This window comes from Trifolium pratense, linkage group LG3, assembly GCF_020283565.1.
Source record: "Trifolium pratense cultivar HEN17-A07 linkage group LG3, ARS_RC_1.1, whole genome shotgun sequence".
NCBI lineage: Eukaryota > Viridiplantae > Streptophyta > Magnoliopsida > Fabales > Fabaceae > Trifolium > Trifolium pratense.
In genome coordinates this window covers 26,750,600-26,822,688 of record NC_060061.1, presented here as the reverse complement: position 1 = coordinate 26,822,688, position 72,089 = coordinate 26,750,600, and the positions used below count along the sequence as shown (strand labels likewise).

General features: G+C 35.1%; 3 protein-coding genes, 1 long non-coding RNA gene, 1 other non-coding gene and 2 pseudogenes across 16 annotated transcripts; 2 read left to right on the top strand and 5 right to left on the bottom strand.

Moving 5' to 3' along the window:
- Positions 1–8,092: 8,092 nt before the first annotated feature.
- Positions 8,093–8,199, top strand: LOC123919183. Its single transcript, XR_006813096.1, has one exon. It is a non-coding gene; the product is annotated as a small nucleolar RNA R71 (small nucleolar RNA).
- A 4,405-nt stretch (positions 8,200–12,604) lies between these two features.
- LOC123918717 lies at positions 12,605–22,086 on the bottom strand. Its single transcript, XR_006812899.1, has 17 exons — positions 22,018–22,086; positions 21,697–21,912; positions 21,497–21,606; positions 21,298–21,411; positions 21,107–21,197; positions 18,241–18,446; positions 17,769–17,973; positions 16,525–17,088; positions 15,963–16,055; positions 15,706–15,766; positions 15,330–15,373; positions 15,026–15,242; positions 14,696–14,881; positions 14,554–14,615; positions 14,363–14,486; positions 13,634–14,285; positions 12,605–12,874 (listed from the first exon to the last, which is right to left on the bottom strand). It is a non-coding gene; the product is annotated as an uncharacterized LOC123918717 (long non-coding RNA).
- Positions 22,087–22,351: 265 nt separating this feature from the next.
- On the bottom strand, positions 22,352–34,780 carry LOC123918714 (annotated as a pseudogene).
- Positions 34,781–34,954: 174 nt separating this feature from the next.
- On the bottom strand, positions 34,955–44,028 carry LOC123918715. Of its 12 annotated transcripts, XR_006812893.1 has the most exons (10): positions 43,668–43,756; positions 43,113–43,229; positions 42,018–42,148; positions 41,577–41,770; positions 41,395–41,454; positions 41,159–41,221; positions 40,982–41,046; positions 40,820–40,901; positions 35,620–35,727; positions 35,202–35,429 (listed from the first exon to the last, which is right to left on the bottom strand). XR_006812893.1 is itself a non-coding variant. In XM_045970840.1 (9 exons), the coding sequence occupies exons 1-7, from the start codon at positions 43,749–43,751 to the stop codon at positions 40,836–40,838; spliced, it is 534 nt and encodes a 177-aa protein (XP_045826796.1). In that variant the 5' UTR covers positions 43,752–44,028; the 3' UTR covers positions 35,202–35,429; positions 35,620–35,727; positions 40,820–40,835. The 12 variants fall into 12 exon arrangements, 5 of the variants coding, with proteins under 5 accessions (XP_045826798.1, XP_045826796.1, XP_045826795.1 ...); XR_006812895.1 differs by lacking the exon at positions 43,668–43,756 and having other exon boundaries at positions 41,159–41,228; positions 43,113–43,643; XR_006812894.1 differs by lacking the exon at positions 43,668–43,756 and having other exon boundaries at positions 43,172–43,643.
- Positions 44,029–45,914: 1,886 nt separating this feature from the next.
- Positions 45,915–47,146, bottom strand: LOC123918716 (annotated as a pseudogene).
- Positions 47,147–55,158: 8,012 nt separating this feature from the next.
- Positions 55,159–56,390, bottom strand: LOC123914862. The gene is made up of 3 exons (XM_045966026.1): positions 55,814–56,390; positions 55,260–55,726; positions 55,159–55,164 (listed from the first exon to the last, which is right to left on the bottom strand). Exons 1-3 carry the CDS (start codon positions 56,388–56,390, stop codon positions 55,159–55,161), a joined length of 1,050 nt encoding a protein of 349 aa, XP_045821982.1.
- Positions 56,391–61,505: 5,115 nt separating this feature from the next.
- LOC123915749 (serine/threonine-protein phosphatase 4 regulatory subunit 2) lies at positions 61,506–65,149 on the top strand. Its single transcript, XM_045966968.1, has 8 exons — positions 61,506–61,717; positions 61,840–61,959; positions 62,040–62,123; positions 63,255–63,303; positions 63,476–63,572; positions 64,167–64,219; positions 64,304–64,366; positions 64,539–65,149. Exons 2-8 carry the CDS (start codon positions 61,850–61,852, stop codon positions 64,839–64,841), a joined length of 759 nt encoding a protein of 252 aa, XP_045822924.1. The 5' UTR covers positions 61,506–61,717; positions 61,840–61,849; the 3' UTR covers positions 64,842–65,149.
- The last annotated feature ends 6,940 nt before the right edge of the window (positions 65,150–72,089 follow it).

Below are 72,089 nucleotides of genomic sequence, written 5' to 3'. Positions count from 1 at the left end.
TCATATGTTTGGTAAATGCATGGCATTCATAAATTCATGCATTATTTAGGGATATCAGACTTGTCTGATAAAGAAGGATAATGGACTTGTCCAATAAAGAAGAATATCAATGGTAAGTTCCTTGATAAAGAAGATGGTACCACATGCATTAGTCGTGTCTAGGTTGGCATGACATTGAATGTTTGGCATTAGTCGCATTTGAGTAAATGTGCAATTATGTGTTATGTGTTACGTGAGTTCTTTGTGTTGTCCGAAACGACGTGAAACTATCTGGTTGTGTATTTGTGAGTATGTGTTATCTGGTGTATTGCTTATTGAGGCATGTGTGTGAGTTAGTAATACGTGATAGGTTGAATATAGGTGCGTTTCTATATTCGTATGTATGTGATTATGTTTACTAACTCTCTACCTATTTGTTATGTGCTGGACCTTTGGGGGTTCAGGTATTCAGGTCGAGGTTTCAATCGAGCTTTAGCTGCAGATCGTTTTGGTGTGGAGCACTTTTGGTGAGGAGCTAGTGTAGGCTACCTTTGTATAGTTTTGTTAAGTTTAGTTGGGTTGTGATGTATATTAGTGCTCTGGTATGTTGTAACATCGAGTCGGGGATCGTTTGTATTCCGTCGTATATCGATGTGAACATCTTAACTTATGTTTTATGTAAATGAATTATCTTTTGAACTATTTTGTTCATTGCTTTGAAAATCCTTTATGTTATGTTTTCCGCTGCGACGTTTCGTGTCATGTGCACGATCGTTTTTGAAAATGTTTTCCGTAGCGCTCCGGCTACTTATCTTTAAAAAGTTTTTAAGATCACGTTTTTAAGGGTAGTTAGTTCGGGGTGTTACAATAGTTGGTATCAGAGCAGGTCGGTTCATGTGAGCCATTAGGATTTTCTTTCTCTTGTATGAAGCATGTGTTGGGTACACTGTTAATACATTCTAACGTCGAGTTGTGATTCGTTCAGGAATCATGGCTGCTGCTAGGACCAACGCTCAGATTGCACAAGCTTTGACCGCTTTGACTACATTGGTGGTAAGGGATAATGACCCGAGAAGGGATAGTGAGAAAAGATTGGAAAGGTTTATGTCACATAAACCAACTCTGTTTACCGGAGGCTATAACCCGGAGGGAGCTATCAAGTGGTTAGATGAGGTTGAGATCATCTTTGAAGCAATGGGTTGTTCTGAGGAGAACAAGACTACTTTGGGAACTTATGCCCTTAGAGAGGAGGCAATCGTTTGGTGGAGGAATGTGAGACTCAGGATAGGAGTGGACGGTGTTGCTATCGTTTGGGAAACTTTCAAAAGGGAATTTTTAAGGAAGTACTTTCCGGCTGATGTGAAGAACAAGAAAGTGATCGAGTTCATGGAGCTCAAGCAAGGAAATTTATCGGTCGCCGAGTATTCGGCTAAGTTTGAAGCTTTGTGTGTGTTTAGTCCACACTACAACACGGTGGAAGCCGAAGAGGATAAGTGTGTCAAGTTCGAGAGTGGACTTCGTCCGGATATCAAGCTTTTGATTGGATTTTCTGAAATCAGGGATTTTCCGACCCATATGACCAAGGCAAGGATTTGTGATGAAGATAGCAAAGCCAAGACCAACTACTATAAGGTTCTGAATGATAGGAAAGGAAAAGGTTTGGATCGCGGTAAGCCGTATGAGAACAAGGGCAATGGAAGTGGAAAGAAGAAGCAAGGAAGTGGAAGTTGTTACAAATGTGGAGAGCGGGGTCATATGTCATATGATTGCCCGAGGAAAAGCGACAAGTGTTTCAGTTGTGGACAGTTTGGGCACAAGGCCGATGCTTGTCGGGTGAAAGTGTTTTGTTTCAATTGTGGCGAGGAAGGTCACAAGAGTCCGGTATGCAAGAAACCGAAGATGCCGCGTTGAGGGTTCGTTCTCTGTTTTATCTCTTAGGTAATTTCGAGGGCGAAATTCTTTTAAGGGGGGTAGAGTTGTAACGACCCGATTTTTTAGTAAATCGATATTTTATATATATGCATATATTTTGGGTTAGTGTTAAATATCTATTTACGCGACGTATAATTATTTATCGCGAACATAAGTTTGTGAGCGAAACCTTTGCCATGTTAGTGGGCTTGGGCGTGTGATAGAAGCTTAGTGGGCTTAGGCAAGTTGGGCTTGAACCAAGAGAATTAGAGAGTGGTATAAGTAGCAAGTCAAACCAAGGAATAGTCTCATAACTTGTTTTTCATGAGAAGTTGAAGGTTGTGAGCTTAGAAGCAAGAACCCTAGGAGAGCTAGAAGAACTCGAGCAAGGAGAAGAGTTTAGAGGCCAAGAATCATCGTTCAATCTAAGGTGAGAGTGGTTAAGCATAAGCTTGGGTGATCCAAGAGAGGGGAGGTGTCTAGCCTCCATTCCCAAACTCTCTCATCCAATTTCTTTGGGGTTTTGGGTGAAATTTCTTTATCATAAACATGTCTTTTCATCTTAGTATGCTTAATGAACATCTAGGAGGGAATATGTATATGTTTAGGTTTTGCATGTTTATGCAACTTTGCTTATTTTGCAAGAAATTGACATGATTTTGAGTGTTTGATGTATTTGGATGTTTGGAAGGGATGATTAATGTTCCTTGATACCATATATGCTTGAATTAGCTGTTTATAAGAATTTATAACATGTCTAGATGTATTTTTGAGTGGATTTAAGGTTAAACCGCCTTATTGAAACTCAAGAACAGATATTTTTCTGGTGTAGTTCGCTAAGCGACCAGGAGTTCGCTGTAGCGAACATGTTCGCTGAAGCTCGCCAATGCTCGCCATGAGTAGGTGACTTCCTGGTGAGGTTCGCCATGTCTCGCTAAGCCCTCGCTTAGCGAAGGCCTCTGTGACAGCAATTTTTTGCTGATGTTTGTAAAGTGTGTATCCATGTATTTGAGAAGACTGACATGGATGGAAAGGTACAGACCTACAAAGCGCGATTGGTTGCTAAAGGTTTCAAACAAATTCATGGGGTAGATTATGATGAAACATTTTCACCAGTTGCGATGATCAAATCCATTCGGATCTTACTTGCCATCGCTGCATACTATGATTATGAAATCTGGCAGATGGATGTAAAAACTGCCTTCCTTAATGGGAGTCTCCTTGAGGATGTGTATATGACACAACCTGAAGGCTTTTGCATTCCAGGAGAAGCCAAAAAGATATGCAAATTACAGCGGTCAATCTACGGATTGAAGCAAGCTTCCAGAAGTTGGAATCTTCGTTTTGATGAAACTGTAAAACAGTACGGATTCATTCAAAATGAAGATGAGCCTTGTGTTTACAAGAAGGTTAGTGGGAGCATAGTCGCATTCCTAGTATTATATGTAGATGACATACTACTAATAGGAAACGACATCCCTACCTTGCAACAAATTAAAACTTGGTTAGGGAATTGCTTTTCTATGAAAGATCTGGGTGAAGCAGCCTATATATTAGGAATAAGAATCTATAGAGATAGATCACAAAAACTGCTTGGCCTGAGCCAGAGTACATACATAGATAAAGTGTTAAGACGCTTTAATATGCATGATTCCAAGAAAGGATTCATTCCTATGCAACATGGCCTATGTCTTTCAAAGACACAGTCTCCTTCATCTAAGGAAGAAAGAGACCGCATGAGTAAGATCCCTTATGCATCGGCTATAGGATCTATCATGTATGCCATGATATGTACTCGACCAGATGTTTCATATGCCTTAAGCGCAACAAGCCGTTATCAGTCTGATCCTGGTGAGGCTCATTGGGTGGCTGTCAAGAACATCCTTAAATACTTAAGGAGGACTAAAGACTCATTCCTAATATATGGAGGCCAAGAAGAGCTAAATGTAATTGGTTACACTACTGCTAGCTTCCAAACAGATAGGGATGACTTTAGGTCGCAATCAGGCTATGTGTTTTGCATAAATGGTGGCGCTGTGAGCTGGAAGAGTTCAAAGCAAGATACAGTTGCTGATTCTACAACCGAAGCTGAGTACATCGCTGCATCAAATGCAGCAAAGGAAGCTGTTTGGATAAAGAAGTTCATTACTGAACTTGGCATATTCCCTAGCATTGTGGATCCCATTGAATTATTTTGTGACAACAATGGTGCAATCGCACAAGCTAAGGAACCTAGATCTCACCAAAAGTCCAAACACATACTCAGGCGCTATCATCTTATTCGAGAAATAATTGATAGAGGAGATGTGAAAATATGCAGAGTACCAACACTTGACAATGCTGCTGATCCACTTACAAAGCCTCTTGCTCAGCCGAAGCATGAGGGCCACACTAGGGGCATAGGTATTAGGAATATGCCTGATTGGCTCTAGTGCTAGTGGGAGATTGTTGGTGTAAGCCCTAGAGGCCAATTATTTATAATTGCATAATAAATGTATTGAATAATTTACTTATTAAATAAAGGCTTTTCTTTATTATGTTTATGTGTTAAATAATAATAGAGTCCCTAGAATAGTAAGTTCATTGTATGGAACGTTAAGTATGACTTAATCGTGAGATTCCATTAAATATAGGAACACTATTCTTAAACATATCCATAGTCAAGCTTTATTGTGAAATGGGATAACGTTAAAGCATAAAGACTATTATGTTGGTAGATTGATGATCATATCTCACTGATCATGGATAATGAGTTATCATGTCTTCACATAGATATAAATGTTAAGGGTAACTTTATATCGGATTGACCCACCGTGAGAATACTACATAGAGTGTTATGAAATGTCATAAGTTTTCTCATAGTGATAAAAGGTGTATTCCACCCTTTGACCTGAAACCACTATGTACCCTAGATGCAGGAGTGTAATACCTTGTTGTCATTCAATTGTTATCCGTAACTGGATAATTATAAAGTTGGTTGATGGGTATCCCACGAATCATGCTGAGGGACATGAGTGACCTAGATGGAATTTGTCCCTCCTACATAACGGGAGATATGTCTATGGGCCCAATATTGAACTAGACAAGGATGACATACTATGCCTTGTGTTCAATATAGACATGAGGACAAAAGGGTAATTATGCACAAGATATTTATCACGGAAAGGTTAGTCAGATCACGTGACATTCCTGTGACTTGGGTAACAGTGATGTGTTGCTAGATACCGCTCACTGTTTATAATATTACGATTAATATTATTGCCAACGTCACAAGAACCTACAGGGTCACACACATAAGGACAATTAAGAAGGGAAAAATAAGTAAGACTTATTGTGGGGGTGCAGTTAGTGAAAAACGGTTATTGGGCTTGAGAAGCCCAATTTCGTGTAAACTAAAGACCTCATAAGAAACTCTATAAATAGAGCCTTATGAAGTTCAGTAGTTACGTTTTTTGAAACCCTAACTGAGTTTAGAAAAATTCTGAATTTCTCTAAACCCTAAACCGCACAAAATTCCCTTAGCCTTCATCCAAGAACAGCTAGCACTGTGAGATCGAAGGTTCCTGTTCGTGTGGACTAAGTGGAGGTGCTGCAAGTGCGGTGCTTGTGATCAAGAAAGGCGGCCACAGATTTGTTCTTCAAAGGTAATATTCTAGACCTGATCATGCTCATTCACAAGAATCCATTGATGGGAAATTTTGATTTAAAATTCCGCTGCGTTTATAAAAGTGTTTTATGAAACGATTTCCCAACAGCGGGAGCATTACATAGTCCGAAGGGCATTCGTCGGTAAGCAAAAGTTCCGTAAGGACATGTGAAAGTGGTTTTCTCTTGGTCATCAGGGTGAATAGGGATTTGGGAGAATCCTGAATAACCATCTAGGTAGCAGAAATATGAATGTTTAGCCAATCGCTCGAGCATTTGATCAATAAAGGGTAAAGGAAAATGGTCTTTTCGAGTGGCTTTGTTTAGTTTCCTATAATCTATGCACATTCTATGGCCAGTTACAACTCTTTGTGCTATAGATTCTCCTTTTGCATTCGTTACAACTGTAACTCCCCCTTTCTTTGGTACGACATGTACTGGGCTGACCCATTTACTATCAGATATGGGGTATATGATTCCTACTTCTAGAAGCTTTTCTACTTCTTTCTTAACTACCTCACTTAGAACTGGATTGATCCTTCTTTGGGGTTCTCTAGAGGTTTTACCGTCTTCCTCTAGCGTAATACGATGCATACATATTGAAGGACTAATTCCTTTTAGGTCAGTGATGTTATACCCTAAGGCAGTTGGGTATTTTCTTAGAATGTTCAGAAGTTTTTCAGTTTCTAACTTTCCTAAATCCGCACTGACTATTACTGGTCGTTTGAAGTCTTTATCTAGGAATTCATACCTTAAATTTTCGGGTAGAGCCTTGAGTTCTAAAGTTGGCTTGTCAAGGTGAGGTGTAGGATCTTTAGATTCGGCTGGGTCGTCTTCATCGTCTTTATGAGTTTGAGGATCAGAGGTTTTTAGAATTTTAGAATACTTAGTTTGATCCTTTTCCACTTCCTTTCTACATTCTTCAATGACGTCTAGCATGTAGCATTCATCGTCTATTGCTGGTGCTTTCATGAATTGAGTTAAGATAAACTCAACTTTTTCTTCACCCACTTCAAAAGTGAGCTTTCCTCTCTTTACGTCTATTATGGCACCGGCAGTTGCTAAGAATGGCCTTCCTAAAAGGATAGGTGTATTGGAATCTTCCCTTATGTCCATAACTATGAAATCAGTTGGGATAAAGAATTGTCCTACACGTACGGGCACATTTTCTAAAATACCTAGAGGGTATTTGACGGAACGGTCAGCAAATTGTACGGACATTTTCGTTGGTCTTAATTCTCCCATTTTCAGTTTTTCACATAAGGCTACGGGCATTAAACTGATACTAGCTCCTAGATCGCATAGGGCTCTATCTATTACGTACTTTCCAATGACACAAGGTATGGAGAAACTTCCTGGGTCTTTTAGCTTAGGAGGCATTTCGTTTTGTAATATGGCGCTACACTCGGCAGTGAGCATGACGGTCTCATCATCCTCGATCTTTCTCTTGTTAGTCAAGATATCTTTAAGGAATTTAGCATATGAGGGCATTTGTGTGATAGCTTCCGTAAAAGGTATTGTGATGTTTAGTTTTTGTAGAAGCTCTACAAATTTCTTAAATTGCCCTACATTTTTGGATTGTACTAGTCTTTGAGGATATGGGATGGGTGGTTTATATGGTGGTGGAGGAACGTAAGGTTTCTCCTTCTCTTTGGTTTCCTCTCCACTATCCTCTTTTTCTTTTGGTTCACTCTCCTCGGCTAGTTTATTAGAACCTTGTTGCATGGCTGGGTCATCAGGTTTTGAATTTGTTGGTTCATCTAGTTGTTTTCCACTTCTTAGTATAACAGCATTGGCTTGTCCTCTCGGGTTTTGTTGTGGTTGACCAGGAAATGTTCCTACAGGGGCAGAGGTAGATGCTTGTTGTTGTGCCACTTGTGCTATTTGTGTCTCTAACATCTTATTGTGAGTGGTCAAGGCATCCAGCTTGCTTGTTATTTGCTTAATTTGTTCACTAGTTTGAAGGTTGGTTTGAGCTTGGGTAGTTATGAAGTTTTCCATTAATAGTTCAAGGTTAGACTTCCTAGGAACATTTTGAGCAGGTTTTTGGAATCCTGGTGGTGAAGGAGTAGCTGCTTGGCCAGGTGCATATAGAGCGTTGTTACTTTTGTACGAAAGGTATGGATGGTTCCTCGGACCATGGTTGTATGGATTTCCTTGAGTATAGTTCACTTGGTCTGGGGGAACTTCCGTTAGAAGTTGACATTCAGCGATAGCATGACCTTGAACTCCGCACAACTCACAATTTTGTGTTGTTGCTGCCACGGTGGCTTTGGGTGCGGCGGTTAGAGTTTCTATCTTTTGAGTCAAGGCGTCCAACTTGGCGTTGATCTGGTCCATGTTGCTGATTTCGTACATTCCACCTTTCGTTTGAGTTTTCTCTACGGGTGCTCTCTCGCTTCCCCATTGATAGTGATTTTGAGCCATGCTCTCGATAAGCCGATAGGCTTCATTGTAGGCCTTATCCATTAGTGCGCCACCAGCTGCGGCGTCTATGGTCAATCTTGTGTTGTACAAGAGACCATTGTAAAAGGTATGGATGATTAACCATTCTTCGAGCCCATGATGAGAACATATCCTAATCATTTCTTTATATCTTTCCCATGCTTCGAAGAGAGATTCGTTGTCTCTTTGTCTAAATCCATTGATTTGGGCTCTTAGCATAGCAGTTTTGCTAGGCGGGAAATATCTTGCTAAAAAGACTTTCTTCAACTCGTCCCATGTTGCGACTGAGTTGGATGGTAGAGACTGGAGCCAGGCTCTAGCTTTATCTCTTAACGAGAAAGGGAATAAACGAAGTCTTATAGCTTCGGGACTGACACCATTTGCTTTTACTGTATCCGCATATTGCAGAAATATAGATAAGTGTAGATTGGGGTCGTCCGTGGGGTTTCCGGAGAATTGGTTTTGTTGTACGACCGACAACAGTGAAGGTTTAAGCTCAAAATTGTTTGCTTCAATAGCGGGGGCAGCGATGCTATTGTGAGGTTCAGCTTGTGAAGGGATAGCGTATGACTTAAGTGGACGGTTTTGCGGTCCTTCAGCCATATCTGGTTCGTTAACTATATCGGGAAGAGGAATCTCTAATTGATTTTCTAAATTTCTACGTCTTAAAAGACGTTCGGGTTCGCTAACTAGTTGCACCAATCTTTCGCCTCTAGAGCGAGTGCTTGGCATGCAACAAACGAACTAATCGGGGTAAAAATAAAATGAAATTTGCCTTAGTCTCTACGGTGTAACACCGGAGTTACGATATCGACTAAATTGGTCCCCGGCAACGGCGCCAAAAACTTGATCGTGTGACGCGACAATGACCGCAAGTATACAGTCGTGTCGTGTAGTTTTAAAAGATATCGAACCCAAAGGACCAATAATCGACCTACCGTATTCTAGTGTTGCTTTGTAAATCTAAGGCTAATGATTAGAAGGATTTTTGATTAATTGAATAATTAAAATAAGAAAAGTAAATATTTTTTTAGATTTTTAATATGTAAATGAAATATTGCTAGGACGTGCTATTAGTTGCTTCAGAGGGTTCAATGCTTAATTCGCGCTAAGCTTAACTGTTAAATTTTCGAAACTATATTGTTTTAAAAATACCAATCTCAGCTCTCGCAAATCTTGACTAGTATTATAAATTATAAAGGTGGTGCTTAACTCTCGTCCTCACACCCGCTAATAAAATACTCTTTGAAAAACAATATAATTTAATTAACTCTAATCCCAACTCTCGTTGCGAATTAGATTTAATGTTCAGTTTTTACTATCTAGTAGAAATCTCACGCTCTCGCTCTATTGATTTTTACTTTAATTAATTCTCACTCTCGTGACGAATTATAGTCAACGTTTAATTAAAAACTGCTTAGGAAAATAAAACAGTCGCCGGTTTTCAAGAATTATATTTGATTTAAAAACACTAATCTCAGCTCTCGCAAATCTTGACTAGCGTTATACTTAGATAAAATAAATGCTCAGCTCTCACACACTCACTTACCTATATAAGTACCTTTGAAAATCAATATAAAACTCATTAATCCTAAATAGCTCTCGCGGACTTTAGAACTAACGGTCAGTTTTAACTATCCGACCCTAAACCTCAACTCTCGTCAATGTTGGTTTATTGCCTTTAAAATAATCCTCACTCTCGTGACGAATTATTTGAAAACGTATTTATTTAAAACTGGTGGTTGAAAACCATTAAGCACGAATTAACTACCGAACCCCTATTAGCTACTAACTACACATCCTAGCAACGCTAAATTTAGCTAGACATAACTAAAACTAAAGACATAAAAATAAAATAAGCAAATAAATAAAAAGACATAATAAAAATAAAAACAGAAATTAAAAGCATAAAATAAAAGCAATAAAATAAAGACAAGAAATAAATAAGACCATAAATAAAATAAGAACCTGAAATTACAAAAGGAATCTCGAGTACGGACTCCGACAGCGTAACGGTAGGAAAATAAAAAAAACTTATTTTATTCTCAACGGAGAATAAAATAATACTAAACTCACAACTTTAGAGAAGAAAACCTTGTGGTACTAAGCCTAGTTCTCAATTCTCCAAGTCAAGTATTATCTTTTTGAGTGAAGAGAACTAGCCTATTTATACTAAAATACAAGGAGGAAAAGACAGAATCTGGCCGATGTGGGACTAATAGTTGAATAGCGCGTCACTGTTTGATCTGATGGATGGCCATGATGCAAAGGGGAGTGGCGACCGCCACTGGGCTGCAAGTGGCGAGCAGCAGCTTGGGCCAGTTGGCGGGCGCCAATGTGGGCTTCTTGGCGAGCTGATTTGTGGACTGCACATGTGTGGCCCAATTGGCTGCACATGTGTGGCCTTTTTGTCCATTTTTGCTCCTTTTCGGTCCGTTTTCGCTCCTTTCTTCAACTCGTACACTTTTTATCTGTTTATTTAAAATATGAGAAATAAGTAACTATTTATATAATAAAACTTCGGAATCGAAATAAAAACATATAAAATATAATAGTAAATTAACTAAATAAATAGTATATTTTTAGGTGTATCAGGGTTAGGGTGTTACAATAGTGGTATCAGAGCAGGTCGGTTCGTGTGAACCAATTAGGACTTTTCTTTTCCCCGTATGAGCATGTGTAGGGAACACTGTTAGTACTTTCTAACGTCTAGTTGTGATTCGTTCAGGAATCATGGCTGCTGCGAGAACGAATGCCCAGATTGCGGAGACTTTGGCCGCACTCACCAACATAGTGGTTAGAGATCATCAACCTGGAAGAGAGGTAGAGATGAGGTTGGAACGGTTCATGAAGCAGAAACCGCCAACATTTACCGGAGGTTACAACCCGGATGGAGCTTACAAGTGGCTGGAGGAACTTGAAATAATTTTTGAAGCAATGGATTGTTCCGAGGAAGGGAAGACAACCCTTGGGACATATGTGTTGCGCGAGGAAGCGAATGTGTGGTGGAAGAACGCCAAGTTGAGGCTAGGACCCGGTGGTATGGCTATACCATGGGCAATGTTTAAAAGGGAATTTTTGGTTAAGTATTTTCCTGTTGATGTGAAGAACAAGAAAGTGGTGGAATTCATGGAACTAAAACAGGGGAATATGACGGTAGCTGATTATGCCGTCAAGTTTGAGACGTTGTGCGCATTTAGTCCGCATTACAACACTTTTGAAGCGGAGGACGACAAGTGCGTGAAGTTTGAAAGTGGTCTACATCCAGACATCAAGCATATGATCGGATTTTCACAGATAAGGGATTTTGCGACCCTTGTGAACAAGAGTAGGATCTGTGATGAAGACGGTAGGGCAAAGGTGAACTACTACAAGGCCGTGAACGACCGAAAAGGCAAAGGACAAGAACGCGGGAAACCTTATGATAACCGCGGTAGAAGTAATACAAGTGGTGGTAAGAAGCCGGTGAATGGAAGTTGTTATAACTGTGGAGGACGGGGTCATATGTCTTATGATTGCCCGAAGAGAGGGGATAGGTGTAAGAATTGTGGAAGGCTGGGCCACAAGACCGAAGCTTGCAGAGGAAAAGTGGTGTGTTTTAACTGTGGTGAGGAAGGCCACAAAAGTCCGACTTGTAAGAAGCCCAAGAAGGTGATGGGCAAGGTGTTTGCTTTGAGTGGAGAGGATGCTAGCCAAGAGGACAATCTCATTAGAGGTACGTGTTTCATCTATAACACTCCTTTAATTGCGATTATAGATACGGGAGCGACGCATTCTTTTATTTCTTTAGATTGTGTGAAGCGTTTGGGTGTTCCAGTAACGGATATGACGGGTAGGATGGAAATAGAAACTCCTGCTAATGGTTCAGTAATTACTCGACAAGTATGTCGTAATTGCCCCGTAACCATTTTTGATAGGCACTTTGGAATGGACTTAGTGTGTATACCACTTAGTGGTATGAATGTAATTTTTGGTATGAATTGGTTAATCTTTAATCGAATTCATATCAACTGTTGTGAGAAGGCTGTTGTTTTTCCGAAACCAGAGGAGAATTTACAGTTGATGAACGGGAAATATTTGTCAGAATCATTGAATGAGCATGCCGAGATGTTCATGATGTTTGCATCATTGAAACTCGAAGGAGTTAAAGTGGAAGAGTTACCAATCGTTTGTGAATTCCCATATGTGTTTCCGGATGATATATCTGACGTGCCTCCAAAGCGAGAGGTAGAGTTTTCTATCGACCTAGTACCTGGAACTAGTCCGATATCGATGGCGCCGTATCGAATGTCAGCGTCAGAGTTGAATGAGTTGAAGAAGCAACTTGAAGAGCTGCTTGAGAAGAGGTTTGTTCGGCCGAGTGTTTCGCCATGGGGAGCACCTGTTTTGTTGGTAAAGAAGAAAGACGGAAGACATACCTAAGACTGCATTCAGGACGAGGTATGGGCACTACGAGTATTCAGTTATGCCGTTTGGTGTGACCAATGCACCCGGAGTTTTCATGGAATATATGAACCGAGTATTCAGTTATTCAGTTATGCAGGCTTAACATCAGTAAGAAATTATGAGAGATAGAAATTTGAAAGTCAACACAAAGTCACGTGGAACAACAAATAGGACTTGCATTAAAATTTAGAAAAATTTGCATATAAAAAATCTATAATAGTAGTATTTAAATTTAAATTTAATACATGGAATCACCTATAGACAACATAGTTTATAAAAAAAAAAAAAAAAACACACACAGACAACATAACTTGATTACCAAAAAAAATTGATAACAGACCTTACGATTTAAATGTGATACACATAAATCCTCAACAGCAGAAACCATCCACAAAATTCCCTCACTACGAACCTTATGATTCTTATGCTCCTTCATGAATTTGTAGACCTACAATAAAACTAACAGTTTTCAAAAAACTAGTTGTTTAAACATAAAAACAATTAAAAGCAAGATGCAGTATAGCCATCTTATTTGTTAATCCATTAAATTCTGTCACATTTTAACTTTCAACATAAAAGAAACAGTTCACACTACAAAACATAATAAGTAAGCACTTCTACATATATATATAGGGATTTGCTATAACACACCCACCCATTTTTATGAAGGTGTGCATTAGCAACGTACACCTTAGGGTGTATTTAATCACTTTTTAGTTATTAGTTGCTAAAACACACCTTCTAAAAAATTAGTGGGTGTATTCTAGCAAATGCTTATAGGAGTTGCTAACGTACACCCACTTATTTTTTAGAAGGAGTGTTTTAGCAACATGCACCTCAAGGTGTATGTTACCACTTTTTAGTTATGACTTGTTAATACACACCTTCTAAAAAACAAGTGGGTGTACGTTAGCAAAACCCATATATATATATATATACATATATATATATATATATATATATATATATATATATATATATATATATGGCTTTCAATCCATTATCATAAAATTTTCATATACACAAGCCTGGAGACTAAAATAGTGCACATTTCTTACAGACTAATTATCCAGCCAAGCAATAACCAATCGGTGTTCTCAAATTTGGTTTTTGTTAAGAACATATGAAATGACTATATATTTTGAAATTTAAAATAAAGGAACTAAAAACTACAATGCTAATTAGATTAAGAAGAATTAAAACTCACTTCTTAGTAGGCTGGGTAGAGTTTTCCACTAGAAGATCTCTTATCTGGTCATTGTAAACCTCCAACATACTAACATGTAAGTCATACTTCATTACACCAACATGTAAGTCATACTTCATTACACCCTTTCTCTCTTCAGATATCTTAACAATTCTTCAAGTGTTCGGTAATTAACTCCCCTCTCTTCTGGCGTTCCCTCCATGGTAAATGTTTTACCGGTTCCAGTTTGCTCATAAGCAAATATACAGACATTAAAACATCATCCTATACTGATGTAGCAATAGATTTATTTTGAGAATGAAAATGAAATATTTACTGCAACGATATGAAAAGTTATAACTCCTAATATACCTTACCTTGGTTATTGAATGAAAAGGCCAAATTTCTCAGCGAGCATTTGAACCAAACAGTTATTTGTATTACAAAAAAGAAAGAAAAAAAAAGAAGTCAATTGTGTGGGGATAGGAAGAGTAAATTAGCGATTTCCATAGAGATATTTAACATTAACATATATGTTATCAGCCAATTTATCTATATGTGTGGAAGTTTGACTAGACCAGAAACACACACACACCAGAGAAAGATATTCCTAACCTGCCTTTACTGCTTCTTGCAACATTTCAAGTACCATATGCAAGGTTTCATCTGATGCCTGGAAACCATATTAAGGTAACTACATAGCAACAATAGCAAAATATATTTGAAAAAGGGATTTATATTGTACAGTACATGATTAAGAAGATCCGTGAGGGATGAAAATAAACCGAATAACTGTGGTTGGACAATTTCTTTCTTTGCTTTAGGTAGAAGTTGAGCAAGTGCCCTGCAGGCACCTACTTTTACAGGTGGAGGCCTGTCAGATTAAAAGTTAGAAGAAAGCTTGATGTACAAAGAATACAAATTGACTCGTGTTTGCTTACACATTCATTGTAATTGCCTTTAGTGCAGCATCAAGAGAGTGCTCTAGTACTTCATTGCTTATCTGTAAATTAAGAGAAGTTAAAAGTTTGACAGAGAAGGAGTAACTATCTGAGAAAAGAAAATAGAACAGAAAATAGTTACCACAGAGGAGAATTTGGCAGCTGAAGTAAAGATACAAGCATATAGAAAGGGGTATTCAAGAGAATCTGTCACAAATGAAGCATAACAGAAGCTTAACGAAGCATTTGAGAAATGACCTATTAAAAAGTCCTCGGCAACAATCTGTTCAATCATGTTCTTCAAGTTACTTGTCCGAAACCCTGACTCCTATATGATGAACATAAAATATATATCAAGGTATAAATATATCTCAGTGCAAAATATAACCCAATTATTGAAAATGGAGATATAAATTTTAAGCATGTATATCACCCCATAAGAATTAAGAAAACTGAAATCAATATCACATACCTGTGTCTCAAGCAGTTGTTCTGAAAGAGAGGACAAGGCAAAAAGAGTAGCTTCTCTAATCTGACACAATTAATATGTATAGCACTGACTGTAGACCTTTGCATTTTCCTACTTCATCAACTAACTTCCTCTTTAGACCAGAAAACTTTTCAGCCCTGAATGAAAACCAAAATCAGCTACACATTTAGGGCTTCAAAATTGAGGTAGATGATTTGTCCTGAAAAGAAAAATAATGACACAATATAGATCAATAGTAGAAACGACGTAAGAGTAAAGAAAATTTTAACTCGAGAATATTGCTTACATTTAATGCTTTTTAAATTCCAAGAATGAGTGACCCAATGTGGCCTGCAAGACAGTTGGGCAAGACAACGAGTTCTTTCAAAACTTGGTCTCACCGATAAGGCCAGGCAAAATAACAGATTTCCATAAATATAAATAAAAAGCATAAGAAAGGGTGCATAGTTGTGTTAAATACTTAATACCAAAATACTAGAGGTACTTCTTGCATTATAATATTTCAAGACACGGACAAAAATTAAGTCTGTTGTTAACTGTCCAAATACTCACTAAATCACTACGTTAATCAGCTACACAATCATTAGACTAGTGCAGAAACTTTTTCTAGTCTCTAGTTTTCAGGTTTGCATATTTATAATAAGCTGAGGATGCCATATTACCTGACACAGATTATAATTTTGTTGTAGTCCCAATCTTCAACCCATCTACACATAGCACATCCTGGATAGTTGTTATAAACTTCTAATTACCAATTTAAAAAGGTGCTAACCTTTTACTACTTGTCACATGTTTTACAAACAAACCAACTAAGTTTATTTAGTTAATAACTATAACAGACAAAAACTATGATGATAAACAAAGCACAATATAGAAGAAAAAAATTACAGTAAAACACTATGAAGGAGTTTATGCTTACAACTCAAGACTTGGAAAATATATTCCATCCACACCATTGTAGAGAACAATGACCTTCTTTGAAAGTACTAGCTGCCCATTGTTTTTGTTCCATCTATACAAAAACCTCCAATATAGTAAAAAATACAAACTACAAGAAGCAAAACAAAATTATGTTTATTCAAAAACCTAAAGAAATATGTTAAAATGACAGACATGCAAGGAATTACTGAGTAAGGATACAAATAGGGGGTGTGGAGAAAAAACATGAACCATTTCTATAAACTTTCTTGACTTCTGTATGTGATTTTTCAGAATCTGATAATTCAAAATTACACTTCACTTTACTAGTAGGGAAGAAATAATCAGTGCTTCCAAGATTCTTCAAGAAACAGATAATAAAAATCAGAATAAAATAATTACAAATCAACTGTGGTATGGATAAACCTTCAATTATAACGTGTCCATTAATCACTATGTTTATCATCATCTTTATGTTCCTAGGTAAAAAATCTTTTCTTATAACATAAAAAATAAAAATTGAAACACAAGATTAAAGAAAGTATTTTGTAAATTCCCCTTACTTTAATAAAGACTCCTGCCAAAGACGGTCCCAAGTAAAAGCAGTGGTTCAAATCCAAATCTTTCGGAGTGGTATTCTCATCAATTTCTATTGTGTCAGAAGAATGTCCAAGCGATGAACCTTTTAAATCGAATTCCCTATGGATCCTTAATTCTGTGCAGAAAACATTTCCCATAACAACAAAGCGAAACTGAAAGATAGATATCATATATATAAATATGGTCCTCCTAATTAAAGGAAATAAATTTGAAGTTCTTTGTCATGAAAGATGTAAGTGGTTCAAATATCTTTCTGATTTGCAAGTATTGAAATGCAAGTTGCATTAGTAATTGATAATTACTCAAGAAAAACTACCCAGGTCTAAAAAAAAAAAAAACATTACCTTTTGACTACATGAAGGTATAATCCTCTGCAGACCAAAAATCTTTATGATGACCGACAACATGTGAATTTCATTATTATGTACAACCAATAAATCTTTAGCATACCTACTCATAGATTAGGGCCATGATACTATATCGCAGCTTTAGCTTCCGTTTAGAAAGACGAGCAGTACATTGTGTATCTAGAACAGAAGGACACTGGTTTACTAATTGCTAGTGGTAAATACAGAAACAAATGCATTAGAGAACTTATATAAATCCATATAGATCCGACGTAGGTTATCCAAAGTCAGAGAAATGCAACATGAAAATATTGACCAGCACAAATAAAATGCATCAAACACATGTGCACGGAGGTTCATTAAGAGAGTTTTTTCTTTGTTACCCTACACATGGTTGCTTTTTAAGGGGGTCTCAATATCTGATTTGCAGAGATTGGACAAGATTGTGAAAATTTTAGTAACCCTGGCCCATATTTGTTTCAGTTTGTACAATCTGAAGGCTACCTAATCCTCCCACTAATTGTACTCTTCCATAACCCCGTCTATTAGAAGCGTAAGCTTTTTATGTGGAGGCCTGCCTATGAAAAGTTGTATATATTGAATGCACCAGCATAATTTCATTTTCTGTTAAATCAAGATAATGAATGTGTCATATGTTTTCACTTTTCAGTCTTTCTTATTTTTATGTAATTTACATAATTATGTAGCCATTCTACCAAATGAAAAATGAGCTAATGATGCAATTAGCTAATCTGCAGAGTATCATTCATACATTTTATATAACCATCAATGAAATTACTATAATAATGAGTTTTGAACAAATCAATCACCCATACAGATGTTTGTCCATAAATCTTTACTTTGATATAGTGCAGGATAAACCATCCACAGTAGCAACAATAAGTAGGCAAGCAATATGAGAAGCCTGGAATAGAAACATAAAACACAAGAAAAACAAGAGAAAAAACATACTGAATTCTATAAACACAAATAACCAAACTTACTTAACTATTGATGTGATAACCAAGGATAGTGCAAGTAAATACCCATCCCAACTAGCTGAACCTAAAGATGAAACATAAATGGAACCAATATTTTATGTTTATGTGCGAATTGGCAGATACTAAGCAAGAAAAAACATTCCCCCGAAAAAAAAGGGGGGATGGATGGGACTATTACGGCTGTTACCATGTGTTGTTTGGCATAAGAAGTTATGTATCAAAGAAAGTGATATATTGGAGAAGAATTTCAAGTAAAAGAACAAATAAAGTTAGAGATGAAATAGAGAACATAAACTATTCCTTGTTTCAAAACCTTGCTGAAGAAACTTACTGAAGATGCATTGGTTTTCAATGATGATACGTTGACCTGAGGATATGGGAAATTTTGCCGATGCAACTAAGGTTAGGGAGCATTTAACCTACACTAGGCAGAAAACACTACTGAAGAGGGAACAGATCTACAACTTTAGTAGTGGTGAAAGTGATGTTTGGAATTCCAAACTCCTGAACTATGTTTCTGATCCATCGTAGAACTTTCTGTAACATATTAGACACGAAAAAAGCTAAGTAATAGTTTAGAGGTCAGAGACTCTGAGTAGACATTATATCAAAACATGGTTTATAAGCAGGATGATGAAATGAGTAAATTTTATATCCAAGAAAAGAAAACAGGTGGAAAGGGAAAAAGAAATAAATAAAGGAAAAAGTTAAACTGCACGACAAAAGCATTCATCACAATAGCACGACTTAAATTTAGATTATAATTTGAATTATCTTTTGATTTTTATTTGATTCCTAATTACCAGTTTAGTTTCACACATGTTTATTTATGAGAAATCCTGTAACGACCCAAATTTATTATTCACTATGTAAGTGTTTAATTATTTGGTGACGTGGTTTAAGTAAGATAGTAACTTTAAGTTATTTATCGAGACATTTAGTTAACGCGCGAGTTAGTGAGAGTTAACGCGAGTTGGGCCAAGTTAGTGGGCTTGAGGCCCAATGGGCCTTGTCTCCAAGTGGGGGGCGGTTTAAGAGGATTTGTTAGAGAGAGAGAAGTTCATTTTCCTTGTTCTTGTGGAGAGCTAGAGAGAAGGGAGAGCAAGAGGAGCTAGGGCAAGAGCTTGAAGGAGAGATTCGAGGAGCAATCTTCGTGAGTTTGTCGATCTAAGGTAAGAGAGTAGATTTCATATTCGTGGGTGATACGAGGAAGGGGAGAATGTCGATTTCTCCTCACCCGAACTTCCTCCACCCCATTTTCGTTTTAGTTGTGAATAGATTTTCTTGATAGAAATCGATTCTAAGGTTCATAACATGCTTAACATGCTTTTAACATGATGAATGAACGAATTTAATGGTTAAAAATGAGGTTTATGAAAGATTAAACTCAAGAACTTTGTGTTCTTGAGAGTTTTGATGAAAAAGTGTTCAATCCTTACTTTTTCGATGTTTATGATGTGGATCTAAGAAATAAACTGTCCTTTTGTGTTTATCCATGTTTGTTATACTTGAATACAAACTCATTTGGGATTTATAACATGAAAAATGGGATTTTTGGGTGATTAGAGTGAAAAACGCAGGTTTTGAGTTTTCCTGACAGGAGTCCCTCGCTAGGCCTTCGCTCAGCGAACTTGTGGCGAACAGCTCGCCATAGCTCGCTGCAGCTCGGCACGAGCAGGTGTTCCACTGGTGTGGTTCGCTTTGGCTCGCTGAGCCTTCGCTCAGCGAACAGCTCGCTACTGCTCGCCATGAGTCAGTATTTCTCTAGTAGTGTTCGTTGATGCTCGCTACAGTTCGCTAAGCGAACAGTCCTGAGACTGCAACTTTTGTTGATGTTTGTAAGTGTAATTAGACACTTGTAACATGGGTTTAAGGTATCCTAACATGCAATTAGGTGTTTATAACCATGATTAATTGTATTGTGACGAATTGTTGATTATATTTGTGGAATATGATTGTTTTAGATTGTGTTAATGATGTTTGTTTAAATGTCAAAAGAAGTATATTAAGATGTTAATTAACTTGATAAAGAAGAATATTAGAATCATGTTATTCTAATAAAGAATTATCGAATTATGTTATTCGATAAAGACGTATATTAAGGTATAGTGTTATCTTAATAAAGACGAAATGTCGGATAGTGTTCCACATTAAAAATGACGAGCAAAATGTTAATTGTGTGAGTGTGAATTCATGAATTACATACATGCATTCATGAATTGTTGATGTATATTGGATATTCCAATAAAGACGGATATCGGATTATATTTATCCAATAAAGACGAATATTAGAGGTGAGATACTCTAATAAAGACGATAGTCTTACATGCATTAGATATGTCTAGGGATATGTGTACATTAATTGATATTTGATATGTGTACATTATTTGATATTTAATATGTGACACATATGTTTGGAATTTGTGATAATTGTATATGTGTGTTAGACTTGTTGTATGTGTTGATTGTCTATGTTTGATATTTGATTATAACTTCTTGTAGTTTATAATTAAATGATATTAATGAAGTATATGCATGATATATGAATATGCATGAATGTTGATGAAGTGTTTAAGTATAATTTACTTACACTTGTATATTTTGAGTATGTTGTCTAACTCTCTTTTATGTGTTATGTGTTAGACCGTTGGGGGTCCAGATTCACAGGTTTTGTGACACGGCAAAAGGGTGTACTTAGGGTATAAAGTCTTTATGACATTCTTGTATTTATTTGTAAAATTGTATCTTTCGATAAAGAGGATTATTTTGTATAAACAAGCATTTTTACTAATTAACTACATTAGTATTATTTTGGTTGAAGAGTGTAATGCTCGAACCATGACTTTTATAATAACAAACTTTGATTTTCCGCCGCGTATTTTGAAAAAGATTTATCATGGTAGAATTTTATTAAATAATGGGTTTGGGTGTTACAAATCCCATCACATGAGGTGGTGATTTTCCAAATCACTCTGTGAAGTGTTGCCATTGTCTAAGGCTGAATGAATATTGTAGAACACAAGTCTAGGATATTATCACACTTCCTTGAATATTTATTTTATCTTGCTTTATGTTTTAAGTATTTTAAAAAATTATAAGCAATCTAGCACGCATTAATCACATGAGAATGAATCTGTCGTGCATAGTCGTGTGGAGAGCTTATCGTGCCATATAGCAACTCTCATAAATAAAATAACCTGTGTTGTTGATTGTACAGGTGGTGGTCTAGTTTTTCTTGCTTTAGTCTAGTTTTTTTTCTTCTGCTACTTGATTCTCCAGGTACCGTACCTGTCAAAATTATTTCAGAGTTGATGAGTATACTGTGTATGAATATGAAGGTAAACAAAACAGTCACTTATTAGGAAACCTTAAACATTCGCATTTATACCTTTTCTTGAAAGTTTTTACAATGGTATTCTCTCTCAGCAAGTCTGAGTTGCAAATTTTGCAGGCTATCATGTATCTTCTTTGTTTCCTTCTCGTCGTGTTTGGCCTTTTCTGCCTTTTATTATGACAAATTTACGGGTTTCAATAATTAAAGAAAACACTGTCATTCTTATTGAAAGCAAACTTATACTTTAACATACCATTTGTGTGTACTTAAACAGCTCACTGAGGTCTACTTGTTTGCGAGCTGGGCCACTCTCAATTCCACGAATACGTGTGGCAAAACATTCCAGTGAATATAGTGTCTCTACTAAGTCGGCCGAGATTTTGTAGCAAACAACAAATATTAATGAGATGTTCATTCTGCAAGAATGTGTTCTATTGTCGAAAAGAAAATCACCTGTAAGCAATGTGGGCTGCTTTGGAAGCAAGAGCAGAAATAACATCACCTACTGCCGAAAGAGACTTGTTTATGAATTAAGATTCCTTTAATCTTTCTCCCTCAGTTTCGATTTTTCCCACACGCTCGCTACCTGCTAAGTCTACTAGCCAAAAGTGACTCCTTGTTTTCTAGCCATTGATTGAATTCTCCCCGATGACTGTTACTCGCAACAAGCTGCATGAAAAACAACCAGGTTTTCATTACCCTATAATATGCAATAACTTTTTCCTAGATCAATTGTTTCATTCAGATAAATAAATACATGCTCAAGGAGAATACCTATTGTGTCATATGGTTAGTAAATAAGGTATTGAAATTATTAATAACATTAATAAGGCTGGCAGTAAGAACCAATACATACCAACATGAACGGCTGCTAAGCTCATTGGCAAAGGGGGAGCCAACAGATCTGACTCTATTTCCAGTCTTGAGCGACTCCCGCACATCTTCTGTTCCATGGACATGAGCTTCAACAAGTCCTGGGACTACTTGTGTTCCTTATGCAGCTTGCTTTATCTACAATCTTAAGTTTGAAATTTGTTTTCCTCGTCGGTGATATTTATCAAGAAACAATACATCAAAATTTGAAGCATGTATATGGGTAGATACTAGGTAGGGGAAAAAACGGAGATTACATTAATAAGTTTAACAGCTATAGGAAAATTCAGTTCAAATGAAACTATGCGAGTCATACATTCAAATGAAACTAGAGACAAAAATATGCACATTGAAAAGCTCCATATGGTTTTATCTTCTCAAGAACAACTGCCAGTGCTGGTCCATGAATGTCATAACAATCTTTTCAGTCTAAATAAACAAGCAATTTAATTATACTTGGTATCACATGAATGTTGAGGAAACAAGGAACGAAAAACCGGCATTTTTGTCACACCATTTCATGCCCACTAGGTATCTCATTAAAACAAGTCTATGTCGCCTTGCAAACATCAGAGGATTTATCCTACAAAGGAGCCGTTACAAATTTAAATCCAGGTAAACTATGCACCAGAACTGACTTGATAATGAAAGACAAGTGAGGACAGGATTGAGTTGCCAGAACATACTACCATTGCAGAAGAGGCTGGCTTCAGCAGTTGAGCAGCTTCAGCAAAACTACCTAACCCAGAAAGTTGCCTAGATAACCAATCAAAAAGATCGTTACGCCCTTCTTCACCAAGTTTAGAATCCACCAAAGCAATTGCAACATAAGGAACCTACAGTCACATCATGTTTAGGACAAAAGACAAAAAGACAATAATAATAATAATAATAATAATAATAATAATAATAACAACAATAACAATAATAATAATAATAATAATAATATGGAATTTTCTTAAAAATAAAGAAAGATTAAAAATAATAAAATAAAAAATCATGACAGACCATGTTATCAAGATGAACAGCAGCAAAACTAAGAGCCAAGAGTATTCAGTACAGGCTTAACATCAGTAAGAAATAATGAGAGATAGAAATTTGAAAGTCAACACAAAGTCACGTGGAACAAATAGGACTTGCATTAAAATTTAGAAAAATTTGCATATCAAAAAAATCTATAATGTGTCAAAAAAAAATCTATAATAGTAGTATTTAAATTTCAATTTAATACATGGAATCACCTACAGACAACATAGTTTATAAAAATAAAAACACACAGACAACATAACTTGATTACCAAAAAAAATTGATAACAGACCTTAGGATTTAAATGTGATACACCAAAATCCTCAACAGCAGAAACCATCCACAAAATTCTCTCACTATGAACCGTATGATTCTTATGCTCCTTCATGAATTTATAGACCTACAATAAAACTAACAGTTTTCAAAAAACTAGTTGTGTAAACATAAAAACAATTAAAAGCAAGATTCAGTATAGCCATCTTATTTGTTAATCCATTAAATTCTGTCACATTTCAACTTTCAACATAAAAGAAACAGTTCACACTACAAAACATAATAAGTAAGCACTTCTAGATATATATATATATATATATATATATATATATATGGCTTTCAATCCATTATTATAAATTTTTCATATACACAAGCCTGGAGACTAAAATAGTGCACATTTCTTACAGACTAATTATCCAGCCAAGCAATAACCAATCGGTGTTCTCAAATTTGGTTTTTGTTAAGAACATATGAAATGACTATCAATTTTGAAATTTAAAATAAAGGAACTAAAAACTACAATGCTAATTAGATTAAGAAGAATTAAAACTCACTTCTTAGTAGGCTGGGTAGAGTTTTCCACTAGAAGATCTATTATCTGGTCATTGTAAACCTCCAACATACTAACATGTAAGTCATACTTCATTACACCCTTTCTCTCTTCGGATATCCTAAACAATTCTTTAAGTGTTCGGTAATTAACTCCCCTCTCTTCTGGTGTTCCCTCCATGGTAAATGTTTTACCGGTTCCAGTTTGCCCATAAGCAAATATACAGACATTAAAACATCATCCTATACTGATGTAGCAATAGATTTATTTTGAGAAAAAACAGCCTCTGCGTCATTATAAAATAACACAAATTTGATCAGCTTCGAGAATGAAAATGAAATATTTAATGCAGCGATAGGAAAAGTTATAACTCCGAATATACCTTACCTTGGTTATTGAATGAAAAGGCGAAATTTCTCGGCGAGCATTTGAACCAAAAAGTTATTTGTATCACAAAAAAGAAAGAAAAAAAATAAAGTCAATTGTGTGGGGATAGGAAGAGTAAATTAGCGATTTCCATAGAGATATTTAACATTAACATATATTTTATCAGTTAATTTATCTATATGTGTGGAAGTTTGACTAGACCAGAAATACACACACACACACCAGAGAAAGATATTCCTAACCTGCCTTTACTGCTTCTTGCAACATTTCAAGTACCATATGCAAGGTTTCATCTAATGCCTGGAAACCATATTAAGGTATGCAAGGTTTCATCGATGCCTGGAAACCATATTAAGGTAACTACATGGCAACAATAGCAAAATATATTCGAAAAAGGGATTTATATTGTACAGTACATGATTAAGAAGATCTGTGAGGGATGAAAATAAACCGAATAACTGTGGTTGGACAATTTCTTTCTTTGCTTTAGGTAGAAGTTGAGCAAGTGCCCTGCAGGCACCTACTTTTACAGGTGGAGGCCTGTCAGATTAAAAGTTAGAAGAAAGCTTGATGTACAAAGAATACAAATTGACACGTGTTTGCTTACACATTCATTGTAATTGCCTTTAGTGCAGCATCAAGAGAGTGCTCTAGTAATTCATTGCTTATCTGTAAATTAAGAGAAGTTAAAAGTTTGACAGAGAAGGAGTAACTATCTAAGAAAAGAAAATAGGACAGAAAATAGTTACCACAGAGGAGAATTTGGCAGCTGAAGTAAAGATACAAGCCTATATATAGAAAGGGGTATTCAAGAGAATCTGTCACAAAAAAAAAGAGGGAAAGTGAAATAAATACACACGCGCGCATATGCATGCATGTATCATAAATGAAGCATAACAGAAGCTTAATGAAGCATTTGAGAAATGACCTATTAGAAAGTCCTCGGCAACAATCTGTACAATCATGTTCTTCAAGTTATTTGTCTGAAATCCTGACTCCTATATGAAGAACATAAAATATATATCAAAGTATAAATATATCTCAGTGCAAAATATAACCCAGTTATTGAAAATGGAGATATAAATTTTAAGCATGTATATCACCCCATAAGAATTAAGAAAACTAAAATCAATATCACATACCTGTGTCTCAAGCAGTTGTTCTGAAAGAGATGACAAGGCAAAAAGAGTAGCTTCTCTAATCTGACACAATTAATATGTATAGCACTGACTGTAGACCTTTGCATTTTCCTACTTCATCAACTAACTTCCTCTTTAGACCAGAAAACTTTTCAGCCCTGGATGAAAACCAAAATCAGCTACACATTTAGGTCATGTTTGAATTAACAGCTTAACTATGCACGTGTAGCATAAGCGCTTTTATATCAACAATTTTTATAAAAAAATAATAAAATAAAGTAAATTTTTTTATATAAACAATAAGCTGTTTTCATAACCTATCTTGGAGAACTAATAAAAATAAGCTAGAAATAGTTTACGGACATGTCATAAGCAGTTTCTTTAAACTGACTCAAACAGACTTACAAGTGTTTAAGCTAGTAGATAAATTCTAATAAGTCAGTCTATCCAAACAGACTCTTATTATATACCAGAAAGACTATTTCCTTATATCAATGAATGGTTGCAAGTAGTAGCTTCAATTAACTCACCAGAAATTGACAGAGATTCGGGATCACAACAGTTGCAATGGAAGTTGGAATTATCATAATACGATCCCGGTATAACCTGCAGCACACTAAGCTAAACAAAGAATAGTTCTGCTGATATAACAAAATCCAGTGAGTTCAAAATTTAACAGAGAACGAGTGCCTAAAATTGGATTGTTGCAAGACATTAAAACTAGCAAAACCTAAATCATCATCATATCATAATCAAAGACATAGAGGAACAAAAACCTAAATCATCATCATATCATAATCAAAGACATGGAGGAACAAAAACCCTAAATCTGATAGAAACAAACAAAAAAAAAACACATGATGTTAAATATGTTTTTTTACGGGGGGTCTAGTTTTGTATACTTTTATAAAGTTTAGCTTGTAACAAGAAAAGGAAACTTGATGAAGTTCAGTTCCAATCTACCAAAGTAGAGACACAATGCCACTAAAACTTTATATAACTCAATACTACAACCATAGTGATTGATAACTAATGAGAAATTATTTGAAATGAAGATCAGAAAAAGAACTATAGAATTGACAAGTTTACTTATGATTTTTGCACCTTGACATGAAACAGGGCAAACTAGATGTAGCTGTACTGAACTTTACCTACCACAAAGCCAAAATCGTCAAGTTGCTTAATCACACAGATGTTGTTGCGACTAGTAAGAATCAAGATCAGTCAATTTGAATATCGGTAGCATTAGGATTAGATGGATTTGTATTGAAAGGATTTCCGGTAACATTCTGACCAGCTCCGAATGTGAAGTCCGAAGGAGCTATGTTGGACGGTGCTCGGGCAAAAATTGAAGGAGTTGTATTGGAGCCGAAGGCATGAAGTTGAGGTAGTTTGTTGATTTTTGGGAAGCCAAAGCTAATTGAAGATGGTCCTGCTGCAGGTGAGAAACCAGCAGAGAGTATCGAGTTGCCGACTGATCCGAATGGTAGGCACCTTCAGATAATTCAACGGAAGTTCTGCATTCCTTTAACCACTGATAACTCTGTGCAAGTCTCCATCCTCTAGACTTCATCAGGTAGCCGCTCACAACGACTGGGGACCTACTCTTTGCTGACATGCAATGAACCAGAACACGCTCCTTATCCTTCATCAAATTGGAAAGTTTTGTCATCTGGGAGGAGGTGATAGGTAAATGAGTTCTTTTAGAGATTTTGACAAGACTGGAGGATACGTGAAATCCCTTGAGTTTTGAACGTGCAGCGTTATCATAACTTCCCAAGTAAAGAAACTCCGGTAAGATCATAGAAGGAAAAGCCTAACTTGTACAGAAGTTTTCTCCGATCCAACCGGAACCATATGACCACAAATCAAACACACTTCACCTTATTCATGTTTGTGATAGTGCCCACATACACCACAAGGATTTTCCCACTCTCTTATCCTCATTATCAAAACCAAACAACAATTTCAATCAGAACCAGATCATGAAACAACGCGTTTCAAACAAATCAAGAATAAAAATCAGATCTTTTTAGAATTTAAGACAAACCCAGAACAAAAAAAACGATTATAGAATTGCGTAGATGAAAAGATTCAATTTTTAGAAGATTAAAGAAAAGGGTTTTGTTTTGTTGTGTGGGTTTGCGTTGTGGTCCAAAGATTCCCGGTGCACCAAACATTTTAACAAAAGATAAAGAACACAAACCCTAAATCTGATTCAAAGAAAAACAGAAAAGGGGAGAAGAAGACAGAAATTCAAAACCTTAAATCATCATCATAATATAAGTAACGACAAATTAAAAAGAGAACAACACAAAATATGGAAAAATCATTGCCAAAAAAAAAGTTTCAATAGAGAGAGAACAAAAAACCTCGTTGCATGAGATTATCGACAAAACGACATAATCTATCGAAAGAAGTTGCGTCTTCATTCAAGAAGTTGTTACATCGAAGCGGAGAACGTCGTGTGAATAGAAGAGTGAGGTCCATCGATTGGGAAGAATGGTTGTGGTGAACGCGAGTTTGGGTTTGAGAGAGAGAGAGAGAGGGAGAGAGAGGGAGAGAGAGAGAGAGAGAGATAGAGAGAGAGTGAAGTGTTTAATGTGTAAAAAATGTAGGTGATTAAGGGCCTGTTTGAGAAAGAAGTGAAATCTTTAGGTTTAAGTAAGAAGTGGACATACCTCCCAGACCCTTATATATTTTGATTGTGAAGAATCCGTTTGTTGGGACAAAGGCATATTAGCAGCAGCTGCATTAGTCACAACTGGCTGCATGCCTGATTGTACTTGTTGTACTCAGCCTGCTCAAGATAATCTGCAGCCTAAAGTGAAACATAGATTGCATCATGAATACTTCTTCTAAAAGAAAAAAAGTATATATCAGGATCAATCAATTAAAATCAGGGCAAATTATACTCACTTTGGTTACTGCTCGCAGGACAAAGAAAAAAGTGAAATACAAATATCTGACACGATCGGGGTATTTTAGGACTCGATCATACAACAAAGTCAGATTTTGTCCCCAATAGAATAATAAAAAGGAAGGAAAGAAGTTAGTAGGTGAGAGACCAAAAGGTACAAACTGAATAATCTAAATGCATACATTAGAGAGAAATATAGATAAGAGAGAATGGAAGTTGGTAAAGGCGGAATGAACACAGATGGGTTGGTAAGTTTGAAGGACTTACTTTGCCGGTAAATCCTTTTATCAATTGTGGTGAGAGAACGGAAAGAATAGAATGTGCTAGGGGTGGAGAAACATAAGCAACAACAGTCTTCAAAGCAATGCTAGCAGCAGTGTCACGATGTTGATCCTTCCCGTTTAGTATTTTGTCACACAGTTGACTGCTCATTTCGACAACCCTTGGCTCATTCATCTTCCTCACTAACAGAGCAAGGCTGCAATTTATAATAATAATAATAATAATAATAATAATAATAATAATAATAATAAAATAAAAAAAATTAAAACAACACTTAATCTGTAATGTGGAGTGATTCGATAATATAATATTGGTTGGTAAAAAGATATCGTACCATTTGACAGCAAGTCCAGAAACATCACCAGCAGCATCGTCAAGTTGTTGTATGTTGATAATTTTCAATTTGAGTTCGACATCAGGAACGGTCATAAAAGTGGGTTTGGTCAACTCATTAAGCAAATCAGAAGTGGCCATTTTTGCAGCGGCACTGTTGTTGCATGAGTAATTTGGAATGTTGTTAGTTAGTTAGTTAGGGAATATGAGAAGCAACAAACAGACAAATAAACAAACCAATTGAATTGAAAATAAGCATTCATACAAAAGACCTTGATTGGAGATTTATAAGCAATGCGTCATCATAAGCATAAACCTAAAGCGAAGATTTATCAATTAATTTGATTTAAATTATACGTCGGAGAATGGAATGTATCGGAGAAAGAGAGATAGATCGTACACCTAGGGCGAGAGTGGATCAGCGGAAGTCGCACTTCAATTAACTGTGACGTTATCCGCAACTGTGCCTCAATTGCTAAGTCATCGAGAAATTCGAAATCCATGCGGCTGAATGAATCAGAATGAATGAAAGAGAGTATTGAAAAACTCTCCGCTCAGCCGTTTCATCATTTCATTTTTTTCTTTCTTCAAAACAGCCAAACCTCAATTAAAACAGTGCATAGAAATTTTAAAGAGTATTGAAAAACATAAACGCAATAACATCTCAATAATACCAAAAACAATTTAACAGTAAGATTTCTGGAACCTAGCACGTGTACCACGACCACCAAGAAGAGTACGATCATAACGAACAAGAATATCAGGGCTTCAAAATTGAGGTAGATGATTTGTCCTGAAAAGAAAAATAATGACAAAATATAGATCAATAGTAAAAACGACGTAAGAGTAAAGAAAAATTTAACTCGAGAATATTGCTTACATTTAATGCTTTTTAAATTCCAGGAATGAGTGACCCAATGTGGTCTGCAAGACAATTGGGCAAGACAACGAGTTCTTTCAAAACTTGGTCTCACCGATAAGGCCAGGCAAAATAACAGATTTCCATAAATATAAATGAAAAGCATAAGAAAGGGTGCATAGTTGTGTTAAATACTTAATACCAAAATACTGGAGGTACTTCTTGCATTATAATATTTCAAGACACGGACAAAAATTAAGTCTGTTGTTAACTGTCCAAATACTCACTAAATCACTACGTTAATCAGCTACACAATCATTAGACTAGTGCAGAAACTTTTTCTAGTCTCTAGTTTTCAGGTTTGCATATTTATAATAAGCTGAGGATGCCATATTACCTGACACAGATTATAATTTTGTTGTAGTCCCAATCTTCAACCCATCTACACATAGCACATCCTGGATAGTTGTTATAAACTTTTAATTACCAATTTAAAAAGGTGCTAACCTTTTACTACTTGTCACATGTTTTACAAACAAACCAACTAAGTTTATTTAGTTAATAACTATAACAGACAAAAACTATGATGATAAACAAAGCACAATATAGAAAGAAAAAAAATTACATTAAAACACTATGAAGGAGTTTATGCTTACAAGTCAAGGCTTGGAAAATACATTCCATCCACACCATTGCAGAGAACAATGACCTTCTTTGAAAGTACTAGCTGCCCATTGTTTTTGTTCCATCTATACAAAAACCTCCAATATAGTCAAAAATACAAACTACAAGAAGCAACACAAAATTATGTTTACTAATTGCTAGTGGTAAATATAGCAAAAAATGCATTAGAGAACTTATATAAATCCATATAGATCCGACGTAGGATATCCAAAGTCAGAGAAATGCAACATGAAAATATTGACCAGCACAAATAAAATGCATCAAACACATGTGCACGGAGGTTCATTAAGATAATTTTTTCTTTGTTACCCTACACATGGTTGCTTTTTAAGGGGGTTTCAATATCTGATTTGTAGAGATTGGACAAGATTGTGAAAATTTTAGTAACCCTGGCCCATATTTGTTTCAGTTTGTACAATCTGGACGCTACCTAATCCTCCCACTAATTGTACTCTTCCATAACCACGTCTATTAGAAGCGTAAGCTTTTTATGTGGAGGCCTGCCTATGAAAAGTTGTATATATCGAATGCACCAGCATAATTTCATTTTATGTTAAATCAAGATAATGAATGTGTCGTATGTTTTCACTTTTCAGTCTTTCTTATTTTTATGTAATTTACATAATTATGTAGGCATTCTACCAAATGAAAAATGAGCTAATGAAGCAATTAGCTAATCTGCAGAGTATCATTCATACATTTTATATAACCATCAATGAAATTAGTATAATAATGAGTTTTGAACAAATCAATCACCCATACAGATGTTTGTCCATAAATCTTTACTTTGATATAGTGCAGGATAAACCATCCACAGTAGCAACAATAAGTAGACAAGCAATATGAGAAGCCTGGAATAGAAACATAAAACACAAGAAAAACAAGAGAAAAAACATACTGAATTCTATAAACACAAATAACCAAACTTACTTAACTATTGATGTGATAACCAAGGATAGTGCAAGTAAATACCCATCCCAACTAGCTGAACCTAAAGATGAAACATAAATGGAACCAATATTTTATGTTTATGTGCGAATTGGCAGATACTAAGCAAGAAAAAACATTCCCCCGAAAAAAAAAGGGGGGATGGATGGGACTATTACGGCTGTTACCATGTGTTGTTTGGCATAAGAAGTTATGTATCAAAGAAAGTGATATATTGGAGAAGAATTTCAAGTAAAAGAACAAATAAAGTTAGAGATGAAATAGAGAACATAAACTATTCCTTGTTTCAAAACCTTGCTGAAGAAACTTACTGAAGATGCATTGGTTTTCAATGATGATACGTTGACCTGAGGATATGGGAAATTTTGCCGATGCAACTAAGGTTAGGGAGCATTTAACCTACACTAGGCAGAAAACACTACTGAAGAGGGAACAGATCTACAACTTTAGTAGTGGTGAAAATGATGTTTGGAATTCCAAACTCCTGAACTATGTTTCTGATCCATCATAGAACTTCCTGTAAAATATTAGACACGAAAAAAGCTAAGTAATAGTTTAGAGGTCAGAGACTCTGAGTAGACATTATATCAAAACATGGTTTATAAGCAGGATGATGAAATGAGTAAATTTTATATCCAAGAAAAGAAAACAGGTGGAAAGGGAAAAAGAAATAAATAAAGGAAAAAGCTAAACTGCACGACAAAAGCATTCGTCACAATAGCACGACTTAAATTTAGATTATAATTTGAATTATCTTTTGATTTTTATTTGATTCCTAATTACCAGTTTGTTTCACACGTGTTTATTTATGAGAAATCCCATCACATGAGGTGGTGATTTTCCAAATCACTCTGTGATGTGTTGCCATTGTCTAAGGCTGAATGAATATTGTAGAACACAAGTCTAGGATATTATCACACTTCCTTGAATATTTATTTCATCTTGGTTTATGTTTTAAGTATTTTAAAAAATTATAAGCTATCTAGCACGCATTAATCACATGAGAATGAATCTGTCGTGCATAGTCGTGTGGAGAGCTTATTGTGCCAGATAGCAACTCTCATAAATAAAATAACCGGTGTTGTTGATTGTACAGGAGGTGGTCTAGTTTTTCTTGCTTTAGTCTAGTTTTTTTTTTCTTCTGCTACTTGATTCTCCAGGCACCGTGCCTGTCAAAATTATTTCAGAGTTGATGAGTATACTGTGTATGAATATGAAGGTAAACAAAACAGTCACTTATTAATGAGATGTTCATTCTGCAAGAATGTGTTCTATTGTCGAAAAGAAAATCACCTGTAAGCAATGTGGGCTGCTTTGGAAGCAAGAGCAGAAATAACATCACCTACTGCCGAAAGAGACTTGTTTATGAATTAAGATTCCTTTAATCTTTCTCCCTCTGTTTCGATTTTTCCCACACGTTCGCTACCTGCTAAGACTACTAGCCAAAAGTGACTCCTTGTTTTCTGGCCATTGATTGAATTCTCCCCGATGACTGTTACTCACAACAAGCTGCATGAAAAACAACCAGGTTTTCATTAACCTATAATATGCAATAACTTCTTCCTAGATCAATTGTTTCATTCAGATAAATAAATACATGCTCAAGGAGAATACCTATTGTGTCATATGGTTAGTAAATAAGGTATTGAAATTATTAAAAACATTAATAAGGCTGGCAGTAAGAACCAATACATACCAACATGAACGGCTGCTAAGCTCATTGGCAAAGGTGGAGCCAAACTCTATTTCCAGTCTTGAGCGATTCCCGCACATCTTCTGTTTCATGGACATGAGCTTCAACAAGTCCTGGGACTTCTTGTGTTCCTTTTGCAGCTTGCTTTATCTACAATCTTAAGTTTGAAATTTGTTTTCATCGTCGGTGATATTTATCAAGAAACAATACATCAAAATTTGAAGCATGTATATGGGTAGATACTAGGTAGGGGGAAAAACGGAGATTACATTAATAAGTTTAACAGCTATAGGAAAATTTAGTTCAAATGAAACTATGTGAGTCATACATTCAAATGAAACTAGAGACTAAAATAGTGCACATACATATGCACATTGAAAAGCTCCATATGGTTTTATCTTCTTCTCAAGAACAACTGTCAGTGCTGGTCCATGAATGTCATAACAATCTTTTCAGTCTAAATAAACAAGCAATTTAATTATACTTGGTATCACATGAATGTTGAGGAAACAAGGAACGAAAAACCGGCATTTTTGTCACACCATTTCATGCCCACTAACTCTAAGTATCTCATTAAAACAAGTCTATGTCGCCTTGCAAACATCAGAGGATTTATCCTACAAAGGAGCCGTTACAAATTTATATCCAGGTAAACTATGCACCAGAACTGATTTGATAATGAAAGACAAGTGAGGACAAGATTGAGTAGCCAGAACATACTACCATTGAAGAAGAGGCTGGGCTTCAGCAGTTGAGCAGCTTCAGCAAAACTACTTAACCCAGAAAGTTGCGTAGATAACCAATCAAAAAGATCGTTACGCCCTTCTGCACCAAGTTTAGAATCCACCAAAGCAATTGCAACATAAGGAACCTACAGTCACATCATGTTTAGGACAAAAGACAAAAAGACAATAATAATAATAAAAATAATAATAATAATAATAATAATAATAATAATAATAATAACAACAACAATAACAATAATAATAATAATATGGAATTTTCTTAAAAATAAAGAAAGATTAATAATAATAAAATACCAAATCATGACAGACCATGTTATCAAGATGAACAGCAGCAAAGCTAAGAGACAAAGAGTATTCAGTACACATACTCTCATGTGCTTCCTGTTGTCCCCAAGACATTTCAATATATCCGACAGAATGCCCTGCAATAAACCATTCAAAAAGTTAAACTTTTAAACAAGGAAATGCAACATTAACAACTGGAAAGAAAATCCAAAAGCCGAACACAATTCACTAACATTGCTTGACTTCTCAACAGCTTGACGCATTGCAGATTAAACATTACCAATTGTTGTCAAGGTAGTCATGACAAGGTTTTTGTTTCTTTCATTGAACTGTCCCCTGAGAGCGCCAAATAAATCACCTGGTAATACAAGTCATCACTCGGCACAATTTAAAAGATCGACAAACATTATAATGAACAGGATAAAACCTAAAGAGTTAATAAAAAAACAAAGCATGCAAGTCCACAAAGCAGAGGAAAATACAAATGTACAAAATACAAATGTTTTTATGACGTACCAGTTCCAGTTGATTGAATGCACTTATTATTATTAGCCTCTTCCAGTATTTTGTTTACAGCATCAACAGACTACATGCGAACCAACATTAAGGGGAAAAAACAGAGCACGGAATGTGATGCAACTAAAAACAAGTTAAAAATACAAAACAAAAGGTGGTCTAAAATATTTCAACCAAACCTTCCAATCAGGGCTTTCGAAACTCTTCCAGGGAGTCGGAGTAACCTTTCCAGTAATATCTTCACGATGCAAGCTATCCAGCCCACCAGCCACAACGGATGAGGATGAATCTGATGCCCTGACAGTTTTCTAGGCACTGTAGATGCTCCCTGAATTAAAACTAAAATAAATAAATATTACAACATTAGGAATCATGATGCAACATAGAAGTTATACCACCAGGCACAACATACCTCAAATGGGTTCTTCTCATATTCTATGTCAAGAGCACTCAGCAGTGCAGGCTTAACATCAGTAAGAAACCCTTTTATGTCTACTAGCGAAGAAACCCTTTTAGATCTAAAGAAATAGTGAGAGATAGAAATTTGAAAGTCAACACAAAGTCACCTGGAACAACAAATTTATGCAGAACACCCAAGAGTTTAATTGATGCATTTCTAGTAGCAGCTGCACTTGACTGCAGACCAATTTCTTTAACAAAATCAATACAATCCTGCAAAAGAGGAATTGCATTAAAATTTAGAAAAAATTGCATATCAAAAAAATCTCAAAAAAAAAATCTATAGTAGTAGTATTTAAATTTAATACATGCAATCACCACAGACAACATAGTTTATAAAAAATAAAAAAAATAAAAACACACAGACAACATAACTTAATTACCAAAAAAATTGATAACAGACCTTAAGCTTTAAATGTGATACACCAAAATCCACAACAGCAGAAACCATCCACAAAATTCCCTCACTACGAACCTTATGATTCTTATGCTCCTTCATGAATTTCTAGACCTACAATAAAGCTAACAGTTTTCAAAAAACTAGTTGTTTAAACATAAAAATAAGTAAAAGCAACATGCAATATAGCCATCTTATTTGTTACTCCAATAAATTCTGTAACATTTCAACATAAAAGAAACAGTTTACACTACAAAAAATAATAAGTAAGCACTTCTATATATATATATATATATATATATATATATATATATATATATATATATATATATATATATATATATATATATATATAGAGTCAGGATCCGTTGACACCAACTAGTTTGACACCAAATGTTACACCTCTCAATAACGTTTTAACCGATATAAATTTTATAAAATCCACCGTTGGATTGAAAGTTTACATCATATAGATCATTTGTGTAAAATTTCAAATAAATCCAAAATCATTTGATATGTTATTGAGATACATCAAAATTAACGGTTTTTGTATTTTTTTAAATGCCGTTAATCTTTATGTGTCTCAATAGCATATCAAATGATTTTGGATTTGTCTGAAATTTTACACAAATGATCTATATGATGTAAACTTTCAATCCAACGGTGGATTTTATAAAATTTATATCGGTTAAAACGTTATTGAGAGGTGTAACATTTGGTGTCAAACTAGTTGGTGTCAACGGATCCTGACTCATATATATATATATATATATATATTGATCTAGGATTTATTTATTGTATAGTAGTATTTTTTTTTTTTGGTCATGTGTATAGTAGTATGTTTATCTTCATGTAAGAATTACCTCAAAAAAAAATACTAATAATCTTCTTCTTTTTATTTTTCTGACTACAAAAATAATAATCTTCTTGTAAAAATAAAAATATAATGTATTGATTTTGTCAAAAAAGACATTGATAAATAAGTACTAGTACGAAAAATATTTAGTACATAAAAAAAAAAAACTTTATTTTTTTTCGATAAAAATCTTGTTGATGATAGTCTTGAATTATATATACTAGGGGTAAACCCGTGTTGCACGGGTTTGATTAAAATATATAATTAAAATATTTTTATAAATAAAAAATAATAATTGTGATAACTATAATCACATATAGTTAAATAATATATATTATTTTAAAATATGATTATATTTAATATTAGTATATGAGTACAAAAAAAAATTGTTTAAAAATATTAGATTTTTTATTAATTTATATCGTAGTTTGTTTATATTTTAATGTAATAGATCTCTTATAATATTTCATAAGTTTGAAAGGATGTATCATTTTTTTTATTTTATTAATGTAATCATATAAGATTTTAGTTTTCTTTATATGAGTTGCAATTTTATAGTCAAATGTCACTTTATTTTTTATTTTTGATGTATCCCTTATTTTATTATTTTCAATAAGAGTTGGAGGTATACCTAATTATACTTGTAGACAATATTGCTCATGAGAAATGTTAAAATAAGTTTTGATTATAGAATATGATTCATATATGGTGGCTTTGACTATTTGTTCCACGTGATCTCATTTTTTGAAAATTATGTATCAAATAGCGTATTTGCTTACTACGTTCTATGCAATTTAAGGTTCCAAATAACTTATCTACTTACTCTGTCTTGGAGTTTATTCTCACTTATTCACTTGGTGAAATTTTATTCCAACTTTATTAGTCCCTATTTTTTAGTCTATTGTTTGGTTCACTTTTTTTTTTTGCTTGGTCCTTTTGTTTTTGGTTTGTTTTTCTTTATCTTGGTGAGGTTTGTGTCTCTTCAAAATTATTGTTAGTTTTTGTCCCTCTTATTTAATATTTTCTTGAACATTTATTTTATTTTTCTTATTATATTATATAAACTTAAATATTTGTTGTTGTCAATATATAAGTTTGGACGAAGATTTTATATATTTGAATTTATGTTTAGTTATTTGGTTAAGGTAAAGAAAGTCGTATAGATGAATTTAAGATTTAACATGTGTCATCTTCTTATTTGCTTAAAAAAATGTCATCTTATTCTTATAAATATTCCACTATTTTATTTTCAGCCGTAACGTAAACATTCTTTTAGAATATGTACTTAATTTATCCAAAAAGTTATATTATTATGTAAATTAAATTAATAATTTTTGAATTATTGGTGAATTTTAGTTGTGTGTAAATATGTTTAAATATATGTGTGATTATATTTTCTAAATATATGTAAATATATTTTAACATCTACGGTTTTAATAATTTCTAAAATTTATTTTGACAAATGAGCATCAACAATTTTTATTTAATAATTTTTGTCGTTTTTTAATTTAATTTAGAAAGTTTTTAGTACAATTCTAAGTGGGAGGAAAAAGTATTTAGCACAATTTCTAAACTAACATGTTTTTAGCACAATTCTTTTCATTGATTCATTTTATGGCCGTAAGAATAAGATGGCATACGTAGATTAAAATAGGATCGTCTATTAAAATTCATATAAGTGTTATATGATAAATGCATGAAGATTATATATTTGGACAACCTCTAAGTCAAGTTAAATCAATATACTTCTTACATGTATTATAATTATAAGAACCGTATGATTTGAGTGTCAACTACAAAAAAAAAACTTATTTTAATTTCTACTTTGTTTTTGTTTCTATATTTCTCTTGATCGAGATCTATATTTCTCTTGATCGAGATCAAGTAGATCACCTACACATTGTAGACAATATAGTATTTAAAAATGAGACACATATTTATATTTCTAAATAATTTGGATTGTCCTCTTTTAATTGAATGCCTCCAACATCAATATACCCTCGATCTATATAAATTTTAAGGCACTTCAAAATCAATAAAAAGAAGTCTCTTTTATCGTCTTCAACTTATTTACATGAAAAAAATTAATTATATTCCCATTAATCAACAATTTTTTATACAAATCTTTTACCTTATATAAAATAATAAATGAAAAAGAAAATAAGAAACAAATAAGCTAAAACATTAGACTAATAAAATAATAAATGAAAAAGAAAAGTTGTCTAATTACAAACATTATATCAATTAAAAAAAAATGATGGTTTACAAACTGTCATTAGAGTTAAATACACATCCTTACATGAGGTGCCATTTCATAGGCTTTATAAGGAGCAAGGATGCAACGTAAGCAAAAATAGAAGTATGTTTTATCCTGTTCTCCTCATTCACATGAAAAAATAGTCATATTCATATTAATCGATTCAACTCAAAGTTTAATTAATCATCGAACAAAACACCGGTTGATATTTTAAAAAATATCCAACCTAAAAAAGAAATATAAAAAATGATTAGAGATGTTTCAAACTCAGAGTAATAGAAAAATTCCAATTTACAAACATATTAATAGGCAACTATCACATATATGTATATCAATTTCTTAATCAATCACATGTAGACATACATGATATTCTAAGAGGTTAGACACCATCACCTACCAAGGACAAAAACCAATATACTTACGATGTAATTATATATATGCACACAATAGCTTTTAAATCAATTCAAGACACTATAATGTGTAACTTTAACATATGGAAGGTGAAGATGCATAATCTTTTCTCATGAACTTTTTCTCATGGAGATGTTAGACAAAGAAACCATAGAGTTTTTGCCATGAGATAGATAAATTAAAATTTTGTTAAAACATAGAAGGCAAACTTCCTGATATGGTGGTGGTGATAATTAGCTTTTGGGTTAACTTTATATAGAGCTTGTGTTTGATAATTAGCTAAATTTACATATTCAATATTAGTGTCCCCAAGAATTCTTTGTTTTCAATTGCATTAATAGGGAATTGTAACATACAATATATATTTTAATATATTATATTATTATTAGAGTAACTCTATTATATGAAATATGAAAATGTTTTAATAGAGATTGTAAACTTTTCTTATAGAGTGTCACATCATCACAATGCATGCTTGTGAGCAACTCAACAACTAAAGTATTTTTTTTTCATAAAATTTATTTTGTCAAGCATGAAATTTTTTTGAGGAGTAATTTTTTTATTTGATTTATTTATTTAAAGTAAATTTTTGCAAATTGCAAATCATATTTACACATGCATGATTTATATTTTATGTTTGGTAGTGTAAAATATGAAAGAGCATATATCTATTCATTGTTCTTTTTGTAATTTGTTTTTTTTTTTTTCTTTCTTTCATTATTATTGGGAGCCATTATTATTGTAACATATAGATAATTACTTTGGAGGATGAATGGACACACAAAATAAATTGTGGGACAAATTTTAAATAGATATGAGAAGCTCTCTAAAGCATGCCACATCATCACAATGAAGGCTTATGAGCAATTCAACCTTCCTTTTACTAGTAATAATATATATATATATATATATATATATATGAGGAGGGATCAAATTACACCGGTGTAACATTTGAGTAATGTTACACCGCTCAATAACGCTTCAACGAATACAAATTTTACAAAATCCACCGTTGGATTGAAAGTTTATATCATATAGATCATTCATGTTCAATTCTATAAAAATCTAAAATCATTTGATATGTTATTGAGATTGATCAAGCTTAATGGTATTCAATAAAAACACATAAAGCGTTAATCTTGATCGGTCTCAATAACATATCAAAGGATTTTAGATTTTTGTAAAATTGAACATGATTGATCTAAATGATATAAACTTTCAATCCAACGGTGGATTTTGTAAAATTTGTATTCGTTGAAGCGTTATTAAGCGGTGTAACATTACTCAAATGTTACACCGGTGTAATTTGATCCCTCCCCTATATATATATATATATATATATATATATATATATATATATATATATATATATATATATCTAAAAAAATAAGCACTTCTAATAACTAAGCACTTCTAGAAATTAAGCTTAAGTTTCAAAAACAAACTTCATATCTAAAAAATACATCAGCCAATTAAATCTTCCAAACTAATGAAGCAACTAAATGATGTTTCCAATAACATATTTTAAAAGAAATTTTTGAAATATCAAATCCTAAGCTAGGTTAAAATCAACTTAAAATCAATTCATAAATATCAATTCCTAAACGAGGTATACTAAGTGAAGAATTTCTTAAGAAGATCCGTGAGGGATGAAAATAAACTGAATAACTGCAGGCACCTACTTTTACAGGTGTTTGCTTACACATTCATTGTAATTGCCTTCAGTGCAGCATCAAGAGAGTGCTCTAGTACTTCATTGCTTATCTGTAAATTAAGAGAAGTTAAAAGTTTGACAGAGAAGGAGTAACTATCTGAGAAAATAAAATAGGACAGAAAATAGTTACCACAGAGGAGAATTTGGCAACTGAAGTAAAGATACGAGTATATAGAAAGGGGTATTCAAGAGAATCTGTCACAAAAAAAGAGGGAAAGTGAAATAAATACACACACGCGCGCGCATATGCATGCATGTATCATAACTGAAGCATAACGGAAGCTTAAGGAAGCATTTGAGAAATGACCTATTAGAAAGTCCTCGGCAACAATCTGTTCAATCATGTTCTTCAAGTTACTTGTCCGAAACCCTGACTCCTATATGAAGAACATAAAATATATATATATATATATATATATATATATCAAAGTATAAGTATATCTCAGTGCAAAATATAACCCAGATATTGAAAATGGAGATATAAATTTTAAGCATGTATATCAGCCCATAAGAATTAAGAAAACTGAAATCAATATCACATACATGTGTCTCAAGCAGTTGTTCTGAAAGAGAGGACAAGGCAAAAAGAGTATCTTCTCTTATCTGACACAATTAATATGTATAATACTGACTTTAGAACTTAGAAAAGGTAAGTTCCATGAAATGATTGATGCAAAAGCAAAAACTTTTTCTCATGTTACAAATTGGGACCATTGGGTGCATACCATGGCAATATTAATACAGCATACGTTTCACGCGAAGGAAGGAGGGAATAAACATGACGAGGAAGGATAAGATAAGCTTGACAATCCTAGTTAAGGCATCCAGAAATTTGTGTGAAGACTCTGGGGCACTTTGGGAAAGAACGTTGGTAGACCCTCAAATATCTGAGGGTTTTTCAATCTTTTTTTCTTTAAGTCTGTGTAATAAAGAGGAACTTTCCAATGGTGAGGAGCTAGACTACATCGTTCTTCCTCAGTATTTAGTAATGTTTCTAAAAGAGTTACAGAAAAGAAAAAGAATAAAAAAAAGAGGAGGATTGAGAATCAGCATTATTTTAAAATTGCCTTTGTCAGCAAGCCAATTAAAATCACATTATACTCTCTACTAGTCAAGTCATACTAGAAAAATTCTAGATCCAAGGAAAACAGAAATTTTGTATTTACCCTCCACCAGCTTGCATTGCATTCCACTTTTATTACTTGAGACTCATTGAACCATTGTTTTGATGCATCTATGATGGCCAGAAATCCTTCACCATCAAAAGAATTGACTAACTCTTCCAGTAAAAGCAAGCCTACAAGAAGCAATTTTCTGATGAAGCTCGTGAATACCTCTATAAAATATACATAAATCCATACGAACAAACCAAATAACAGAAATGCAAATAGAGATTACATATTGGCAAAACTCCAAAGTTTGCAGAATTCAAGACCAATTGGATAACTTGAATAGAACAAAAAAATAGAAAAAACATTTAACCAATAGATCGTGTGGGATTTGAAGACACAAAATATTATAAGAAAAATTGGAGAATTATATATGTATATAATGGGAAGGATATATATGGACACAAGAAAATAAATTCAAATTCAAGCTTGATCTTGTCTCATGTTTCCTTTTAGCACGAAGATCATTGACAAATCATATTAGATTTTGAAGGTGTGTGAGATGTTTGATTATTTGTCAATAAATAATTTAAGTGTTATCTTATGTCTATACTATTTTAAACATATATATTATATAGTTTTTCTCAACCTCTCTGCCTCCTCCTTACTTGTATCAACAAGTAGCAACCCTTTTTATTTTTTAATAGTTTTAATTTAAATACTTTTATAGTATTAATTCCAAAGTTTGACACTGCTAGGTGAATGAAAATTCAGTAGCCACCATGTTTCTTCATCTTTTTTTGACTAAATAAATATATTTATGCAGACACTTGCAATAGTGTCACCAATATATTTGATTTAAGAAAAATATTATCTAAAAAACAATTTAAAATGATAAAAAAAAAAATTCCTCTTGAGAGGAAGATGAGGTCTTTGTGGGAATAAAAAGCAAAATTAATTATATAAAAATAAATGAATTATGCACATAAATCTTAAAATATAAAGAATTAAAATTTTTTTTTTCTAGAAACAAATAAACCTATTTAAATTGGACAATTTCAACTTTATTATCATGTCATGGAACTGAAAAAATAAAATAAGCATAAAATGATGATGGATGAAATGACATTAATGTGAGTTTGAGAAACATACTCTAAGCATCTGAAAAAGAAGATCTACTCAATAGTCGTGAAAAAATTGAAACAGGTCACCTTCTTGTGTTTGTGATAGTGCCCACAAACACCACAATGATTTTCCCTCTCGCGTTTCCTCATTATCAAAACCAAACAACAATTTCAATCAGACCCAAATAGTGAAACAACACGTTTCAAACAAATCAAGAATAAAAATCAGATCTTTTTAGAATTTAACAAAAACCCAGAACAAAAAAAACGGTTTAAGAATTGGGTAGATGAAAAGATTCAATTTTTAGAAGATTAAAGAAAAGGGTTTTGTTTTGTTGTGTTGGGTTTGCTTTGTGGTGCAAAGATTCATAGCTGGTGCACCAAACATATTTAACAAGAGATAAGAACACAAACCCAAAATCTGATTCAAAGAAAAGCAGAACAGAAAAGGGAGAAAACACAAAAATTCAAAACCCTAAATCATCATCATAATATAATTAACAACAAATTAAAAATAGAACAACACAAAAATTGGAAAAATCATTGCAAAGAAGAAAGTTTCAATAGAGAGAGAAGGAAAAACCTTATCGAAAGAGGTTGGGTCTTCTTTCAAGAAGTTGTTAACATCCAATCGGAGAAGTTGAGTGAGTAGAAGAGTGAGTTCCATTGCTTAGAAATAAGGGTTGTGGAGGAGACAGAAAGGTTGGAAAAGGCAACAGAAGAAAAGAGGTGAAACGGCAACGGCTAAGCGTAAAGGAATGAGAACGGTTTTTGAAAACAAAATTTTTCAAAGAGTTTGTTGCATTTTGTGAAAGTGTTGTGGTTTGTGATTTTTGAGAGAATTGGGGGTACGGGTGAATGGGTTTTATTGGGGGGTTTGGTGTTTTGGGAGAGAGTCTGAGAGTGAGAGTGAATTGTGTGTGAGTGGGACAGTAGCGTTTGGGTTTGAACAGAAGAAAGTTTGGATTTTGTTTTGTTTTTTCCGTTTGAGTATTCAATTAGGATGCTTCCAAGGACTAGTGAGGCATGTGGTCTATGATGGACAAAGATTTATAGCCATTAGATTAATAGCCATATACTCTCGGTCTTTGGTCTTTATTACAAGAGAAGTTTTCCTTTTTAGATTCATGGTAAAACTAATGTATATGGACAATATTATAATCTAGATACATAAGTTTTACAATGAATTTAAAATGTTAAAATTCTATTATAATAAGGACTAGAGGGAGTAATATAGTACACCCTCTGCATCAAATTATTTCTCTTACTACTTCTAAATAAAAAATTAAAGTCAAATTAGAAAAACTTTTTTAAAACGTAGTAATAACTAGAACATCAACCCGTGCGGTGCACGGGTCTGATTAGCTGTAAGATATATAATTCCAATAATGTAAGGTATATGAAAAAAGTTGAGTAACATTAAACGATAGTTTAACAATAATTTTGGATAAATATTCATACAAAGAAAATTATGTTAGATTACGGAAGACTTCCTTATAGACCACATTACGTAACAATGTCTCCAACTTTGATGATATTGCTGATATTTGTCTTGATCAGGAGCGAATCCGCATCAAGGTTTGAATTTTGCAACTTTGGAAGGGGTCCCTGCATTCCTTAATCCTTCTGAGACCAACTCAGTAGAGATTATTTTAGTTGATGAGAAGGTAAATTTCACACTCATTTTTCATTTTTCCAACTTAAGTTTGTTTATTAATTTTTTTTTTAGGGTGGCAAAATACATGCAACCATTAGGAAGCAGCTCCTGTATATGTTTCAATCCAAGATTGAAGAAGGAGAAGCATACCAAATGTCATTCTTCAGTGTTTCAGTGTTTCAGTGTGTCACTACAGTCTACAAGACAACTCTCCATCCATACAAGTTGTTCTTTCAAATTAAGGCTAAGGTGTAGATTTCCCAGACTTCGTAAATAGGTAACTATGCATTGAGCTTTACAAATTTCGCTGAAATTTGCAGTCACACCCACGACTACGAGTTCTTAGAGGGTTAGTGTTCTATTGTCTTTGAATTGTGTAGTTTATGTATATATTTATGTTTTTATTAAATGGAAACTATATGTATTTGGCCCTATTTTTTTCCCAGCTAATTTTTGCGGCACTCTTCTATGCTACAAATTAAATTGTCAATTTATTTTATTTTATGGTAATTAAATATGCTTGAACTAGCACCGAAAAAATATAATCTACTTGAACTATTAAAAACGGTAAACATCTGCCCCCTCTGTCCCAAAATATAATAAATAACTCTTTGACCACCGCACATGTCAATACATATTTTTTATTAAAAATATCTTTAATTCTCTACTAGTAAAAATTATAGAAATTTGATATTTTAAAAATATACAACGAAACAAATCAATCAAGATCTTATATAATAATATTTACATTTATATACTTTTAGAAAAATAGTCAAAGCAAGATATATGAATAATATATTTAGTCAAAAAATGTCTTATAAAATGGGACGGAGGGAGTATTAATGTAGGTATATATGGAACTCCTCTTGAAGACATTTGGTGTTCTGAACTCACCACAGAAGTTTATTTACATACTAGAACATCGACCCGTCCGGTGCACGGGTCTGATTAGACATAAGATATATAATGATTAAATAAGATATGACAATTCAAATAACGTAAGGTATATGAAAAAAGTTGAGTAACATTAAACGATAGTTTAACAATAATTTTGGATAAATATTCATACAAAGAAAATTATGTTATATTACGGAAGACTTCCTTATAGACCACATTCGAAGTCTCAGTCGTATCTTCACCGTCGTCATCGATGATCAATATTTTTAATCCATTTCAAGAAGTAACTTTTGAAATTGCAACATACATCTGGCCATGTGAAAACACTGGCGACGGAAGATATATCCCAACATGCTTTAAAGATTGTCCCTGACTCTTATTAATAGTCATCGAAAAGAAATCATTATAGGAAATTGTCTCCGTTGAAATTTAAAAGGAATTCTCACGTCAGATGGTGTCAGAGAAAATATAAGTATGAAAACCTGATCACCAATATTACTTCATGAAATAATTTTTCCTTCAAAAGCAAGTTTTCCCAATCTCGTAATAATAAGTCTTGTTCCATTGCATAATCCTAATTTTTTATTCAAATTCCTTAATAGCATAACTGAAACTCCAACTTTAAGTCTCAACAGGGGCGGATCTGTGTGAGGCTTGGTGTGGCTCTATAGCCACACCAGCCAGCCCAAATATTTTTTAAAAATAATAATAAAATTTTTATAAATAATTTTAAATTATTCTGTATACATATTTGTACAAATATTAATGTAAATATTAGTTTAGAGTTTATTATTAATGACCGTAAGTCTCTCGATACATATTAGTTTAAATATTAGTGCAAATTAGTTTATAGTATTCAACTCTTTGGTTATACAAAGTGTATTATTTTAAGTTATATAATTTAATTGTATAATAATCAACTTTAACGATTGTGGCATATAAATATGAAATGACATAAAATATAATAGGTTTAATTTTTTCAAGAAGATATGGGTAAAATTTGAATAAAATTTAATAAGTTATAAGTTAATTGAATTAGTTTATCAAAATAAACTATAAGCTAATAAAATTTTGGGTTCTATATATTTTGGTCTAAGATAGAATCTTGTGATGTATCAAACAATAGTAATATGAATTCACATATATTCAAAAAGTTATAGTCTTTTCTTTTTTTTTTTGAATAAAAATTTTGTAGTTTTCTGGATATAGTTTGTTAATTTCTTTTTTTGAAATAGAATTTTTCTGAATTGTTGGTGTTTTTTTTTTAAATACACATGTGTATTAATAATAATTTTATATGTTGTTCATTGTTTAACAGAATTATTAAGATAACGATGAATTTTTTTCCAGTAATGCTAAAAATTTAGCCACACCGGTAATCTATTTATGGGTCCGCCCCTGAGTCTCAACTTGTGATTTGGAAGTCTCGACGCAGAAATCGTGTTCAAAAATTCGGGAGTATGAACATCATTCACTGTTTGACCGTCTACATTTTGTGTGAGTGGAGTATCATAACTCAAATATGTTTTTTCTTCCCCATGAATTAAATCCAACATATAATCATTTATTGTGTCGACTATTGAATTTTTAGGAGCTAGTATAGCTCTATGTTGGAAATACGTTATATCGTTCATGTTTTGTAAAAGTTGGGGATATGTGTTTTCAACAATAGAAAGCAAGAGGATCACCTGAATTTGGAATCAATAAATCTGATGGAATGCCAAGTTTTAAATCATCCTCGTTGTCATCTCCAATTTCTCCATCGCCAACACACAAAACTCATTCAGAAAACAATCTTCTTTGTTCAACGTCTGCACTTGAAGCACCACCGAGAAGCCTCGTATTTTTACTCAATGTTAAAACTTCACAAAAATTCCAAAGAACCGAAGAATTAATAGTAGCATGAACAACTTCTGGCCTTGTATCTTTGGGTATTACTAGTAGAATTTGTCTAAAATCTCCGCCAAAAACAACAACTTTTCCACCGAAGGGAATGTGTTTATTTTTTTCATCAAAAGACTTGAGAATATCTTTTAAAGTTCGATCAACAGCTTTGAAACAGTGTTTGTGCATCATTGGTGCTTCATCCCATATAATGAGCTTTGCTTTTTGTATTAATAGCGCAAAAGGGCTTTTAGGAACTATGGTACATGTTGAAAACTTGTCAACATTTAGAGGAATACAAAACCTTGAATGTGCTGTTCTACCGCCAGGTATAAGCAATGTAGCGATCTCACTTGAGGCAACTGTTAAAACTATCTCACCTTTTGAGCGTAATGCGGCTGACATGGCCCTTCAGATAAATGTCTTCTCTGTACCGCCATAATCATAAAGAAAAACATACCAGGTTTGTTTTCGTTAACTCTTGTCATTATTGTGTCGTATACTTTACGTTGCTCTGAAGTCATAGTTGACATCAATCTAACATGTTCCTCAGCTAATGATTGTCTGCTATTATTCAATCCGTCGTGTATTAAACTATTTTGTATATCAGGAACTAATGATGTGTCTGCTCTAGGCATTGGATGATAATCTTTTAAATTCTTCCCACAACTACGTAACATCATCTCAATATCTGCTAGTGCATATTGTATCAATTGGTCATCGGTTAATATTAAATCTGTAGTGTTAAAATCAAAATAATGAATGTGATTAGTGACATGACTATGTTTGTGTTTGGTTGTATTGCAAAAAAAAATTGATTTAGTAGAACTGAGTTTGATAATAACTTTCCAAATCATAATAACTTTTCAAATCTCACATGATAACTATTCTCTAAATTTATGATCCGGCAGAAAAAAAATCATTGATCAGAAAAGACATAAAAATATTTCGTGATGAATAATATAGTCAACAATAATTTTGATATGATAAACTTTTAAAATTGATGGTGCTTATCAATTATTGCACATAATTTTAATCACAATTGCACATAATTTTAATCACAATTGGTATACTTGTCATAGTGGTTATAAATATTGCCTTGTGTATACAAGCTTATAATATAAAAGATTATTATTTAACTACATAGGTGTTGTTGGTAGAAATAATCTCGCATTATGGAGAATCTTAAGTTTGTTTTTTTCAAACAAAGTGGTATGTAGTAACCAAAAAAAATCAAAGTGGTATGTAGAGCCCGATTGACTAGTTTTGTGCATTTTTAAATGGAAACAAATTTAGAACAGACTATGATTAAATATTACAATTCTTCCAATTACACGCTTACTAGGGGTAAACCCGTCTTTGCACGGGTTTGATTAAAATATATAATTAAAATATTTTTATAAATAAAAAATAATTATTCACATATAGTTAAATAATAGATATTATTTTAAAATATGATTATATTTAATATTAATATATGAGTAAATAAAATAGTTGTTTAGAAATATTAGATTTTTTATTAAATGCAGTTTTGGTCCCCCAAGTTTCACAATTGCTTGATTTTGGCCCCCCACATTTCAATTGCTTGATTTTAACCCCTTAAGTTTTACAATTGTTTGATTTTAGCCCTCCAAGTTTCAATTGCTCGATTTTGGCTCCCCAAGTATACCCCCTTTTGCATTTGTCAGCCCCCATTGACTTTTTTGACTAAAAATTGCTTATGTGACATTTTTTAAAATAAAAAATATGTTTTAAATAAAAAAAATTAAAAAATAATAATATTTGCTTTTATAAAAATGTAAAAAATTGTTTTTTTAATAAAAGGTTTAATAATTATTTTTTATTTAAAAAAAAGTTTACAAAGTTTTTAAAAAATAGTTCATAAAATGTTTTTTTACTTTTTTATATAACAAAATTATTTTATAAACTACATATAATAAAAAATATATTTTATAATTTAGTTTTTAAAAAACAATTTGTAATTTATTTATTTATTTTTAAATACTTATTTAATTTTAAAATGTCACATAACCAATTTTTAATCAAAATATTCAACGGGGGCTAGTAAATGCAAAAGGGGGTAAACTTGGGGGGCCAAAATCGAGCAATTGAAACTTGGAGGGCTAACATCAAGCAATTGTGAAACTTAGGGGGTTAAAATCAAGCAATCGAAACGCGGGGGACCAAAATCAAACAATTGTGAAACTTGAAGGGTCAAAACTGCAATTAAGCCTATATTTTAATGTAATAGATCTCTTATAATATTTCATAAGTTTGAAAGGATGTATCATTTTTTATTTTATTAGTGTAATCATATAAGATTTTAGTTTTCTTTATATGAGTTGCAATTTTATAATCAAATGTCACTTTGTTTTTTATTTTTGATGTATCTCTTATTTTATTATTATTTTCAATAAAAGTTTGAGGCATACCTAATTATACTTATAGACAATATTGCTCATGAGAAATTTTAAAATAAGTTTTGATTATAGAATATGATTCATATACGGTGGATTTGACTATTTGTTCCACGTGATCTCATTTTTCGAAAATTATGTATCAAATAGCGTATTTGCTTACTACGTTCTATGCAATTTAAGGTTTCAAATAGCTTATCTACACTCATCTCTCGTTCTTTTAGAGTTTATTCTCACTTATTCACTTGGTGAAATTTTATTCCAACTTTATTAGTCCCAATTTTTTAGTCTATTGTTTGGTTCACTTTTTTTTTTTTTTTTGCTTGATCCTTTTGTTTTTGGTTTGTTTTTATTTTTCTTTGTGAGGTTTGTGTCTCTTCAAAATTATTGTTAGTTTTTGTCCCTCTAATTTAATATTTTCTTGAACATTTATTTTATTTTTCTTATTATATTATATAAACCTGAATATTTGTTGTTGTCAATATATAAGTTTGGACGAAGATTTTATATATTTGAATTTAAGTTTAGTTATTTAGTTAAGGTAAAGAAAGTCGTATAGATGAATTTAAGATTTAACATGTGTCATCTTCTTATTTGCTTAAAAAAATGTCATCTTATTCTTATAAATATTCCACTATTTTATTTTCAGCCGTAACGTAAACATTCTTTTAGAATATGTACTTAATTTATCCAAAAAGTTATATTATTATGTAAATTAAATTAATAATTTTTTAATTATTGGTGAATTTTAGTTGTGTGTAAATATGTTTAAATATATGTGTGATTATATTTTCTAAATATATGTAAATATATTTTAACATCTACGGTTTTAATAATTTCTAAAATTTATTTTGACAAATGAGCATCAACAATTTTTATTTAATAATTTTTGTCTTTTTTTAATTTTTTTCCCCAAAAGAGGAGTAGCAAAGTGCTACTGCCTCAAAATATATATATATATATATATATATATATATATATATATATATATATAGAGAGAGAGAGAGAGAGAGAGAGAGAGAGAAAAACAAAAGAAGGAGGGGGACTAGGCCAAAACCTCCTTACACACGGATAAGCCTGAAACTAGGCTTACCCAAACTATTATCAACAAAAAAACCACTAATTTGTTGAGGAAGCTCATTCCATATAGTAAACCTATCAATAGTAAGACCAATGTTTGCCAAACCATCTGCACATTGGTTACCCTCCCTATACACATGGGAGACCACAAAATTCATGCTTCTAGTGATTCTGAGACAATTCCTCCATCTATTACTTAGCTCTCAAGGAACTAATACAGATGAATTAAAAGCCATGACAACAAGAGTAGAATCTGACTCAAGCCAAAGATTTTTCCAATTCCTACAATTAGCTAGTTCTATAGCTCTCATAGCACCACAGATCTCTGCCATGAATGCTGATTTCAAACCTGTATTCTCTGCAAAACAACATAAAAAATCTGCATTGTGGTTTCTAAAAATGCCACCACAAGATGAGGTAAAAGAGTTAGAGGCCCCATCTGTGTTACACTTCACCCAATGCTCCAATGGAGGCTGCCAAAAGACTTCTTTAAGAACAGTTGGCTTAGGAGGATGCAAATTAACATTTAAATTTTTTAGAACCATGAATTCTGTCATAGATGGAGAGGCAACACCAATAGTTTTGTTACCTGTGAGAGAAGTGTTAGACAAAATCCAAGCAAGTGCAGTCTTCCAATGAGTTGTTTTGTTATTAAATCTAGCAATGTTTCTAGCATGCCAAATAGAGTTCAGTAGATTAACAATAGCAGCTTTAATTGTTATCTTGCATTGAGGAGACCAAGAACCATCACACAAAAGCCAAATATCTTCGATGGATTGAAAATGCAAAGTAGTGTTCAGAATTGAAGCCATCCAGCACCAAAGAGAAAAAGCAAAATTACACTCAAAGAACAAATGAAAGGTGGATTCAGAATGAGTGTGACAAAGAGAACACATTGAAGGAATGTTACAGCCCCTCTCCATTAATTTATCATCAGTGGGGACCTTATCATGCATCAATCTCCAAACTAATAATGATTTTGATGGTGGAATATCTATACTCCAAATAGATTTAGCCCAATGTTTTGGAGTATAATGTTTTCTCTTGAAATCATATGCTAACTTCATTGAAATCATACCTGATGGAGAATTATTCCAACAAAGCTGGTCAAGGGTTTCTTCAACTGGGAGTGTAATGTGTTGAACCATGGACAAGAGATTTGGAAACATGTTTTCCAGAAGAGGTGGTATGTGCCACTGATGATTTAAGATTAAATCACTGACAAGCTGAGGGAGCCAAATGGACACATTCTGAGGAATATTAAGGGATTGTTGTAAAGGAATTCCACACCAAGTATCATGCCAAAGATTAATCAACTGACCTGTGCCTACATTCCAACTTGAATTTTCTTTGATAACAGGTATTTCATTTTTTATACTACTCCACAAAGAAGAGAAAATGTGATGTTTAATAACTTGTTGTCCTCTCAAAACTCTACTTTTAAGGATTGCAGCCCAGTCCTCATTAGAGTGCAAAAGATCCCAGCAAAGTTTAAGATTTGCAGCTTCATTAGTACTAATTAGAGATCTTAAACCAAGCCCACCTTCCTCATATGGAGCACAAACTTTCTTCCAAGAAACTGTAACCAGTTTCCTCTGAGCTATATCTCCACTCCATATAAAGTTTCTAGTCCAGCCTTCAATTGTTTTTAAAAGAGCAACAGGCCATGAATAAATGGAAATGTTGTAGACAAGCATGCTTTGAATGACAAATTTGACAAGTTGAGTCCTTCCTGCGATGGACAAAAGAGAGGCTTTCCAAGCTGAAAGCTTGGATTTAATTTTGTCAGCAATTGGAATAAAGTATCTAGCCTTAGGTCTCCCTTTAAAGATAGGAACACCAAGGTAAGTGAAAGGGAGTGAACCAATGTTGAAACCAATTAAATTCACAATTTGAGTTAGTCTAACTTGAGAAATGCCCCCTGAATAAATAGTAGACTTTGAAGCATTGATCACTTGACCTGAACAATTGGCATAATCCGTGAACAAGCTTTTAAGAGCTTGAAGACAAGATAACTTACCTCTGCAGAACACCATTATGTCATCTGCATAAAGACAATGAGATGGAACATAATTGTTTCTGGAGGCCTTGATGAGATCAACTTTACCATCTGCCACTAATTTAGTTATGCCTCTACTCAGAACTTCTTCTGCTAAACAAAAAAGAAGAGGGGACAGTGGATCACCTTGTCTAACACCCCTCTTACATTTGAAGAATCCATGTTGAGCTCCATTAAAGGAAATTGAAATGTTTGCAGACTCAAGAATTACTTTAATCCAATTGCAAAACTGGCTGTTGAAACCAAACTTTTGCAAAACTCTAAGAAGAAAGGACTAGTCGAGAGTATCAAATGCTTTTGAGATGTCAATTTTCAAGGCTAAGTTACCACCAAAAGCTTTGTTATGAAGGAGATTAATGGCCTCAGAAGCTAAGCCAATGCAATCCTTAATGTTCCTACCATGCACAAACCCTCTTTGTTCCTTAGTGATGATAGTAGGTAGGATTTGAGCTAGCCTGTCTGCAAGGACTTTGGAAATTATCTTAAATTTGAAATTAGCCAAAGCTATAGGCCTGAATTTATCAATAGTATCAGCATTTTCAGATTTGGGTATAAGAATCAGAGTGTTGGAGTTGAAGTTTGGAAGAATCCACCCAGATGTGAAGAATTGAATGACTGCATTGACAACATCATCTTTAATTATATCCCAATATTCTTGATAAAAATAAGCTCCAAAGCCATCAGGTCCTGGGGCACCATCTTTGTTGAGAGCAAAAACTGCAGATTTGATTTCCTCTTTAGATGGTAACATGGTTAACAAGTTGTTAACATTTTCAGAGACCAAGGAAGGAATGACATCATCAACAAGTAAGGGATCCTGCATAAGAGGATTAGAACAAAAAAGATTTTGAAAATAATTAACAACATGGTCAGACAAAAGAGCTGGATCATGAATAACACCATTTCCATTTCTCATAGAGGTAATGAGTTTAGTAGCACTTTTGACTTTTGCAAGCCTATGGAAATAAGCAGTGTTTCTATCACCTTCAAAGTGCCATCTAGATCTTGCTTTTTCTTTCCAAAACAAATCTTGTCTTTCAAGAGCTTTATCCAATTCACTTTGTGCAATTTTTTCTAAATTCATAAGCTGGTCAGAGCGACCATTATTATGAATCTGCAACTGTATGCTCAAAACCTGTTGCTCAGCTTCTTTCACATGATCATGTATGTTACCAAAGACATCTTTATTCCAAATCTTGTGCTTTTCTTTCAATCTTTTCAGTTTAGAGCTCAATATATACATGGGGCATCCAACTACTGACTCCTTCCAACTATTAACAATAACCTCTTTACAATTATCATGTGTGGACCACATTCTAAGAAATTTAAAGCTTGACATGAACTTAATAGTACTACTTTGAAAATCAAGTAACAAAGGGTAATGGTCAGACCTGTTTCTCACTAAAGTTGTACAACTGATGGAGGTGCAACAATCAATCCAATCCTGATTACAAATTGTCCTATCTAATCTCCTCTCAATGTGTCTTGTACCACCTCTACCATTGTTCCAAGTGAAGTAAGCACCAGAAGTAGGCAAATGCAGAAGTAAATTACTATCAGTCCAATTCTGAAAATCATCAATTGCGGCTCTAGCAGGAGTTAAAGAACCACTATGCTCATGAGCACCCATAATTGAATTAAAATCACCTAAGAAACACCAAGGGGCTGAAAATTGAATTTGAAGATTTGATAAATTTTGCCAAGGAAATCTTCTTTTAAGATGACAAGTAGAAGCATATATAGCAGCTATATACATAGAATTCCCATTATCACTAAATGAAAAAGAAACTTGTTGATCATCAAAAGCAATGACATTGGGATTAAGGCTTAATTTACAAAGACACCAAAGATTAGGATCTAAATTATCTCTATTATTCACGGCAAAGATTTTAAGACCCAAATTAGCTAACCATTGTCTAGGAAAATCAATAACTTTCATCCAAGGTTCAGCAAGAAGAATGAAGTCAGGATTATTACTCAAAATAAGTCTCTTCAAGGCCAGTCTTGTAGGGGAGTTGGCCAAACCCCTCAAATTCCAAAATAAGCACCTCATTTGACAGGCTTGGTATTACCTGTCAGCTTAGACCTGGTTCCATAAGAACTCGAAGAAACTTGCTTCTGATTCTTAGCTTTTGTTTTTGATTTCACAATAGGCAAAGGGGCTGATCTAGTTTTAGAAACCAGATTTTCATGTTCTGCAATCTCTTGTGTCTTCAATTCTTCTTCTTCTGCATCTACCATATTTGCCCATGATTGATTCAAGAATTCCGTTGTTTTGTTGGCAACATTAGTTTCTAATCTTAAAGTTTCATCTTTGTTCAAAACCACCTCCACTTGTGTGTCTTCCACACCTTCAGTGTCTTTGGTGCTTTCTATATCTATCACAGGAGTTTCTTCTGTAGCTTCTACATCAATATCATCAATGTTTTGAGTAGTAAGAACTTCAAATCTATTGTGACTAATAGTAGTTTCTTTATCGGTCTTTGAACCTTGACTAGTTGAACATTGTGACTTGTCTGACTGTGGAGACTGATTTGAATTACCAATTATGTTAAATTGATCATTCATATTTGCCACCTCTTTATCTTTTCCACTATTTGAGCTGTCATCTCTTTGTTGGTCATGAGGCTTTGGATTAAGACTCTTATCTGCCAAATCTTTATCAGTTTCAACAATCACCAATTCATCATTATTTTCATTTGTTTTTTCAACATTTGCAATTCTTTATGAGGTACCCTGCCCTTGTCTACCCTCTTTGGTTGGCACAAACACCTTCTTAGGTTCTTTATTTGTTGTTCTTCTATCTCTGATGTCTTTGTCAAATTTCCCATCATCAATTGGAATTAACTTTTTGCAATTGGCCACATAATGACCAATAACCTTGCAGTTTGTGCAGAAATTCGGCAAGTTCTCATATTCGATATTAACCAAAAAGGCAAAACCTTTCCTTTCCACAAGAACTTTGTCCCTTAAGGTTTGTGTAAGGTCCGTGTCAATCAAAACCCTAGCAAATTGACCAAATGTTCTTTCCAACAAGGGTTTGGCTGTAACAGAATCAGTGCAAATTGGTGTTCCTAAACTACTTGCAATAGTGAAAAGTATATTTTTTCTCCAATATTCTTGTGATAAGCCATATAATCTTACCCAAACCTGAGCTGATGAGTTTTGCTGGGCCCTAGGATTGAAATCACTGGACCACGCGAAAAGCTTTAACGTACCAGGATTAAGGTTCCATGAGGCGATAGATCTGACTCTTCTAACATCTTCGAGGGATGTAAACGTGAACTCATAGAAGCCCTTGCCAAGTGACATGACACCCCAACGATTAAGATCTTTCCAAAGAGGGGTTAGTTTGTTCTTCAATTCAAGCACTGTCAAAGGTGTTGCACCTTTTGGCTATATGATTCTTCCTTGCAAATTGTGTTTGCAGGCTTCAACTCCTGCAAGATAGTCGTTTTCTGCGATGGGAATAGCAAGATTAGCACCTTTAACGCAAGCTTGGGGAAGCTGCGACAAAGGAATGTCACAAACATTTGAAACCGCTTCAGTAAAAGATTTCTGAACTTTTGTTTGTTTTTCTTCAGAAACAGGTTGTTTAGATGAAGGATCTAGGCATTTCCAGGGTATACAGAAGTTTTCCATGGTAAAAGATGTTGAGAATTAAAGGCCGGTTAAGGGAGGAAGGCTACGAAGAAGACGGTGAACAGTGAATCTCAAAGGAATAGTTTCGCCGCTGTTTCTCTCTCATCTCTCATCCAAGGGAAATAATTTAAAAGCGAAATTATCTTTTTTTAATTTAATTTAGAAAGTTTTTAGTACAATTCTAAGTGGGATGAAAAAGTATTTAGCACAATTTTTAAACTAACATGTTTTTAGCATAGCACAATTCTTTTCATCGATTCATTTTATGGTTGTAAGAATAAGATGACATGCGTAGATTAAAATAGGATCGTCTATTAAAATTCATATATATTCATATTGAACCATCCAGATTTAGGCAAGTGTTATACGATAAATGCATGAAGATTATATATCTGGACAACCTCTAAGTCAAGTTGAATCAATATACTTCTTGCATGTATTACAATTATAAGAACTGCATGACTTGAGTGTCAACTACCAAAAAAAAAACTTATTTTAATTTCTACATTCTTTTTGTTTCTATATTTCTCTTGATCGAGATCAAGTAGATCACCTACACATTGTAGACAATATAGTATTTAAAAATGAGACACATATTTATATTTCTAAATTATTTGGATTGTCCTATTTTAATTGAATGCCTCCAACATCAATATACCCTCGATCTATATAAATTTTAAGGTACTTCAAAATCAATAAATAGAAGTCTCTTTTATCCTCTTCAACTTATTCACATGAAAAAAATTAATTATATTCCCATTAATCAACAATTTTTTATACAAATCTTTTACCTTATATAAAATAATAAATGAAAAAGAAAACAAGAAACAAATAAGCTAAAACATTAGACTAATAAAATAATAAATGAAAAAGAAAAGTTGTCTAATTACAAACATTATATCAATTAAAAAAAATGATAGTTTACAAACTGCCATTATACACATCCTTACATGATGTGTCATTTCATAGGCTTTATAAGGAGCAAGGATGCAACGTAAACAAAAATAGAAATATGTTTTATCTTGTTCTCCTCCTTCACATGAAAAAATAGTCATATTCGTCTTAATCGATTCAACTCAAAGTTTAATTAATCATCGAACAAAACACCGGTTGATATTTAAAAAAAAATCCAACCTAAAAAAGAAATATAAAAAATGATTAGAGATCTTCTAAACTTAGAGTAATACAAAAATTCCAATTTACAAACATATTAATAGGCAACTATCACATATATGTATATCAATTTCTTAATCAATCACATGTAGACATACCTGATATTCTAAGAGGTCAGACATCATCACCTACCCAGGACAAAAACCAATATACTTATGATGTAACTATATATATGCACACAATAACTTTTAAATCAATTCAAGACACTATAATGTGTAACTTTAACATATGGAAGGTGAAGATGCATAATCTTTTCTCATGAACTTTTTCTCATGGAGATGTTAGACAAAGAAACCATAGAGTTTTTGCCATGAGATAGATAAATTAAAATTTTGTTAAAACATAGAAGGTAGACTTCCTAATATGGTGGTGGTGATAATTAGCTTTTGGGTTAACTTTATATAGAGTTTGTGTTTGATAATTAGCTAAATTTACATATTCAATATTAGTGTCTCAAAGAATTCTTTGTTTTCAATTGCATTAATAGGGAATTGTAACATACAATATATATTTATAATAATATATTGCAATGCAATTAGTTAAAACAATAACATGATGCATCGTTCCACCTTTCATTGCTTGCAATTCATTTTTGTCTCAATTATATTCCCATTAATCAACAATTTTTTATACAAATCTTTTACCTTATATAAAATAATAAATGAAAAAGAAAACAAGAAACAAATAAGCTAAAACATTAGACTAATAAAATAATAAATGAAAAAGAAAAGTTGTCTAATTACAAACATTATATCAATTAAAAAAATGATAGTTTACAAACTGCCATTAGAGTTAAATACACATCCTTACATGATGTGTCATTTCATAGGCTTTATAAGGAGTAAGGATGCAACGTAAACAAAAATAGAAATATATTTTATCTTGTTCTCCTCCTTCACATGAAAAAATAGTCATATTCGTATTAATCGATTCAACTCGATCAAAGTTTAATTAATCATCGAACAAAACACCGGTTGATATTTAAAAAAAATCCAACCTAAAAAAGAAATATAAAAAATGATTAGAGATCTTCTAAACTCAGAGTAATAGAAAAATTCCAATTTACAAACATATTAATAGGCAACTATCACATATATGTATATCAATTTCTTAATCAATCACATGTAGACATACCTGATATTCTAAGAGGTCAGACATCATCACCTACCAAGGACAAAAACCAATATACTTATGATGTAACTATATATATGCACACAATAACTTTTAAATCAATTCAAGACACTATAATGTGTAACTTTAACATATGGAAGGTGAAGATGCATAATCTTTTCTCATGAACTTTTTCTCATGGAGATGTTAGACAAAGAAACCATAGAGTTTTTGCCATGAGATAGATAAATTAAAATTTTGTTAAAACATAGAAGGTAGACTTCCTAATATGGTGGTGGTGATAATTGGCTTTTGGGTTAACTTTATATAGAGTTTGTGTTTGATAATTAGCTAAATTTACATATTCAATATTAGTGTCTCAAAGAATTCTTTGTTTTCAATTGCATTAATAGGGAATTGTAACATACAATATATATTTATAATAATATATTACAATGCAATTAGTTAAAACAATAACATGATGCATCGTTCCACCTTTCATTGCTTGCAATTCATTTTTGTCTCAATTCAACAACAATAAATTGTGTTAGTTTTTTTTTAATATATTATTATATATGCACACAATATTGGACAAAAACCAATATACTTATGATGTAACTATATATATGCACACAATAACTTTTAAATCAATTCAAGACACTATAATGTGTAACTTTAACATATGGAAGGTGAAGATGCATAATCTTTTCTCATGAACTTTTTCTCATGGAGATGTTAGACAAAGAAACCATAGAGTTTTTGCCATGAGATAGATAAATTAAAATTTTGTTAAAACATAGAAGGTAGACTTCCTAATATGGTGGTGGTGATAATTGGCTTTTGAGTTAACTTTATATAGAGTTTGTGTTTGATAATTAGCTAAATTTACATATTCAATATTAGTGTCTCAAAGAATTCTTTGTTTTCAATTGCATTAATAGGGAATTGTAACATACAATATATATTTATAATAATATATTACAATGCAATTAGTTAAAACAATAACATGATGCATCGTTCCACCTTTCATTGCTTGCAATTCATTTTTGTCTCAATTCAACAACAATAAATTGTGTTAGTTTTTTTTTTTAATATATTATTATTGTTTATTATTAGAGTAACTCTATTATATGAAATATGAAAAGGTTTTAATAGAGATTGTAAACTTTTTTTATAGAGTGCCACATCATCACAATGCTTGTTTGTGAGCAACTCAACATTCCTTTTACTAGTAAAAGATAAAAGATTATATATGGACACATATGACGATATTGAAAATGAAGAACAAACATTACTTTTATTGAATTCACTTTTAAATATTATAAACTGCTTGTACAGTCAATTTTAGCAGGAAAGAGTACACGAGATGGTGAAATCATTAAAAAAAAAAAAATCAACAAATTATGGTTTTTGATAAATCTTCCAAAAACAATCAAAAGAAGAAAATAGAAGAGTGCATGCTCCTTTTGTAAAAATTGTTGGCTATGAAGATTAAATTTTTATTTGTGAGGATGAAGTTGATAACAAAGTGAAAAAGAAGACGTTGGATGTGATGATATGTTGTGTTAAAGTTAATACGCATTTAAATTAGGGTCATGCTAATCGGTGTCTCCGGGGCACTGGTTAAGGAAACTAAAAAAGGAAATTTTAAAATTGAAAATAACACTTTTTAGACTTTCGAGGCGTTGACTGCACAAACTTTAATATGATATTACTATATTTGGTTCCTTAAACAATGCCTCGGGGGCACTGTTTAGCATTTTCCTTTAAATTAAAGTCAAAAGATATTTTGATGGTTGCTCTTCTCCCTATACAATGCTCACACTAGGAAATATACTATCGATAAATAAATGTCTCTGGAGAGGGATGTATCTCCCAGTAAAATTTGCACTGGCGAAGAAAATATCTTGCGGTAAATGAGGGGACATGCGGAAGAGATTTTGATCAATTTAAGAAGAGTTGAAGAACACCCATCATATACTCCCTCCGTCCCAAAATATAAGGGAAAATTGGTCAACTAAAATTGATGTATCTAGTCCAAATTTTTAACCAAATACATCAACTTTCTTTGACCAATTTTCCCTTATATTTTGGGACAGAGTAGTATATAAATAGACCTATGAGTTTCTCAAACATTATCCACTATTTAAATAGCGAATGAGTAAAAATAAGGTGCGCGAGAAAATCATACGTGCCAAAAGAAACTTTCATTTTATAATTGGTCATATATTAAGAAACGAGATTTAATTTTATCACCCTACCCATTTTTACGCGCCTTACGAATTTACCAAATACGGTCTGTCCACTACTTAATTAGCGGACACCCCAAAAACATCATACCACTACTTAAGTAGCGGACGCCAATTTTCTAAATTTTTTTATTTTTATAACGTCTGCTACTTAAGTAGTGAAAGTGTAAAACAGAAAACACGTAAAACGCGCGAGTAACCGGTAGGGTGACAAGAGAAGATCTTTTAAGAAACAGGCCCAGAGGCCAGAAGTGAGTCCACTGCTTCAATAAGTGCCAAAGCCCAACTCATATTATAGTGACAGAGAGGCACACACACATTCTCACTCACACACACGACACGACACGACGCAGTTCCTCCGTGACGGCGACGGAGGCTGCAAAGTGCTTACCGGAACAACCTTTCACAAATCTCAAATAACACTCACACTTCACTTTCAAATCTCCAAAACGACAACGTATATAGGTAATTCTATTTCTTCCACTTATATCTAATCTAATCTATTATACATACACTGTTCGAAGTCGAAATTCACCATATCTCTCATTTAATTTAATTTAATTTAATTTAATTTAATGCGGTTGTAGTGGGATTATCATGGAGACGCAACCGCAGGATAATTTGCAGCACGCACCGGTGGTTTCTTCCAGCGACGGCGCTGACAATCTACAAAACGATGTGGCGGTGGCTGAAGTTTCAAATCACAGGTGATTTTCGAATTCAGTAGCTCGTTCTTCTGTTTGAGAAACCATTGGAATTAATTTTGTTTTTGTGGTTGATTTTATAGAGATACCGAAGAAGTAAAAAGCGATGTTTCAAAGGATGAAGTTATTCGGATTATACAAGATATTGCTTCCACCGGGAGGTTCCGGTAAGAGTTACTTTTGTGATTTCATTTTTGTTGATGTGAAAGTGATGATGTTATTTGGATTTGGAGTTTGTTTGTTATTAGCATTGGTTTCATTTATGGTCTTGGTGGATAATTAAGGAATGTTTGTCTGTTTCTGGTTGTGATTTATTCTATGAAGCACATACACCAGACACAACACTAACGCGTAGACTCTGATAATTGATTTAAGTAAATGGAAGTGAACGAATGTAGCCACATGTATAAGTAGCTGAAGTTATAGACATCAATTACATAATGATATAGTTAAGTTTGCATTGCTAATGGGTTGCCAATTACAAATGGAAATTAACGATTTGCCAATACTTTGAAATGATGATATAGTTCAGTTACTTGTTTGGTTGCTTCAGTGAGCTAATCTTAAACTGTAGCCAGAAAATGAAAATTATTTAATTGCACTGAATCATAACATTATAGCTCTGATGCAGCCTAACTGCCTTGTGTTGCTATATGACGTTGGGTTTGGTAATTAGAGCTGACTACATAGGAAAGAGTCCAATAGTTAGATCATAGATGTAGAGGGAGATTAAGTAAGAAAGACTAAAGTCCAAACCGGTTATAAATGGTTTATCTTTGGACCTACTACATGACAGGTTTTTATGTCATTGATTGATCTATGCTGCTGGTCCAACTAAGGAGAATAGTCTTGGTTGTTGTTGTTATTGTATTATCTATCTGTCCACCCTTCCTTCCTTGAGGTTTTGATTTGATTGTCCAATCATTATGTTTTTGTTGTCGGTGTGTACGTTAACAGTTAAGTTCATTTTTGTGTTATGGTAATTGGCAAGGACTTATTGTTCAAGAATGATCATTAGCCTTAGCCTCTATCTTCTATAGACTGATGTTGATTGTGTTTGTTAGCTCCGATGTTTAAGTATTACTGAATGATGATGATGATGATGAATATGCTCTAAATCTTGAAATTTTTCAAGTTTCCATATGCTTGTACTTATAGTATTTGCATATTATTTACTAACTTTGTTTTTAGAGGAAGCCACTATCATTGTATTCACCACAGTGGCTAAATTGAAAGATAATTGTCTTAGAGATGGATATGCACCTTAAACACTAATGTGATGAGTTTTTCAATAACAGGCATGACTGGGATAATCTGAAGAGTATGTTATCGTTTCAGCTGAAGCAGGTATGGGGAGGTATGCTGGCATGCATTCTTCTTTATTTTATGTTGATTCTTAGAGGTGTGCTAGCACATACAGTACAGCTTTTAATATTGTGTTTATTGGAATTTTATTATTCATACATCGTAATTCTTATACATTAATCTTGTCATCTTTTTCTCTATATGTGTTGTACAGGTATTGTCCGAGTACCCCGAGGCAAAAGCAACAGATGAGCAGCAACGTGCTTCATCAGGAGAATCCTACTCTGATTTGGTGAACAAATTGGATGAAGGTATCCCACCTGTAGTTCCACTATTTTTTTGAGTATCATTGAAATTTATAGACATCAGTTGTGAGAATTTAATATTGTTATTTCAATATTGAAAATTATATTGATATTTTATTAGTCTTAAGTGCGTGAGTATTGTAAAATATTTAAATTAATTTTGGAAAGAACTAATAAAAGCATTATTTTAGAGCCGTGGGATCCGTATTTGGTACTCACTCTCCCCTGGTGCATCTAATGCCAATAAATTTTGAATAAGTTCAATTTGTCATTCGGTGGCAATTACTCTTCTGTTACCTGTCTTACAGTCTTGAGCCTTGACTGGAGCAGTTCACAGTTGAACTGGATTGACCTGATTTTGACACTCATTTAGCCGATAAACAATGGTTTTGGATATAAATTTTTGTAGACCCAACCCAGACCCTGTCCTTTCTTAATCATTTGCCTGCCAAAATCTCTTTTGAATAATGATCTTTTTAAGGTTGCATATGCCATGTGTTACCTTGATGCTTATATTCTTTCAACAGTTTTAAGATGTTATTATTAAATGCTGAACTATATCTTTCCTAATTAACTTTGAAATGCTTTTCTGGATTCCAGCGCTTACATGTTTTATTGATGGCCCACCATTTACATTGCAAAGGGTTTGTGAGGTAAGTTTGTTTCTTTTATCAATTGTGAGGTAAGTTGAATGTGATGATATAGAACAGTGTTGTCTGATATTTTGTATTGAACAGATTCTATTAGACGCAAAAAACATTTATCCAAATCTTTCCAAGCTTGCTTTAGCTCTTGAAAAGGTATACTTCATAATATGACATGTGCACTGCTTTTCAAATTTGTTATATTTAACAACAATAAAGGTCATGTATTTATAAATGGTTAATCATTTATTTTTATGGTTGGTACATGGATTATAGATAAATTGTTTAAACATCTAGCTTGACTTCTGTATGGTGTTTTTCTCTGTAGAATTTGTTAGTTACATCTACATTGACAATCTGCGCTGATCCATATCCACAAGATCCAGTACAAGAGCCAGATGACCAAGAGAAGGCAAGTGAAAAGCAGCAGCAGAAATCTGATGGTGCACAAAATGGTGCTGAGCCTGAGCCTCCTGTAGCTGACAATGATGAAGTAATGGTTGAGGCTGATACGAGTGATGATGTGGCTGATACGAGTGATGACGTGGCTGTTGAAATGGAAACATTTGAAGATGCTAAATCATCAGAAATAGATTCTGAGCCAAATGCTAATAATGCACAAGCTTCTTGATTACTATTGATATTTAAAGCCATAAACTGATGAGTATAGACTCGGATGTTTTCTCACAGCGAGCTCCAAATGCTGAGGACAGTGTGTATCCGGATCATTTCATAGTGCTTTAAGCTCTAGTCTGGTAATTGTTAGAGTGAAGAGTTTCATAGCAATTAAAATCAGAACAACGTTTCTGTTTGTTCTTGTTCTGTATCTCTTGGATGCCATGCTTGTATTAGTGGCATGAGCTTGAATAACTCAATGTAATCAATTAATTTGTGCTCTAGAGTTAAATTTATAAACTAGTTGAATTTTGCAATCCTTAACACTGTGCCCCACTGCAGCGACTGTGGTAGTTGCTATCTCCTATATTAATTGGTTTTGCCAATTATTGAGGTGGTCGCACTTGCATCTACAGGTAAGATCTTGCTCCATCAAATGTGCTTTCTTGCTCAGAAATTCATGAGGGTCTCTTGCTCATCCAATAAATAAAGGCAACTGAACATCTATTCAATCTTCAGAAGGAATAGTGTCAAGTACAAGCAAGTATTAGTTGGAAGAGCAAAAAATTCTTTCAACCAAGACTCTTGTGAAAATTGTTATCATATAAACTCAAAGATTAGAGGATATTGTTTTTAAACTCATTTTGGTTCAACAGCTATAGTAAAACCAATCACCAATACCATCATTATATCAATGAGCCAAGTCCAAATTGTAACTAGAACAAGAACATCTCTAATAGCCAAAAGCTGCGACCACAAACCGATGAAGTCACAACTACACGAGCAGAACCTGTCATAACTCTTTTTATACGAATTTTTTCATCTCTCATTCTTTATTCTTTTGATTCAATCTATATATATATATATGTTCTGGACTGGGCCAAGAGCTGGCCCAATCACTTCTGCCCGACAGTTGGGGCACAGCCCACTAAGGGGAGACTTCCCCGACACGTCAGGCAATGACGTGCCCTGCTCGACATAATGGGTAAGCAGCACGTTAAACACGTGGTCATATATCCATGCATGTTGATCCATTCCACCGTAGCTTAACAGCTAAGCAGCACGTTTAGCACGTGCTCCTTTATCCAACCACATCTGTCATTGAGCCTATCCCTTACCCGCGAATAGCGGAACGGCTCCAACCAAGATAGAGGCAAAATAACGACCTCCCCTACGATACAGGGACTATCTTGGCAGTTGAGTCTATTGGGCCGGTTATCCCGGCCCAATAGACCAACCTTTGGCCCAGCGCTGGGGGCACTATATAAGCTCTCCTAGACAGGAGAGCCAGGTATTCAAGACCATTCTACACTTTCTTTCTCTCTCTTCTTTGTATCTTTTGTCCTCTTTGCTGACTTAGGCATCGGAGCACCTGCAGGTACAAACCCCCCCTTTGGTGTGGATGCTTGCTCAACGGACCGGCCTCAACCTTTCTGATCAACAGGTTAGATCAGTGGCGCCGTCTGTGGGGACTGAGTTCTTCCCCTTCTTTTGTCTTCAATCAAGACTCTAAAGATCAAAACCGATTCTGTTCTTCAACAAATTTCATCATGGCTAGTTCATCACAGCAACTCAACACCGATACCGGCGACGAGAACGTGCTCAACGTTCCACCCTCTCCGTCGCCGCAGCATAACACCGTCCTATCACCGGTGCGTGACGATACCACCGTAGCACGCGGTCCAGAAACCGACCCCCGCGACGGACGGGAAACCTCACTCTCGTCCGATGAAGAAGACGTCGAGGTCCTAACCGATCGTCGGATGGGCAAACACCCGCAATTCAAGCAAGAAACTCCGGCAAACAACGCTGGACAGCCCGCCACCTTGGCCAATTCCGAGATCACGGCCTTGATCGCTGCTCTAAAACAAACAACGGAGGCCATGCAGGCTCAAGGCCGTCGACTAGACGAACAAAGTGAAAGAATCGCCGTGCTGGAAAGGAGCCGGCGCCGTAGAAAGACCAACTCTCCCCCGCGGAGACACCAGGCTACTCCTTCCCCTCCCCGTCCGGCGGCCGTCAAACATCGACGCCCCGACCTAGAGAGGGTCGAAGTTACTCCTCGGAAGAGGGATCGTACTCCTCCACATCGCGAGGGTAGACTCTCCCCGGGCAAGAAAGGGAAACACGAAGCTCCGCGCCGCCATTCACCTCAAGGGTTGGCGATGATGGCCAAGCATGGCGCGTCGGGCAGCTACCGTCCTCGCAAATCTCGCAGTCCAACGCCCATGCCCGGCGATTATTCTCCTCGGTCTTCCGAGGACCATTCTCCCAACGGGAGTGACGAGGGTGATCCCCGATGCCCCCTGTCCACAAACATTCTGAGGAAGCATATCCCAAAGGGCTTCGAGAGACCTCCTACGCTCCCCGCGTACGATGGTTTGACCGACCCTGATGATCACATAGCTAATGTCAACGCTAACCTAGATTTCAGGAATATTAGCGGTACCATTAGGTGCAGACTTTTCCCGACCACACTGAGGAAGGGAGCGATGGCCTGGTACCAAAGCCTGCCCCCTCAATCTATCCACTCGTGGAAGGACCTTACAGACCAGTTCTGTAGACACTTTACAGCTTCCCGCAAGCACCCAAAAACTGTGCATGCCTTGGAGGCCATATATCAGGCCGAGGAAGAAACTCTCCGCAATTTCGTCGAGAGGTTCAATAAAGAGGCCGTGCAGGTTGAGACGACCGATGACATGAAGAAGTACTTGCTGCAGAGGGGCCTTCGCCCGGGCAGCGATTTTGCCAAAGCTGTTGGCATAGAAAAACCACCCACCTGGGACGACCTCCTCCTAAAAGCTAAAAAATACATTGCGTACGAGGAAGTCCAGGCAGCTGATGTCGCCCGCCTTGCCCGACCTGGAAGCAGCCACCCTGCCCGCGAGTCCTCCCATAGGAACGATGATAGGGGCGGCGACAGAGGAAACGACAGAGGCGGCGACAGGGGTGGCGAGAGGGGCAGAGACAGAAGGAGGGGCGAAAGACGAGAGTCTCGTGGCCCTCCAAGCGCATTCAGCACTTACACCCCCTCGTCAAATCTCGGGGAGAAATATTTGCTGAAGTTCACATCTCCGAGTTCAACAGAGCAGGTGTGAAGCAACCAAAGCCAACCCCTCTGAAGCCTGGCCAGGACAAGAATAGGTATTGCAGATACCACAAGAGTTATGGTCACAGGACCGACGACTGCATCCAGCTGAAGGATGCTATTGAAATAATGATAAGGAGCGGACACTTGAGAGAGTTCGTCAAAAGAAACAATGACCCTCGACCAGAGGCCGCAGAGACACGCGCGGTCGAGGAGGAACTTCCACAACCAGCCGGGCAGAAACAACGCCAAGCAGATAGCTATGAGCGTATCCCGGCCAGAAGATTTTGCTATCCCTAGCGGTTTTGGGGACACCTATACTGGCCCTACGCTTAGCACGTGGGACTATTTCACAGACTCATTCGTCATATCCGGTGGTCGTATGGACAAGCACACCGTCGGATCAATAAAAAGAAAATTCGAGGAGCTCATCAACATGTCCTCGAATATGAACGCAACGCTGGACAAGGCGAAGGGGCGATCAATGCCTTTAGCCTTCTATCGAGAGGAGCTGCCCGGTGGGTCAGCCAATTTCCAAATTCCCCTCCTCGTCCGGGCAGACATGGCCAACATGGACGTTCGTCGGGTCCTCATCGATCCGGGGAGCTCCTGCGACATTATGTACGCCAGTTTGTTCAGGACCTTACAGCTGGACGAGACACACCTCACCCCGTACTTGGGCTCAGATCTCACAGGATTCAACGGGGCAACCACTAGGCCTTGGGGCTATGTCGACCTCATAGTCACTTTTGGCTCCGAGGAAACTGCCAAGTCGATCAGGGTCAAATTCTTGGTCGTCGACTGCCCTTGCCTCTACCAGTGCATCATCGGCAGGACGGCCATAGCAGACCTGATCGCTGTCCCCTCCACCGCCCACCTAAAGATGAAGTATTACACTCATAAGGGGCAGGTTGCTACTTTACACGGGGACATTGAAGCCGCGAGGAGGTGCTTTGACGCAGCATCCAAAGGCAACAATTTCATTGGCAAAGCTCCTGAACCAAAGAAGCCAAAGCCCTCCTCGGAAACACCACCAAAGCCATCCCCGGAAGCACCACCAAGTTTGCCCGGTCCAAGTGTGAGCTCTGTTGATCTTGACAGCCGCACCTCCAAGAAAGAACATAAGGAGGAGAAAAAGCTAAGGAAGGAGGAGAAGGAGGATGACGAGGCAAGTAAAGAACATTACCGCCCCATTCCAGATGGAGACTTCGAGATAGTCCAGTTTGGCGAGGATCCAGAAAAAGGAGTCAAGATTGGGACGGGGCTCCCCGAGTTGGCGAGGAAGCAGCTGAAAGCCTGCCTTAGAGAAAATGCTGACTTGTTCGCATGGCACGCTGCCGACATGTCCGGGCTGGATCCAAACATCGCTTGTCATCAACTTACTGTCGACCCACTTGCTAGTGCCGTAGTGCAACGTAGGCGTAGGCAGTCTCCCGAAAAAGCGGAGGCTGCTGAAAAAGCTGTAAAAGACCTCCTAGAGGCAAATTTTATTTCTGAAGCCAGATACACTACTTGGTTGTCAAACGTTGTACTAGTTAAAAAATCTAATGGAAAATGGAGAATGTGTGTTGACTATACCGATCTCAATAGGGCCTGCCCTAAAGATTCTTATCCTTTACCTTGCATTGATAAACTAGTCGATAATTCTTCTGGATTTAAATTATTGTCTTTTATGGATGCATATTCAGGATACAATCAAATCCCAATGGCTGTGGCCGACAGGGGAAAAACAGCTTTCATGACCGAGTCGGGCAACTATTACTACAACGTAATGCCCTTCGGTCTAAAAAACGCTGGTGCTACATACCAGCGGATGATGGACAGAGTATTCCGGGGAGAAATAGGCGACATGCTCGAAGTCTACATGGACGACATGATCGTAAAATCCCATGAGGAAATCGACCATACCGCCCACTTACGTAAGGTCTTCGAGCAGGCCAGAAGACACAACATGCGGTTCAACCCAGAAAAGTGCACCTTCGGGGTACGGGCAGGAAAGTTCCTCGGATTCTACCTAACAGAACGAGGAATCGAAGCCAACCCCGACAAATGTCGTGCCTTTACGGAGCTCCCAACTCCGAACAACAAGAAATCCATACAAACCCTGAACGGAATGTTGACCTCATTGTCTCGCTTCGTAGCAAAATCTGCTCAACACGCATTGCCCCTCTTCAAATTACTAAGGAAAGAAGCTGTGTTCGAATGGACGGACGAGTGCGAGCAGGCCCTCCAACATCTAAAGAAGGCCCTGTCCGAACCCCCAGTCCTCTCACGCCCGGATGTCGAGGAAGTGTTATACATCTACCTCTCCGTCGCATCTGAGGCCGTCAGCGCAGCTCTTGTCCGTGAAACAACGGAAGGACAAAAACCAGTGTACTTTACGAGCAAGGCTCTCCAGGGGCCCAAACTCAGATATACTCAAATCGAGAAGGTGGCCCTCGCCTTGATCAACGCAGCAAGAAGACTACGTCACTACTTCCTAGCACACACAATCGTAGTCCGAACCGACCAACCCATCAAGTCGTTGCTTGGTCGGCCAGATATGGCGGGCAGGATGCTCAAATGGTCCCTCGAGCTTTTCGAATTCGACATTCGTTACGAAAGCAGGAAAGCGCTAAAATCACAAGTCCTAGCAGACATTGTGGCCGAAATGACGAATCCATCCTCCACGACAAGCGAGGCAGACAAATGGACAATATTCGTCGACGGAGCATCGAGCGCCACAGGAGCAGGAGCAGGAATTATCCTGGAAAACGAGAACGGGATCATCATCGAGGTATCCCTAGCACTATCCTTCCCGACATCGAACAACCAGGCAGAGTACGAAGCCTTCCTAGCAGGCCTACGGTTGGCCGAGGACATGGAGGCAAAAGAAATTAAAATCTTCACAGATTCACAACTTGTTGCCTCACAAGTATTAGGAGAGTATCAAACCAAAAATGATAACCTCTCCGAGTATTTAGCATTAGTGAAGGAAAAAATCACTAAGTTCGAATTCGTGGAAGTGCAACACGTTCCACGCGAGCATAACAAACGGGCAGACATCCTGTCCAAACTGGCGAGCACAAAAAAGAAAGGCGGAAACAAATCCGTCATTCAAGAAATACTCCCTCGACCAAGCATCGAGAAGACGACCAACGTCCTCGACATAAATGTCATTGGCGACAAAAACTGCTGGATGACCCCCGTTTATAACTTCCTCGCGAATGGAACCCTCCCCGACGATCAGAAAGAAGCAGCAATAATTAGACGTCGGGCGTGCGCATATGTCATCCTCGACGGAAAGTTATACAAACGAGGATTCTCAATCCCGCTCTTAAAATGCGTCGACGAGGAAACAGTTGACTACATCCTGCGCGAGGTACACGAGGGGATCAACGCCCAGCACCTGGGAGGAAGATCGCTGGCCAGGAAAGCTCTCCGATCAGGATACTACTGGCCCACCATGCAGCAAGACGCTAAGGACCATGTGAAAAAATGCGACAAATGTCAACGACACGGGGACATGCACCTAGCTCCTCCCCACGAACTCAAATCTTTGTCGTCGCCATGGCTCTTCGCTTGGTGGGGCATGGACATACTTGGCCCCTTCACAAATGGGCTTCATCAAAACAAATTCTTAATAGTCGCCGTGGACTATTTCACCAAATAGGTAGAGGCTGAACCCCTCTCCGACATAACGTCGTTCAGGATACTCCGTTTCTTCAAACGCGACGTACTCTGCCGATTTGGGATACCACAGGCCGTCGTCACGGACAACGAGACACAATTCACGGACAAAGGATTCCAAGACTTCCTCGCTGCCCTGGGGACCAAGCAACATTTCACTTCCGTGGAACATCCCCAAACTAACGGGCAAGCCGAGGCCGCCAACAGAGTAATCCTGCGCGGCCTACGACGAAGATTGAACCAGAATAAAAAGAAATGGGTCGAGGAACTTGAAAGCGTCCTTTGGGCCTATCGCACAACACCACACTCCACGACCGAGGAGACTCCATTTCGAATGGTATACGGAACAGAAGCAGTCATCCCCGTGGAAGTGGGCGAGCCATCTCGCCGAACCGAGCAACCGCTCGAAGAAGAAATGAACGACGAAGCTCTCCGTGAAGAGCTTGATCTCGTCGAAGAGATCCGTACGGGGGCATCCCTCCGGGATGCCACCCTTAAACAAAAAAT

Excerpts from the sequence above, each read along its gene's own strand:
- LOC123918715 (XM_045970838.1), bottom strand. The coding sequence starts at position 43,751 with ATGGAACTCACTCTTCTACTCACTCAACTTCTCCGATTGGATGTTAAC. Across the intron at positions 42,149-43,171 it reads ACTATCACAAACACAAGAAG|GCTTGCTTTTACTGGAAGAG; the intron begins GTGACCTGTTTC and ends TGCTTCTTGTAG. Across the intron at positions 35,430-35,619 it reads TATCACATTTAAAGCTTAAG|GATTGTATTGATTTTGTTAA; the intron begins GTCTGTTATCAA and ends CCTCTTTTGCAG.
- LOC123914862 (XM_045966026.1), bottom strand. The coding sequence starts at position 56,390 with ATGTCACTTGGCAAGGGCTTCTATGAGTTCACGTTTACATCCCTCGAA. Across the intron at positions 55,727-55,813 it reads AGAGGGTAGACAAGGGCAGG|ATAAGAGTCTTAATCCAAAG; the intron begins GTACCTCATAAA and ends AAGATTTGGCAG.
- LOC123915749 (XM_045966968.1), top strand. The coding sequence starts at position 61,850 with ATGGAGACGCAACCGCAGGATAATTTGCAGCACGCACCGGTGGTTTCT. Across the intron at positions 62,124-63,254 it reads GCTTCCACCGGGAGGTTCCG|GCATGACTGGGATAATCTGA; the intron begins GTAAGAGTTACT and ends TTTCAATAACAG. Across the intron at positions 63,304-63,475 it reads TATCGTTTCAGCTGAAGCAG|GTATTGTCCGAGTACCCCGA; the intron begins GTATGGGGAGGT and ends TGTGTTGTACAG.